The 63,417-nt window shown below is 32.9% G+C and overlaps 9 protein-coding genes and 1 long non-coding RNA gene across 20 annotated transcripts in view; 4 read left to right on the forward strand and 6 right to left on the reverse strand.

Annotated features, from left to right (window-relative positions):
• Nucleotides 1-511: 511 nt before the first annotated feature.
• On the reverse strand, nucleotides 512-3,117 carry LOC105129538 (uncharacterized). Of its 7 annotated transcripts, none has more exons than XR_843096.1 (4): nucleotides 2,198-3,117; nucleotides 1,932-2,031; nucleotides 1,870-1,895; nucleotides 512-894 (listed from the first exon to the last, which is right to left on the reverse strand). XR_843096.1 is itself a non-coding variant. In XM_011031650.1 (2 exons), the coding sequence occupies exons 1-2, from the start codon at nucleotides 3,102-3,104 to the stop codon at nucleotides 1,997-1,999; spliced, it is 942 nt and encodes a 313-aa protein (XP_011029952.1). In that variant the 5' UTR covers nucleotides 3,105-3,117; the 3' UTR covers nucleotides 1,327-1,996. The 7 variants fall into 7 exon arrangements, 1 of the variants encoding a protein (XP_011029952.1); XR_843095.1 differs by lacking the exon at nucleotides 512-894 and adding an exon at nucleotides 1,327-1,779; XR_843094.1 differs by lacking the exon at nucleotides 512-894 and adding an exon at nucleotides 1,327-1,782.
• A 1,643-nt stretch (nucleotides 3,118-4,760) lies between these two features.
• LOC105129539 (pectinesterase 2-like) lies at nucleotides 4,761-7,329 on the reverse strand. Its single transcript, XM_011031651.1, has 2 exons — nucleotides 6,400-7,329; nucleotides 4,761-5,624 (listed from the first exon to the last, which is right to left on the reverse strand). The coding sequence occupies exons 1-2, from the start codon at nucleotides 7,265-7,267 to the stop codon at nucleotides 4,933-4,935; spliced, it is 1,560 nt and encodes a 519-aa protein (XP_011029953.1). The 5' UTR covers nucleotides 7,268-7,329; the 3' UTR covers nucleotides 4,761-4,932.
• Nucleotides 7,330-13,270: 5,941 nt separating this feature from the next.
• On the reverse strand, nucleotides 13,271-15,576 carry LOC105129540 (probable pectinesterase/pectinesterase inhibitor 33). Its single transcript, XM_011031652.1, has 2 exons — nucleotides 14,625-15,576; nucleotides 13,271-14,039 (listed from the first exon to the last, which is right to left on the reverse strand). The coding sequence occupies exons 1-2, from the start codon at nucleotides 15,526-15,528 to the stop codon at nucleotides 13,342-13,344; spliced, it is 1,602 nt and encodes a 533-aa protein (XP_011029954.1). The 5' UTR covers nucleotides 15,529-15,576; the 3' UTR covers nucleotides 13,271-13,341.
• A 2,590-nt stretch (nucleotides 15,577-18,166) lies between these two features.
• On the forward strand, nucleotides 18,167-24,674 carry LOC105129541 (jagunal-like protein). 4 transcript variants are annotated; one of them, XM_011031653.1, is made up of 8 exons: nucleotides 19,089-19,179; nucleotides 21,283-21,391; nucleotides 21,995-22,099; nucleotides 22,277-22,332; nucleotides 23,278-23,401; nucleotides 23,492-23,598; nucleotides 24,142-24,211; nucleotides 24,300-24,674. In XM_011031653.1, exons 3-8 carry the CDS (start codon nucleotides 22,024-22,026, stop codon nucleotides 24,377-24,379), a joined length of 513 nt encoding a protein of 170 aa, XP_011029955.1. In that variant the 5' UTR covers nucleotides 19,089-19,179; nucleotides 21,283-21,391; nucleotides 21,995-22,023; the 3' UTR covers nucleotides 24,380-24,674. The 4 variants fall into 4 exon arrangements, with proteins under 4 accessions (XP_011029958.1, XP_011029955.1, XP_011029957.1 ...); XM_011031654.1 differs by lacking the exon at nucleotides 19,089-19,179 and adding an exon at nucleotides 20,677-20,988; XM_011031656.1 differs by lacking the exons at nucleotides 19,089-19,179; nucleotides 21,283-21,391 and adding an exon at nucleotides 18,167-18,224.
• On the reverse strand, nucleotides 18,808-19,107 carry LOC105129543 (uncharacterized). The gene is made up of 2 exons (XR_843097.1): nucleotides 19,029-19,107; nucleotides 18,808-18,963 (listed from the first exon to the last, which is right to left on the reverse strand). It is a non-coding gene; the product is annotated as an uncharacterized LOC105129543 (long non-coding RNA).
• A 3,702-nt stretch (nucleotides 24,675-28,376) lies between the features above and the next one.
• LOC105129544 (protein RMD5 homolog A-like) lies at nucleotides 28,377-30,897 on the forward strand. Its single transcript, XM_011031658.1, has 2 exons — nucleotides 28,377-28,557; nucleotides 29,235-30,897. The coding sequence occupies exon 2, from the start codon at nucleotides 29,504-29,506 to the stop codon at nucleotides 30,665-30,667; it is 1,164 nt and encodes a 387-aa protein (XP_011029960.1). The 5' UTR covers nucleotides 28,377-28,557; nucleotides 29,235-29,503; the 3' UTR covers nucleotides 30,668-30,897.
• A 901-nt stretch (nucleotides 30,898-31,798) lies between these two features.
• Nucleotides 31,799-32,619, forward strand: LOC105129545 (21 kDa protein). Its single transcript, XM_011031659.1, has one exon. It carries the CDS (start codon nucleotides 31,872-31,874, stop codon nucleotides 32,478-32,480), a length of 609 nt encoding a protein of 202 aa, XP_011029961.1. The 5' UTR covers nucleotides 31,799-31,871; the 3' UTR covers nucleotides 32,481-32,619.
• A 4,198-nt stretch (nucleotides 32,620-36,817) lies between these two features.
• LOC105129546 (21 kDa protein-like) lies at nucleotides 36,818-37,770 on the reverse strand. The gene has a single exon (XM_011031660.1). It carries the CDS (start codon nucleotides 37,684-37,686, stop codon nucleotides 37,090-37,092), a length of 597 nt encoding a protein of 198 aa, XP_011029962.1. The 5' UTR covers nucleotides 37,687-37,770; the 3' UTR covers nucleotides 36,818-37,089.
• Nucleotides 37,771-51,321: 13,551 nt separating this feature from the next.
• LOC105129547 (protein ODORANT1-like) lies at nucleotides 51,322-53,719 on the forward strand. Its single transcript, XM_011031661.1, has 2 exons — nucleotides 51,322-51,631; nucleotides 52,808-53,719. Exons 1-2 carry the CDS (start codon nucleotides 51,369-51,371, stop codon nucleotides 53,373-53,375), a joined length of 831 nt encoding a protein of 276 aa, XP_011029963.1. The 5' UTR covers nucleotides 51,322-51,368; the 3' UTR covers nucleotides 53,376-53,719.
• Nucleotides 53,720-59,785: 6,066 nt separating this feature from the next.
• LOC105129548 (probable serine/threonine protein kinase IRE) overlaps nucleotides 59,786-63,417 on the reverse strand; it is a 12,356-nt gene continuing 8,724 nt past the window's right edge. Inside the window, exons 11-20 of one of the 2 annotated variants that reach the window (XM_011031663.1) lie at nucleotides 63,344-63,417; nucleotides 63,153-63,238; nucleotides 62,584-62,672; nucleotides 62,235-62,286; nucleotides 62,098-62,154; nucleotides 61,832-61,990; nucleotides 61,238-61,318; nucleotides 60,782-60,899; nucleotides 60,523-60,663; nucleotides 59,786-60,046 (exon numbers count right to left, since the gene is read on the reverse strand). In XM_011031663.1, coding sequence (XP_011029965.1) covers nucleotides 60,810-60,899; nucleotides 61,238-61,318; nucleotides 61,832-61,990; nucleotides 62,098-62,154; nucleotides 62,235-62,286; nucleotides 62,584-62,672; nucleotides 63,153-63,238; nucleotides 63,344-63,417 — 688 coding nt within the window. In that variant the 3' untranslated portion in view covers nucleotides 59,786-60,046; nucleotides 60,523-60,663; nucleotides 60,782-60,809. Of the gene's footprint in view, nucleotides 60,047-60,522; nucleotides 60,900-61,237; nucleotides 61,319-61,831; nucleotides 61,991-62,097; nucleotides 62,155-62,234; nucleotides 62,287-62,583; nucleotides 62,673-63,152; nucleotides 63,239-63,343 lie in introns of both variants that reach the window. The other variant, XM_011031662.1, reaches the window with a different exon arrangement.

The following is a 63,417-nucleotide window of genomic DNA, read 5'->3' on the forward strand; positions in this document are numbered from 1 at the left end:
TTTTTTTTTTTTTTAACAAAAGAAAACAGAAGGCAGTTCATATTAGTCTCATTTGTATAATAATTTTTCCATTCGAAGGGAAAAAAAAATGATAAAAAGTCCACTATCCTTCTAAATGCAATGTGATGAGCGTCCGTTCGCCTGAAAAATATCATTTACCGAGCTATATTTTTTTTTTGTTTTTTTTATTGATGTGAGGCGTCCGGGTCAGCTTACACGCACCACGACTAATTCCTACGATCCACTGAACATCTTGCAAGCCCAGTAAACAGGTAAGGCATCATGGAGGTAACAAACATGCGCAATAAGATTCAAATCTAGATACAAAAATGAAGAACAAGCCGCGCCCACCGTTGAGTTACAACCTCGCGCGCCATAAGCTACATTTTGCTATGGAGGTGACAAGCATGCGCAATAAAATTCGAATCGCAATAAAATTCGAATCTAGATACAAAAAAAAGGAACAAGCCGCGCCCACCATTGAGTTAGAACCTCGCGCGCCATAAGCTACATTTTGCTATCCAAAAGAGGGGATAAATAAAATCCACTCTCATAAATATGGCAAATATGGCTGCCCTCCTGGATGTCGATGCAATAAGCTACAACACTTTCTTCAGATTAAAGAACATACAGTGAAACAATAATGCAGGGAATTTATATACATATATAGCATCAAAGTCCGGCAGCAAATTGCACACCATATAATTAGCTGTTAAAAACCATGATTTGCCTGCCGCCCGTGAAGTTGGCGACTGTGAATTTTGATGCTTCTTCTTCACTAGCTACAACCCGGTAACCAGGCCATTACCTCCTCCACTAGTCGAAGCTCCAGGACCGGTGTTCTTGTATACAAAGTGTTTAGAGCAAAATTACCATCGAACTCTACCCAACCTGCTGGATCCACCAAAGAATCAAGATAAGTTGAGAGAAAAACTGTGCGAGTACGGCATCGATCCACGATCTTCCTAAGTATGCTTTGAATGATCTAAGGTCTTCGGCAGCCAAGAGTTGTGACTTATTTTAAATTCTTGGTTCAGGTATGGGGTTTTGTTGCACCATGAATCCATTTCATTAGAGGTGATAGTTGAGAGTGTTGGTGAAAACAACGAGCAAAAGTTTATGAACAAAAACTTTGTAGCCATTTTTATAGGCCTAATAACTCTTGAAATTTCAAAAGGCAAGTTTGTGACATGGATGGAAGGGACAGAATCGAATGATACGAAAGCTAAGATGTAAGAGCAAAGATTGTGGATGCTTGTCTTATTATACTTTGTCTATGAAGTATGTTATTCCGGCCTTAAGAAATGACCATTTATGTTGGAATGCTTAGATTGCTTGCTAAACAGAAAGAGAAGAGAGATTACAAGAAGTCAATTAAAAACTGAGAACATAAACGGGAGATCAAACTAATTAATTAGTCCATAATATATTCAGGGTTTCTAAATAAATTAGATCCTGTGTAACTGAAATTTTTAACTGAAGATTTTAACCAAAAAGCATTAGTGCCATTGATTGTACCAATTGGTATTACAGTGACAACATGCTTGTTTTTACAGTCCCATCTCAAGACTTCTCTCGCTCATATACTCTTCATTCTCCCAACCTTGATCCCTCTCGTAAGGTGATGAGGTCAAATATATGAAGATCCTCCTTTACCTAGCTATAACCATAGCCCTCTTATTTTCAACATGTATGAAAATGCGACTTCCAAAGGAAGAGAGAAACATTAGAACATTTATATGAAGCTAATCCGATTAGCAACTTTAGTCATTTTAGCAACTGCTAAATCACAAAACAAAAGTTGGGTTAGGAAAATTGAGGCATTTTTATGGACATCGAAGTAGAAAAATAAAGATATGTATGGCATACCTGTTAAGGTTCAATATCTTTCATCTCTGCTACCTTTAAAAATTAATGGTAGATAGACATACCTGCCTAAGGAATGATTCAATCATGAGGCTACTATATATGAACAACTTCAAATTGGAATTCCAGGTTATAATATGAGCCAAGAACGCCACCATGATCCAGCTGTAGGAAAATATCAGCACTTAATTATTTAAAACGTTAGATACTAATTAATCTTCCAAATTAATACTATTAAATAAAATTTCAGAAATAATTTTATATTACTTTATAACATTTCATTAGAAAAACAAGGAGAAGAAAGAAACTAAGGAGGAAATTTCAAACTGACCTCTATTCGAAGCAGCAAGTCTGCTGTCCAAGAAATCAAGGTATCGCTGTGTCCAATCAGAGAATGCACGAATCGGCCGTAGAGAATGGAACCGATTCCTCAGCCAATTTATGCTGTTTGTCACCTCTTCAAAGCCGAAAAACTGAGCATTTTCTCCCGGAAGATCATTGTCAGATTCGTCACGCAGCTCATACCGGCAAACAGGACAAGTGTTATGCAAGTTCAACCAAGGAACAACACAATCAGAATGGTACAAATGCTTGCACGGTAACTCCATCACGTCACCGCCAACCTCAAATATCTCCTTACATACAGGACAACGCATATCGTTCATCAAATGCTGCTCTGTAATTTTCACAATTGGCAATGCTTCAATTGTTGAAACTGGTGCAGGTGGCGGTCCTGGCAGATCAGAATGATCAATCATATCTTGAGTGAGCAGATCATTCTCAGCATTACCAATATCGTCAACATTGCTTCTGTTAATAGCATTATTACTAGGTGGAACCGCAGGAGATGGTGCAGCAATAGTGGGCCTTTGTAGGCTTGGAGGTTCAACAAACTGGAGGGTAATCCAAGGTCCATTGGCACTTCCAGGTACCCATCTGATTCTTCTACCAAAATCAGCATCCTGCCCCCTTGTAGGAGGATCAAGCATTTGCGCCAACGAAACCACAAACCGTGCACCTGGAGAGGACTCTAAGCCAGTTATATCAGCAAAAAACCTTGGCCTTGACACATCAAGCTCATGATTCATTGCACTATAGCAATTTGGACAAAAGATTTCTAGCCGGTTTATGGAGGTGAACCTTGAAATACTTTGGCAATTTTGACACCAGAAGAAATGATAAGTTCTCATTCTTCTGATTCCATTGACTGTAACACGAGGGCGATTAATCAACGACATGTTTCAGAGGGTAACAAGGTGTAGGATGATTAAATGAAGAAGATTGCACAATCTTTTATACGTGAGCTTGTAACATTAAATAATGGCTTTTTTGGAGGCACAGGAAGATATTCTTTTTCTCTGTATAGAGGTGTTAAAGTTGTGCCTCATTTCCATTTTCTTCCTCGAACATTTTCTTCTCACTTCTTGACAAAGCAAAGAATGGTTTAGAGATGGTGCAATGTATCCAAATCCCTGACTGTGAAAGACAAGCTTAATCAAGCCATCAAGTTATGTTCAAAACCAATCACATGGGCTTTGCAAAAGACTAGTTTTGGAACCCACAAAAAGATTGCTTTTGGATAACTAAGCCGACAGGATTCCATGGCATCCAAGTATAAGCATAAAAAGCGAAGTTATGAAACCCGGTCTCACCCATGATTTATTCAAGGTATGGGATTTATGGTAACAAATTGAATGAATTAACTTGAGTTAATTAAAATAATATTGTTTTATTTTTTAAAAGACTTGAGTTAATTAAAATAACATTGTTTTATTTTTTTTAAAAAAGTTAAAATAAATTTTGATTGGCTTGTATATCATATCAATCGACTATACTTGACCATGTTTAACAACATTATAAAAAAGCATGTGAAAAAAACAAAAAACTAACACTCAAGCTAGCTTATTTAAAATACTTAATCCAAGTTATAGCCCCATTTACAGGTATAGGGAGCCAGACTCATTACAGCTTCAATTCCAAACTCCTAAACCCCAAACTTGCGTTTTTAATGAACAAGATTCCAAATATTTTAATTCCGTAGTTATTTCTTTTTAAGGAAATTAATTGGAGGCTTCAATAAATTTTTTTTAATAGACTTAATAATGGAAATGGTGATTGTTTTCCCAATACGGCTGCTTGTAATGCGATTAATCTTAGAGGGATTTATGCAAAAGAGTTGATTTTAATTCGGAGGCATTTGATTATTTTTTGGAATTAAAATATTTTGGTGCTAAATTTACCATAACGGGTTTGTGGGAAAATTTATTCAAGTTTGATATATTGCGTGAAAGAATTAAAGGCTACTTCCAACTCTTATATACACACAGACATTTTCATAACAAGTTTAACTTATTAAATAAAAAAATTCAATCTGTAATCCTCAATAAATGAAAATTGAGCTCTCATTTGCTTTATAAACCTAGATGTCAACAATGGTATCTAGTGTTTAAAAAAATCCTAACCAGGGCTCAGTGATCTGATCTAGTGTTTAAAAAAAAATCCTAACCAGGGCTCAGTGATCTTCATTGTAACTCGAATCCACTTAAGAACTATGAGACCATATGTTGCCTTCACTACTGATCATATTTGACCCAGTTAACTAGCTCCTCATTAGGTCATTATACACTTCGTTCCATGCTCACGATTGACCAAACATTTTTAGGTAGCAGAAAATTATACTCGGATTCATGTTAATGAAAATTGTATAATTAGGTTTTGTAGTGGATTACTGAATTCTAATAGTATTACTAAGTGCTGCAATTAATTCCTATAATTTACTCGGTTTGGTCCACGCAAGTTGTATCTATATAATAAATTTTTCTAATGAAAGGAATATATTCCGAATTGCTAAATTTATTATTTGACAAATTTTTATTTTTTTGATATCATGAACATATTTGCAGATGCGATTCACATATGAATGATCATTTTTATTGGAGAAATGTCTTGAAGAAAAGTTTTGAACTATTTCAAGGGAATAAAAAAATTATGGAAATGTTGAAACAAGGAAAGAACAAGCAGATTGAAACAATCAACGCTACTGAAGGGGACTTTCAACACCAGGAACTAAAGTCCAGAGGAAAATGGGACACCGGTAGCTGGCAACCATGACCTTCCAGCTATGAAGTTTGCAGCTGTGAATCTTGATGCTTCGGTTGCACTTGTTATAACCCTGTAACCACGCCACTTAACTCTTCCACTGGTGGAAGCTCCAGGACCAGAATTTCTGTACTCTCCATAATACAAAGTGTTTAGAGCAAAATTACCATCCCACTCCAACCAACCTGCTGCATCCACCAAAGAATCAAGATAAGTTTGTAGAAAAACTGTACGGGAGTACGCCTTCCATGGCCTTCCTAAGAAAGTTTTGAATGAGCTAAGCACTGGTCTAAGGTCTGATGAAGCCATGACTCTTGAATTATGGATTGAAATCCCTGTATTTTGATTAGGGTCCGTCCTGCCTTGAGCTGTTACTACGTTCTTTTGCTTATCCATTGGCCTTCTTGCATAAATCATGCAGTTTTGTAAGACCACAGCTGCATTTCCAAAAATGAAATCTACAGTGCCATAGATGTCGCATTCCTTGTAGAATTGCCTTTGAGAGTGGACATACAAGGTGTCTTGGTAACCTTCGAAGCCGCAGCGGTAGAAGACAGAGAGATCAGCGCCTGATCGGAGGGCCACAGCCTGGTGGTTTTGTGGACCAGCTGTGTTGCGGAATGTGATGCCACGAGCAATGAATCCACCCCCAGTCACGGCTGAAAATTCATGAAAATTTATAGGAATATACTTTTGGATTACACATATTATATGCCAAAATTAATGTTGCAAAGAAAAGTAAAACTAGTGGTTCTAAGATATATAACTTGTTCACTGAATTTTTTTAATTAATTATAATTCTTATCCAATGTCTTAAACTTTGTTGAACATTTATTATATTTTTTTTAGAAAATAATATAAAATTATTTATAAAATTTTATCTAATAATTTAAATTTTTAAGTTGAGATTATTTTTTATATATTATCCAAGTTTTTATTATTAAATAATCATGAATTTAAATCTCAACATATATCTTTTTATATAGTGTCCAAGTTTTTATTATTAAATAATCATGAATTTAAATCTCAACATATCATTCTATATAACTAATTATTTTAATAAAATTAAATACAAAATAATAAAGAATATATACAACTTAGTTAAAACATATATAGACATCTCCTTCGTACAAAATAATAAAAAATATATACAACTTTGAAGTCTAAAAACTTTTACTTCAAAAAACATATTAAAAAATAATATAAAATTATTTTAAAATCTTATTTACTAACTTAAATTTTTTAGTTAAAACATATATAGACATCTCCTTCCTACTTTAGGGAAAAAGAATAGAAAACTTGTCAATTTGGGAAACTTTTTATTTCCCTTGTAGATGGAAAAATGATAAATTTGAACCTTTTCAGTAATTTATCAGAACTTCCTAAAACATTCAAAGGTAAAAGAAAATAAAGGAGAGGGTGCATAAAGCTTACCAACAGTTGCAGATTTGAAAGTAGTAGAACCTCCTCCAACACTTCGACTACCGGTGATGATGGTATTTTTCAAACCATCACCAACAAGCATAATATTCTTTAAGTTCTTGCCAATATCAAGATTTTCTCTATAAACCCCACTCTTAATACGAATAACAAACCTCCCACTCCCACTTCTCTTCGCTGCCGCGTCGAGTGCTGCCTTTATGGTGCGATGATTCCCTGAACCATCTTGAGCCACCACAAGATTTGAAGTTGATGAAGATGCCTGCAAGAGCTTTCTATCACCTGGTTTAACCCAACTTGGAAAACCATCATTATAAGTTTGAGGAGGATTTGACGAGGCATTGTCTTTCAAAGCCAAGGAGTTGCAAATTAGCTTTGAAACATTGTTAGACATGAGAGGCAGCATGAAATCTGAAACCCCAAAATCCTTGAACCCTGCTTTGCAAGTTTCAAGATTGGTTAAAGCAGTGCTAAGCCAAGTTTGAGCATCAAACTCGGTGCATTTTGTGTGGGAGTCAAGGGTGTGGTTGAGTTCAACAATGGTGTCCTCATAGAGCCTTAAGCAGTCAGCCCATGCAGCCCTCTCTTTGTCATTGCGGCATTTTGACCCTAGCCCTTTGTTGTGAATTAGAGCAGTATGAGCACGTTGCATGGATAATTCGATTGCCAGTTTACGAAAGTCAGATTTTTGCTGAGGTACAAAGTGTTTTGGGTTTTGCTTCATGAAGTATTTGCATGGTTCAGGGTTTGGGGTTTTGTTGCACCAATAATCTATCTGATGATCATGATTAGAGGCAACAGAGGATGAAAGCAATGAGCAAAAGCATATGAGCAGAAGAGATATAAAAAACTTTGTGACCATTTTTGGCAGGCCTAATAATTGTTGGAATTTGAAGATATATATCAAGGTTGTGGTGATCAAGGCTGTGGATGTGATTCTTTATATAGGCTAAGGAAGGTGGAATTTCTTATGTCATGGTAATTAAGCCTGGTGACATCTAACTGATGGCCAGGTTTAAACTTTATTGAAAATAAAAATTCAAATGATAAATAAGCTAATATATAAAAACATAGATTCTCCACTCTTGTCTTAGTAATACTTTTGTCTTAACAAGAATATATGTTATCCTCTTTCTATGTGGTCAAACCCAACTTATATGACATAGTCAAAGAGAGACTTTTTTTTTTTTGTATGGAAAATTGAATTGGACGGCGCCACTTGCATGGATTTAGTTACTTTCCATGCAATTAAGTTCACAAGAGAGCACATTTTCCTTTGGTGGCTGAGAACTTGTCTTTCCACTTTTGATGTCTATTTTCCTCTCTTTTGATTTAGTTTGTTAATTCCCAATGATTGTAATTTAAGGGCAAGATTAAAACCAATTTATAGTATAAGAACACACACTTTAAATTCTACTTGGAAAACTTCACATCGAAAAGGATGCAACTTCTATGTATTGCGGTAATTAAGTTTAAATTACAGACTTAATCACTCAATATGGGGATCCAAATTTTCAAATAAATTCATAAAACTATGTGTCTAGATTATCAACATACAATTCAAGCACAGGGGGGGAACTTTGCTGAAAACTATGCATGCATCTTTTACTATTCTCTTAAAGGCTTTCCGTCTTCTATAAAGTACCTATATATGCGTGTACCAAGTATCTTTGCTCCCTTTTTGAACCATAAAAGAAAAGGAAGAAAATCTATAGCTCTTCTTATATGTGTAGCCATCCTAATTGAATTATTACGCTAGGAATTAGGACACATTAATTTGACCAGGTGGCGTGGAAATTTCACCCATAAGTGAAGACCGATGGAAAAAATAAATAAAAATAAAAGACATGACGTGCCCATGGTATTCTCTTGAAGAATGTAACATGCTTCACTTTTGCATGTTGTTGTTGACCTTGAACTCCTATAGTTTAACTGGCAGCTACACCAGTTAACGCGTTATAGAGATAAATCAAAGGCATATACATAATGTGATTGATTCAATGGCATGTAAACAAATCTTGCTAAGACTCCATGCAAATAGATGGCCAAGTACTTAATTATAGACGGTAAATTGCGGGATTTAATTACAAATTTTAAATATTGGATTGGATTTATAAATATAATGATTATATCAGTTTTTTTTCCGGAAATCTTTCAGATTTATATCTGGAGTGTAACTTATTATTCAAAAAATAATTTCGAATGTAGTTAATGAACCAATCTGAATAATTGAATGAGTATTCAATGATTTTCATACCTTTAATTATGTAAATAAAATAAAAATATAGTCATCTTCCACTTCTTTTCTCATTTTTTATATATTTATCAAGTTAACAAATTCTATTTTTGGCCATGACATCCCACAGGTTGAGCCAATCAGCTAATATTGTACTAATCACCTTTGCTCATGAGAAATTATCTCTAAACCTCCATGAACTATTAGAACGAAGAACGCAACCATTGAACCCAGTTACGGGTCTATCCATTGTTTTGTTTTATATATATAAAGAAAATATTTGAATATAAAACCTTTTTTTTTGTGGAAAACAATAATATCAATCAACTTATTGACACAGATCTAACTACATGCATCTATGGGCATGATTGCTACTTCTAGATGCATATCTCATAAGAGAAGCATGAATATAAAAAAGAGAGAAAATCATATCTGGTTTTCTTGAAAAAAAACGATAAGAATTCTCTCTACTGTTAAAAAAAAATATTTTTAAATATTTTTCTCTCTTTTTTGTGCATGTATATCTCTTTTCCATGCTATAAATATCATGTAATTATGATACGAACATCATAAAATTTCCCAACAGTGATTTTTTTTTTTTTTGGAATGAGATATGATGAGTAATCCAAGGCTGTAAGTAAACAACAAGGGAGATTTGTGCAAAACATGTAGCCGAGTACTTTGAGGCAGGTGTGGCGCCAGCTTCGCGAGCTTCTCGATGGAGAGTACTGGTTAGACATTATATTATCAAAGTTAGGATAACTAAATTCCTTACTTTCGTGCCAAAATAATTGAAGATTCAAAAAGCTTGACCTTGTGAGGTATCACTATCTCAAAAGTCATAACGAAATCGAGCACGGAACAAGCAGCTGTCTCATTGATTTTTTTTTTAAATTTTTTTATTGAAAATCATGCAAGAAAAACATGAAGGGATAAATTTTGTAGTTAATGGGATTTGCTTCCCCTCTGAATTCAAGTTTTAAGATAAAAACCTAAGAAGATTTATTCACTTAGTTAATACACTGAATTGATGTAAGAATGTACTCTTAAAATCATTAAAAAAAAATTAATTTTGATAGAAACTGGTTCGGAAAAAATAAATTAATGGTTGATTATTTATTCCATGTTCTCCATGTAGACTAAGCCCACTACTTTAGACAACATATGCATTTTTACGAGGGAGGTATTTTTGGGTTAGAGTTGGACAGGCCATAATCTATGATAATTTTTTTTTTATTAACATGATAATGATTTTATGCAGATATGGTTCAAATTAATATTTAATTGATTGGTGCAGTGAATCTATATTCCTAAATATTCATGCATATAAATTTGATCTTGTGTGGTACACTGCTAAATGTTGCTCTAATTATATAAATAAAAAAAATGACTAGTATCTTGTTTTAGCATTATATTATTTTTAATTTGATATCAAAATCTTGCATCCGAACACTTTTCCCTAAAATCCAAGACCAAGGACTAAAATGAAAAAGATACTAAAATTTAAGGTTGATATTGAAGTTCGGTAAGGGTAAAATTACATAAAATTAGAAGTGCAAGGTCAATTAGAGATGCAATTGAAAGAAATAAAAAGCTAAAGAACTAAATTAAATTTTGACTAAATCCCTAAATTAAAACCTTAAAGCCAAAACAACACAGTTTTGACAATAAAAAAAATCAGATAACAAGTCGCCTAGTTGTGGTTCAAAGTGTTTTTTGTTTAAAAATATATCAAAATAATTTTTTTTTTACTTTTTAAAATAATTTTTGAAATCAACACATCAGAACGATCTAAAAACATAAAAAAAATATTTTAACAAAAAAATCAAAATTTTTTGGAACTCCGTTTGCACCACATTCCCAAACACACCCTTAATGCTTTGTCTTTTAACCAAACCTAACAAACTCTATACCATGATAATGGTCTGACATTGTACTACACCCTAGAGTTGGTCTTGCTAACTAGTTGCTCGTACAGTTGCTGCGACAGCGCTTCTAAGTAGCCAGCCCAACCAGCCTTTAGTAGTCATTTTTCATAAACCATTATAGCACATTTGAGCTAATGATTGAGATCTTACCCATTTGACTCAATGACCAAGATTTGTCCCCAATAAAGACAAAATACCCCTCTTGCATCTTTTATGGGTGGATTTTAGGCATTAAAAAAATAAGAAATTCAAGTATACAGTTAGCAAAAAAAATAACCATTTCCCTCAGTTTTCACCAACCAACTTTTCTCTCTTCCTCTATCGTGCCTTTACCATCATTGCCGCCACCAACTACATGAATTTACCAACACCATTTATAACTCTTCTCCTCCAGCTAGACAAGCTTTTTTTTTTCCTTAAAAAAACACTAGGTCTATCTTTACCAAACCAGCTGTCACTGTACTTTTTTTTTCTCCTGATCTCTCCTCCACCATATAATCCATTCAGCATCATTTGAAAACATTCAGATCCCTATAACACAACCCCTATAATCTTCATCATGCAGCCACAACATTACCCATATAAAAAAACCACCCAACCTTAGTCCCTTCATCTTTTCTAGACCACCTATTCACAAGTCATGCACCTAAAACCAACATCCTTTGACTAGTGTCTCTCAACCTCTTTTCTTCCCTTCCTATCATTCAAACGATAATAATAACCTCTATTAACATAGACATTGAACCTTAAACAACCTAACATCAAAGCCTCACTTCCAAACATCAACACCTAGCCTCTTCATCTATTATCAACCATTGATCCATAATTAAAACACCAGCCCCTGATCTCTCCTTTATCTCCCAACCTAAAAAATTGACCATTACTTTTCTTCTCTATTTGAGTAATTGCTCACAACCTTTTCAGGTTCAACACCATCAGTGATAATGGGTTTCCCTAAAAAAAAACCAACTTCTTCATCTTTTTTCAACTAACCTCTAGCAACAGCCATACATGACAACACCCATATTTCCAACAACCTTCTCTTTTTATTCCAATTATAGTCATCAACACCATAGCCCATCACTGTCGTTAATGACAACATAATCACACCAGCAGCCTTTTAGTCTTATTGCCAGCTACCTGAAATAGAGAAGAAGAAAGTGAAACCAAAATAAAGGTAGATCTGTTTGGAGGGGAAAAACAGGAAAAGCAAAAACAAACCACTTGTGTAAATTATTTTTTGTAGATAATGGTGATCATTACCCCTAACCCAGGGGAAAGAAAGGAAAATGAGACAGAAACTTTGAAAGGTCAAATCTTACTAGTTGGAGGGCGTGGAGGAACATCATTGGCGTAGGAGTGAAGAGGAGATCGTGGGGCTTTAAATCCAGTAGTCCACCATCCTCTAGCAGCATCGACATGTGAATTCATGCGTCTGCAGTGGCGGTAGTGCATGGTACACACACTGTCATTGCTCCAACGACCTTTTTGACCCAATTATAGCAGCTCCTAGATATGCTAAACACCTTGAAAGGTCGATTTATGATCTTAAATTATTTTTTGATAAATTGCCATAATGTTGTGGAATTTGAGATATGTTAATTGTTTTTGTAACATATTTGGATTATTTGGATATATCAGTTTGAACTAATTTTTGTTTTTGATTTGATAATTTATGGTGGATGATGTGTTTACTTTTTGGAGTGTGATTGTTTTTTTAATTCATGGTTTATGTTTGTATTTGGTGTTTGCTTGACTTTTAGTTGATATCAAATTGCAAATAATTTTTTTATAAATTGATATCCTGTATTTCCAAGGTCTGATGACAATTTTACAATTAATTTTGAGTTTCTAATTTTTTTTCATCTTTTTATATTTGATATTTGAGATTGCGACCTGCAAGCAAGACACTTTTTAGTATTAAACAAATTGATTCCTTCCTATATATAAAAAAAAATCTTTCCTTCAAAAATACAATTTCTATTTTAATTTGCATATGACCAAGTCTAGAAAATAGATTTATCTTCATAAAAAAAAATAGTTTTAATTTGTGTGCATTTTTTTTTTTTGGAAATAACTAGTTTATTAAAGCCATTAAAACTAGCCTATATTTCAAAAAATACCAAAATATTATTTTGTTTTCTTCTAATATCCAAGACTAGAACTTATACTAAAGACATATTCTTAATATTAGATGAAAAGATAGTTCATTTTGTTTTTATATTGACATTAGAATGGTTATATTTTTTACTTGATAAGATAAGGATATTTTTATCTGAAAGAATTTTTTTTCAGCCATAAATAAATCAATGATTAGAAAAAATAATAATATCTCAATTCATATCAGATAAATAAACAATGCAGTTTACCTTAACTAAAGCGTATTAGAGGTGTTAATAACTTTTCTTTACATAATTAATTTTTTTATCTGAATTTAAAGATCAATTAGAATTTTTAATGACAAAAATACTAGATGATGATTCTTACTCTTTCTTCCTACACTTTTTCTTCCACACCATTCCCAATCCAAGAAATAATTGTTACGATACCATGTACGTCCACTTTATATCCAAAAAAAAATTGTACTTTATTTTCTTTAATAAAATTTGACACATTCACCAAAGAAAAACAAAAAATGTATTTTCTTTTCTAGTTGCTCCAGTCAAATAAATAAAATTTATAAATTAACTTGTACATTCAGTGTGTTAAAATGTACAAAAAAAAAATTGAATTACAAAATAAATACAGTGACAAATACCACAGCATAGATGGTCAAAGGCCAGAAGTAAATGGGACTTTGGTTGCTGGCAACCATGAATCTCCAGCGATGAGGTTTCTAACGGTGAAACGTGAGGCCACACCAGGGCTAGTTATCACATGATACCCTTTCCAAGCAACCCTCCTTTTGGTTGAAGAGCCAGGCCCAAAATTTTTATACTCTCCATAATACAATGTGTCTTGAGCAAAGTTACTGGTACGTAGCCATGGTGACCAACCTGATGGATTAATAAAACTATCAATGTAAGTTTGAAGAATAACAGTCCTAGAATATTGCATCCATGGCCTCCCCAAGTACGTTTGAAATGCTTGAACTACCGGCTTCAAGTCACGTGCTGGTAGAATTTGCGAATTATGGATAGAAATTCCGGTGTTTTGGAAAGGGTCATTACGGCCTTGTGCTGTTATCATATTTGCTTGACCCTTCAAAGGCTTCCTCACGTAAATAATAGAATTTTGGAACACGACTGCTGCATTACCAAAAATGAAGTCTATGGTGCCAAAGATGTAGCATTCTCTATAGAATTGCCTTTGAGAGTGGACAAAAAGGGTGTCTTGATATCCTTGAAAGGAACATCGATAGAAAACTGAGAGATCTGAGGCTGATCGGAGCGCAACTGCTTGACCCTTTAGCGGACCTGCCGTGTTTACGAAGGTAATGCCACGAGCCACAAAGCGAAGGCCATCAATACCTACAAATCAATATTTAGGTAAATTAGGCTTATTTCTTTAGCTTAGTGGACACGTAAATGGAGCACAACCATAAGTTATCACTCCAGTTAAAGGTACTGAAAAACTTGGATCATATTATAATTAAAATCATGTCTAACATCATTTCAAACAATTAAAATTGCCGAAAAATATATAGAATTACTTGTAATGGTTCTTGTTAGAATTAAAAGCTAAAAAAAGGCAAAATCATGGATATTTGATCGAGAATCAAGACATCTCTAGCTAAAATATATATAATCACTACATCCATTCTTTATTATGAAATCGTAGCTTTTAAGGGAAGAGAGCGAAGCATTAAAACATTATACGTACATGAACAATTCAGCAATTGCCTATTTAATTATTAACTCCATGAATTCTTCTCCTAAATATTCCTATACCAACAAAGCTTCATTCTTCTCCCTTTCTATTCATCTCAATCAAAATTATTGGTCCTCGAAAATATATTTGATCGTATGTTAAAACTAAAATTAACTTGATAGAGAAGGAAAGCGGATAGCAATTATCATGGATAAATTTAAGCAAGAAAAGATATAATTTCTTACCAGCTGTTGCAGAACTATAAGTTGTATAACCAGCCCCAACACTCCGGCTACTTGTAATTATAGTACGTCTCAATCCATCTCCAACCAGCCAAATATTGTTGCTGTTAACTCTAACTTCAATATTTTCCCTGTAAACTCCTCTTTTCACATATATAATAAACCTAGTTCTGGACATCCTCTTTGAGGCTGCATCAATAGCTGCCTGAATAGTCCTAAAATTCCCAAAACCATTTTTTGACACAACTAGATTCGCCTTTGCTGCTATTGATGTGGATTGCAATAGCCGTCTGTTTTGCCCCGAGAACCAGCTAGGAAAGTACCCTTGTGTGTTATTATCTTCAGTTGCAAGCGAAACCCCATTGATAGCCAGAGTATTGCTAATGAGCTCAGACAAGTTTTTCGACGCGGCTGGCATCGTAAAATCTGTCACTTTAAGGTCCAAGGACCCGGTTCGGCATGTTTGGATGTTGGTTAGAGCCGTGCTTAGCCATGTTTGTGCATCAAGATCTGTACACGGAGGCCTCTTCTTTTCTAAACCAATTAGGGTGCGGTTAAGTTGAAGAATGGTATTAGAGTGAAGTTTTAAACAATCTGACCATACAGCTTTTTGGTTCTGGTTCTCACAATTCTGTTCGAATTGTGAGACCTGACATTGTGCAATGAGGGCGCTCTGAAGGGCTAATTGGATAGACATTATCCGAAATTGGGACCTATGTTTGAGAGAAAAATGATGGTGGCTATGGCTCATGTGGTACATGCATGTTGAAGGGTGTGGTGTGTGGTTGCACCACCAAGTTATGTTGGCTTCGGTGCTCTTTGATGCTGCAAATGAGAGCATTGAAGAGAAGAATATCAATGTTGCAAATAGCCTAACCTTGGTTGACATGATTGTGTTTCGTCTCATTTTTTCTGATTTGGATCGTGAGGCTCTTAGGGGTCATATATAATAGCTTGTTAGCAGGGAGTCTCTTGATTATTTGAAAGTGCAGAGTAATATTCCATATATATGAAAATGCAAGATAACATATTGAGTACTCCACTCCATGTTGTCTTTGCTTAGTGCACAAACGAAAATTAATAATCCTTTTGCGTAAATAACTATTTCTGCATACAGATCAATTAAAGTAAAGCAAGAGGCAAGAGACAAGACATGAGTTAACTATTTGTTAAATAGCAATGTTATTAAAGTCATACAGTACAGTATGATGACTCAACAACTCAATTAATGACTTAGATGATTAATTAAGTAATTAAAAAGATATTATTTCAATCTGACATTATTTTTTTAAAAGTTAAATAAAGTTCTAATCAAGATTAGGTTATAAATTGATCTATTGATTAGATAAAGTCATATCAAATTAATTTTTATTTTATTTTTTAAAAATTTAGATTAAACTAGATTCTAGATCCATCTATCTAGCTGAACTGAATTTAATACAAATATTGAATAAGACAGATTATTTTTAGTTTAGATTTCATTCATTAAAATATTTTTCTTAATCAGATCTTTCTAAATCAAACATTCATATAAATAAAAATAAAAAATCCTCAGTACAGTGTTGGTAGGGTGGCACAATAATTTAACTACATATAGCATCAGATTTCACAACATATTGTGATCAAATCCTCCAAGAAGGAAGTTCATAATCTACGATAATTATCATATTATCTTCTTTGTTATCGTTGCAACCTTGACAGAAGTTATTATAAAAAAAATAAACCCTTGACAAAAGTGCGTAGGATTGCCCTCTTTCTTGGTCAATTACGTAATGCATAGAATAATAAGCAGGCCAATTAAAGCAGATCGGTGATTATTACGAAGAGAAGACATGCTACGCTTGCAAGAGAAAACGTATGCCACGAAATCAGCTTGAATTATAGTCGTAAATAAGACTTTATTTGATCCACTTGCTTAACCGCACGTTAATTAACTATGAAACTATTTGCCATAATGCAAATCTTTGTAAATAAATTAATTCTTATTTTGTCAATGCTTTAGCAGCTGCTCCGCTTGATGTGATTTAATTAAGCTTTGAATTACATGTATAACCCAAGTTTTTGTAAAGGTTGTAATGATAAAAAAGAAGAATAAACATTAATTATTCTTTGTTGTATATATTTATTTATGATACTTCTTAAGTACAGTGGAAGTAAAAGTTCCTTCAAAAGGAAGAAATAATTTTATTCAACTATATATTACACGAACAGTTCTGATGATCAAAGATCCATAAAAAACAAAAAAATATGAATGAACATGTGCATGCTTTCTAGATTGTAGGGCGTTCTGATGATCAAAGATCCATAAAAAAAAAAAATATGAATGAACATGTGCATGCTCTCTAGATTGTAGGGCAAGCCAAATATCTTCTTTAATAGTTTAATCATGAAAAGGAAGTTTCCATAGCTAGCAAGCATCAGGAAAGCAAGAACAATAGCTAGCAAGCGTTAATATTGATCGTACTTGAGAGCTTAATTAGAATTGCAAGTGATTTTCACTTGTCCCTCGATCGACCTGAAAGCTCAAAGATAGAACATAAAAAATATTAATGGGTATATTGATCAAAAGATTGGTGTAACATAACATGATCAATCTCAATGTTTTTATCGCTCTATCTATAGATGGTGTTCAAATTTTATTTTTTTGGTTTTATTTTTATTTTTTTATAAACCCATTACTCTAAGAAATTCTACAATGCTCAAATTATAATTATTACTATTTACACCATAAGATAAAAGAGACAATAAGAGAAATGTAATTAAGAAAATATATTCTCATCTTTTTTAGTAAATTAGTATATGAATTTTTATCTTTTTATTGTATTTTTCCATTACCGCTGGACACTTTTGAGCATAATAGGTGCCAATTCTTTTTATCTAGGGTGTTGTTCCTTTGTTATCAGCCTTGTTTCCCCAACCCACAGATTAATTATGGCATTTTTTACCATTTCAACATTATTTTATAATTGGAGCAAAACTCATTCTTTTAAGAACTTAGTCAGACCCAATAATTTTTCCAGGACCTGACCCAGCACAGCCTAGCTATTAGGGCAAATCTTAAGCCTAAGTTCGGCCCAAATACTTTCCGAGGTTCTTTTGTCGCAGTAAAACCACCAATGCGACTGAGTGATCTAGCTAACACCTCGGAAGTATTTTTTGAGAAGTTATTTGCACCAACTTTTTGTCCTGAAGCAGCACAAAACCTATTCAAACACTCTAGATCAATCAAGTTAATGATTGATCGACTAAATTACTCATGTTTAACTAGATCAACATCCATCTTGGTCTAAAAGAAAACTTGACCCAGTTTTATCAATGAATCAACATGCAAAGGCTGTCCAAATTTAATAACTATGAATTTATGATCATCGGTCATGCCTCTTCTAGCAAATAACAACAATAATAATAAGCCAGGGACTGATACGTGAAACTCATGATAAATGTCTGGATTAATATGTAGTTTTCCCTTAAAAACAGTTGCAAAACAGCAGATCTAAAGAGGAGATCAGACATTCTTTCTATCCTCTTTCAACTCGAACAACCTCCTTCCCGCCGCCGACCAAACTTCCCAAAATCTAACGGCCAACCCGCCAGCAACCCAAGGTATGTCCCTCTCCCTTCGTCTTCCTTTTCTTTAACGTTATTCACTTTGGTTTTGTCTTTTACGATTTTCTGGGACCTCGCTGAATCTTTACTCTTGCAAAAATGGTTAATATTTTTGTGATTAAAAGTGATTTTCTTTTATGGGTGCTTGATTTTTGTCATGAAATTGCTAAATTACCTTGAAAAATTTGAATTTTTTTAATGAAGTTACCTAGAAGGTGTAGGTGGATTTGTGCTTGTTTGATGTTTTTAGTTCCTTTATTTTTTCCCCACTAAATCGTCCATGAAGATTTATGAATTAATGCAAATGGATTGATTTATATATTATGTTAGTGACAGGATTTCTGTAGTTATAATTTAGGAAAATCCATCGCAAAAGTATTCGCAATGGTAAATCTAGCAATAGAAGCATTGACACATTTGTAGCTATGAGTTCCGATTTGTTTTCCTTCATACCCGACTCGAATGACAAATTTTACCTTTGTATTTTCTGAAATTATCCCTCCCCAGCCGTCTCCATTGCGCTCCTCCTCGCTCTACACAATTGATCCCAAATCTGGTTTCAAAGAGAGCAATGGTTTTCTTATCGAATGGAATTCAGCAAAACGGCAACGTTTAGTGGATGGTTGCTTGTCTTGATCGGTTCCGTTTCTTTTGTGGGATTTCTATCCGCGGCAGTAATATCAAAGCTTCCTCCATTATCGGACAGTCCTATCATCTCTGCTATTCAAAACGACAGGTGATTTTTATTTAGCTGCTGCGTTTGGCTCTTTTTTTTTTGGCTAAAATCTAAGTTGGTATTATTTTATTTTATAATAACAGGTATTACTGCTTCTTGGTACCCTTGACACTTCCTATCCTGATCATTGCTGTGTATTCTCATTGGCTAAGCATGAAGTTGTTCAAACATGCATAAGACTCCCATCAAGCAATGAAAGCTCTCTGGGCTGAATAGGTATATCACATGACATATATCTAAACATTTCAGCTTCTCTTTTTTGGTTGTTCATTTAGCAGTGGGCATGGAGCTTGCCCTTTGTAATTTTTTGATAACTTTTCAAACCCTTGTTATGCTGGGTTGCTTTTTGCTCGTAGAAACCTCTACGGTGGAGCTTATTGATTTCATAATTACTAGTACAACTTAGTGATAAGTGGGTGAAGCCAGTTTGAAATATATATATATATAGAAAATCCAGTCCTTTTTAATCCAGGAGAAGAGATTTCATGCGTGGGAAAACAAGGGAAGGAGAGAGAAAAAAGAAGAAAAAATGCTCCCTTCGTTTTAGACACGCCCCACTGTGAAAGAATGAAAGCAACGTGATGATTTCAACGGCACCAGAAAAGAGTGTTTTTGTAGGAGAAGAAATTCCAAAGCGAGACGACGCTTTCCACTCATGGCCGTGTGGTTTGCACAAGCAATCTTTTTTGTTCACTTTAGTCCCTGAATTTATAACAACTGTTTGAATGAGTCCTAATTTTCAATCCACCCAAACCCAAGCGTCTTCTTTCAATTTAGTAGTTGTTTCTCTAAGGCCTCTTCAATTTTATCTTGAATATTATCTAACTCCCGCATTTGTATATGTTTCTTGATTTATTTTAATATGCTCACGCATTTGTTTAGCGTTACATATATAATCTAGGTTTTCTTGAATGATGTAGCAAGCACTGGCAATGCTTGCACATTATTTTTTGGCCATGTAAAAGAAATTAACTCTAACTCGTGGAACAGCTAGAGAGATTAAAATCTCTTTCCTCCGGCTGCTACCACCCATGTTCATCTCTCTCTCCATCTCCGCCACCCACTGATTTGGTATTCTTGTCATTGACATTGATTTGCCATTTCTACTTTTAAGGACAAACAAATTGGATAATTAATATAAAAAGTAAAAAGAAATGATGAAGTAACACGACAATAAAAATATTTGGTGAAATAATATGTTTTTGAATGTTGTAGACAATATGTAATTGATGTTGTGCTTTTTAACAATAATATTAATTAAATATTATGATTATAAACTGCGATATAAATTTAATAAAACATTAATTTAATTCTAAGTTATTCCTTGAAAATTCTATTTATAATTTTTGCATTAAGTATCTAACAAAAATAGTTTTTATAAGACTTATTATGTAGTTTGTTAATTTAACATTTAATTTGGTTAATGATTTTAAAGAGTTAAAAAAATTAATTTTAACAAATTTTAAATGAAGTTTTTTCTATATAAAAACTTTATTTGAAATTTTAATGTATTTTAAAAAAACTGCAAAAATTATAATAACCAAACTCAATAAATTCTAATATTTTTTAATTATAAGTATCTTAAAAAATATAAATAATATATATACACAAAATAAATTTTAAATAATAATACAACTCCTCGTCGCAAACAATTCCCAACCACCCTATTTCTCAACGACCAGAAACCATGATGGCAATCTCAATTGAAGTCGTAAATTGTTAGGGATGACAATTTTATTCGCACCTAATAAATATTGCCTCAAGAAATTTTATGGATGGTTCGGGTTTGGAATTCGGGTTGTCTATGAATACTGCTTTACGTGAGCCTGACCTGGAGTTTAACAATGTCTTCAAAGTTTGAAAAAATTACGTTTATGCCATAGCTGGTATATGGAAAGGTTCGGGTGTCTCCCTTTCTCGCTTCTTAAGCCGTCCGTCTGACCGTCTCTGGCGACCTTCTCTGTCTTTTGATTTTTGACAGTGACCGGGGAAGTCAATTGTAACACCTGTACTGCTTCTGGCCAGGTCGGAAACTAATCTCTTCTCTTAGCTTTGATGCTCTTCCCTTTTTTCTCTTGTTTCTGTGTGCTTGCGATAACAGAATCATTCCAATTAGCCAAAAGTTTTGCTCATTATTTTTCTTTCAAGTTCTCTTTGTTCACTAAGAAAAGGAAACCCTAATCTTGAAATCCCCAATCCCTAATCTGTTAATGGAAAAAATTCAAAATCCATTGCGCTTTGTTTCATGTGAGATCTATATGTATTAGTCTTTAAATGTTTCTTCCTCTGTTTTGTTTTCTCATTTCAAATTTATTCCAGATAAGGTTATTCCACGGGGCTGCCGGCAGAAAATCAATTTTTGAAGGCTTGAATCACAAATAAGCTCAGCAAAGGAGTCCCGCTTCTCCTGCCCTTCAAGAATTCAACGGTGAGAATCCATGCACATTTCTATAAATTGGGTCGGGTTATGGGTACCCAAATGGATACCATATCGGGTTCGGTTAAGGTATTCAAAATCCAAACTCACTGGGTTTTAGGTTAGGTGCCGGCATGAATTTTGAGTTCAAATTCGTACATGAATAATTCCAATCCCTTCTTATAGGAGCTACGTTTCCATCCTAAATATTAAATGTTTTTTTTCCCATGGATTAAAAATTTGAACATGCCCCTTCATTAAAAATCTCAGTTGTTTATTTTTCTATAGATCAATAGTTCATCACATATTTAATATAAAGAAATTAACCGATGGTTAAAATCTATTAGGAAAAAAAGGTATTTTAAGGGGGGGAGAAACAAATTAACAATGATCAACTGATTTTTCAATTTTTTACAAATTACAAAGACTAAGTTATAATTAACTCAACTTGGGTAGCTCTTCAGCAAAATAGTAAAATTTTACGGGGTCAAAATCAGAAATCTAAAATTGTTTAGGACTGTTTAAGAAAACCAAATCCTCTCTCGGTTTTTCAAAATCTCAATAAAACCCAAAAATTATTAATTTCCTAACAATTAAACTCTCCCCCATCCCCAGCCAGCCAGTGACCAAGGAATCAAGAAGAGATGCAGCAGAGAAAAGCCGGGAGGCCATCTGGAACCGACGGTTCTGATTTCTCCTACCGCATGGTGGTTGATTCACGTATGCTTTTCTTTTCTTCTTTTTCATCTATTTGAATCAATCATATTATGGTTTGTTTTTGAATCTATATATCTTTATTTCAATGGCTAAAAGGGTTTCATTTTGTTCAAAGTTTCATTCTTTTGAGTTTTTTCGTTTGATTTTTTTATGTGGGTTTTTGTTAAATTTTTCTCATAGGTTACACAAAGGTTGCTAAAGGGAAGTCTCGTCTCAAAGCTCTAATCTTTATTCAGGTATATTAGCATATTGATTTGGTAATTTTAATGAGTTTGATAGTGTTAATTTATTAAAGACAATTGAATTGATCATTTTTATTTTTATTTTCTTGCATATTGTTTGATGAATAAGTGTCTCATTGAGTTATTGGCAGGGAAAGGATTTTTTTCCCTGTGTGTATTTGAATAAAATGTACTGCTTGACTTGACTTGACCTGATTTATTGGTAAATTTGATCGAAAAGATATTAAGTATCTCAAAAATCACACAAGCATGGTTTAGTGGCAAAGGGATGCGCTGGAGTTGAGTGGTGGATGCATGTCTAAGGTTTGAATTCTAGCATTTGCTAAAGATTTGTGTTAGCCACCTACCGAGTCTTTGAACCATAATCCACTTTATATGGGTTAGTGGGTTTTTCATGGGTCTGGAGTGTACCAATATAAGGAGGGGGTTCTAGGAAAAGGAAAGTCATTTTAGTAATTCTATGGGTTAGTGGGGTTTTCATGGGTCCGGAGTGTACCAATATAAGGAGGGGTTTCTAGGAAAAGGAAAGTCATTTTAGTAATCTGTTCCACAAGGAAAGTGAGAGTTAAACTTGGTTTATCATTTAAGGACTCCAAGCTTCAGATGCTAGCTGAAGTTGATTCTGGTTCATTAGGTTTTGTTTGAATATAGTTTTAGATTTACTTGAGCTGTCCAATCAATAACTTTGTGATTTTTGAAGTTACTTTATTCTGTAGATTACTTGATTTTCATAGATTTCAAACCTGTTGTTGTAGCATCAATATTTCTAGACCTTCTAGGTATTCATTTAAGATTTTTGTGCTTTACACTTATTAGAATTACAAGTGTAGTTCTAGAATCCCTTTTTTTTTATTAGCATCTTTATCCTTAATGAAGTTGATTAGATTCACATGTAGGATCCTCTGTTTTTCATTGATGTGATTTTTCTTCATAATGCAGGGTATCTTTCAATTGATAGAATTATTATATGTGGTTTTACCAATCTCAAAGGGGAAGGATCCAAACATACTTGCCGTTTCATCTTCTGCCATTGGGTTGATTTCTCTTCTAATTGGGGAATTAGGTTGCTTACATGATTCTTCTACTTCATTTTTCTTAAAAACATTTCTGGAAGTTTTGCATCTTTTAACACATTCATTTTCTTTTGTTAAAGGCCGAAGGCGCAGCCGAGCAGGTTTCTTGAGATTTTACCTGGCCATGTCAACTATCGCAGTGCTTCTATCTATATTTTGTGCTGTTAGTAGTAGTTCAACATTAGAGGTAAGCTAGTTTCATTATTGCTTGATTATTTTTTATAAGAATTGTTGTTGGAATATATCTTTTCCTTGAAGATTGTTTACCCATAGATCCAAAATATGATAATGCTCTTATATATACAATTAGTGATTCAGGGGTACTTTGGCTATAGAGTAGGTGGTCTTTTGGATGAATGAACTACGATGTAATCTAATACCTTAGATTCATGGAATTTGGCTGAAATTAGAGGTTAAAAGGTTGGTCCATCCTTGGTGTTGTTCTTCATGTAATGCTGTACATCTATTTTCGCGAATGCCAGAGGTAATTATGATGGAGCTTATCATGCCAGGGGCCTTTGGCGTTGTATTCTTGTAAATCATGTATAAATTGATTTCACATTTTCTTTCAATTATTGGATTGCCAGACTGCAAAAACGAGCAGACTATTTGTTTACCAGCCAATTAAATGAGAAATGAAATCACTAGAACCCTGATATTTACCCCTGAAATATGAAAAAAATAATTGTAATTGATATCTAATGAATATTGTTTGGTTTTTACTGGGCAGGTTATTCAGAATCCAGCTGAATGGGAAACAAAAAAGTTTGAACTTATTGAGACTTCTGTTCTTTTACTCGGTAAGTTACATATTCTCCATGCTTATGTGCATAATTGTGAGGCTTTACATTCTAAATATTTCAAATCTTATTGTTCTTGTCTGAACAGGATTGCTGGTGCAGATGTTCACGATCGGCACTGTAATTTCCCTCATCAGTAACATGTCTCCTCCAAAGAAAGCTTCTTAACAATGTCCTGTAACTTCAGAACCACTGCCCATGTCCATGGTTGATAGAGCAAAATCAGACTGACTGCATTGTTTCAGTTTGGTTTGTATCTTTTTGTGCATCAGAAAATTTATAGTTAAATGAGGAGAGTTTTGGATTAATGATTTGCCGGACAAGAGATCTTTGATTATAAATCTGAGTTGATGATGCATTCATTATTTTATGTTTCACATATGCCAGGGATAGACAAGTAACGACTGGTTAATTGAAGGATAAATACAAATTTATGATGCTGCAGTTAGATTGACCGGGAAAATTGCATTTATTTTGTTCTCATGTAACTGTATTTTCTACATAGTATAACTTATTAGTATCAAAATATCTTAAGATCACCAAAGAAATGAATTCAATATAACAATCTTTGATATAAGATCTCCTGAGTGACACCTACTTCATTCTTTTCTGAGACTCCAATGAAGGCAATTGCCCCTACTGATGTTAGCATAACACTGCCTTGAGAACTTAGACATTGTGAGCTTGTGATGTTTTAGTTTCCATTTTTCCTGTGGCACTTCCAAATGGCAGGCAGGAGTAGAAAATCATGGTTACCAAATGTTTTCCTACTTGCCTATATATCTGCTAATCAGGTATTCTGTTTGAATTGCCCCTACTGATGTTAACATAACACTGCCTTGAGAACTTGGACATTGTGAGCTTGTGATGTATTCGTTTTCATTTTTCCCGTGGCACTTCCAAATGGTAGGCAGGAGTAGAAAATCATGGTTACCACATGTTTTCCTACTCGACTATATATCTGCTAATCAGGTATTCTGTTTCCAGGCATTGGTATTCATCTTTTCGTTGAATTCCCTCGAGAGTCCATGCATAATGTACTGGACAAAAAGTTTATTGGATTTGATACAGCTTCGCAAACTTTCATAATCCTTTGCTCCTGGATTATATTCATACATGGCAATCATAACAAAAAGAAATGATCTGCTTCCTTTTTCTATAGTGAATAGAGGACCCCTGACAAAGCTGCAACTCTTCTGCAAGTCTTGAGGTTTCAATCTTTTTTCACAGTGACAAATCCAATTTCAGTGCATGTGAATCACCACCACAATCATAACCAAAGGAAATGATCAGCTTCCTTTGCCTATAGTGAATAGAGGACCACAGACAAAGCTGCAGCTCTTCTGCAAGTCTGGAGGTTTCAATCTTCTTTCACAAGTGACATCCAATTTCAGTGCATGTGAATCACCACCGCCCCTGTCTCGTCTTTCCCAATCGGTTTCTGTTACCAATCAATAATTCAAGGAACTGTGACCCCCTGCCCACAGGTTCACAGTTCCTTGCAATTGTGGGCACATTATCTTTAAAATAGTTTATATTAGGAACTTTTTCCTACCATCCCACACACCGCCCCTATCTCGTCTTTCCCTATCGGTTTCTGTTACCAATCAATAATTCAAGGAACCGTGACCCATTGCCCCACAGGTTCACAGTTCCTTACAATTGTAGGGCACAGTATCTTTAAAAAAGTTTAGGAACTTTTTCCTACCATCCCACACACACCATCCCTCAATACCAATTCTACAGTTACGGCATCTTCAGCAGGTGCGAAATACAAGGTATCCCGACTTATGTTACAAGACACTGTCAGGTTGTGCTAATACCATTCAAGATAAACGTACACAATTAGCCAATGCATCCCTATTCGAGACCGTAAAATGCGCAGAATCGACGTTAAACATGGTGAAAAGGTTATTGGAAAGGCACGAGTTAAGGCCTAGAGAAGCTGGTGCCATAAAAGATTGTGTTGAAACCATTAAATACTCGGTTGATGAGCTTCAGGAGTCATTGCTAGCAGTGAGTGAACTTGAAGGCCCAGATTTTTGAAATGGAAATGAGCAACATACAGTTATTGGAAAGGCACGAGTTAAAGGCCTAGAGAAGCTGGTGCCATAAAGGATTGTGTTGAAACCATTAAATACTTGGTTGATGAGCTTCAGGAGTCATTGCTAGCAGTGAGTGAACTTGAAGGCCCAGATTTTTGAAATGGAAATGAGCAACATACAAATGTGGGTAAGTGCTGCCTTGACAGATGAAGATACATGAAAATGGATGGCTTTGCTGGAAAAGCTATAAATGGGAAAATTACACTACAAGGAGCTACATTGCCACAGTTGCTCGGTTAACAAGCAATGCATTGACTCTCTTTAACAGACTAAATTAGTCACCTCTACCAAACTTAATTAGCCACAAGTTAATTAATCCTCTTCTCTGTTGTGTTTCATTGTGAAATAGTTCTGTGTAAAGGAAATCCATGAATTGGTTGGCCTATCAATTTGGTTGGGTGATATTTTCCAGTTTGTTTGTTACCCAAACATAAATGGTTGGTTCTGCTGTAGTTCGAATTAATTAATAATCATTTTCCCTCATTATCTGCTTTATTTGCAAGTTCCATGGTATAAATGTAGTCCATTAATTAATTTGGTGTTATTTTCCAGTTTGTTTGTTCCCCAAACATAAATGGTTGGTTCTGCTATAGTTCGAATTAATTAATAATCATTTCCCCTCATTCTCTGCTCTATTTGGAAAGTTCCATGGTATAAATGTAGTCCATTAATTAATTAGGTAATTGAGATTATAAATAGGGATCACAATGGGTATTTAAAGGTTGAGTTTCTATTACTATATCTGATGAAGCAAGAAAAGAAAAAATCCTCATGACAAATATCGAGATTAAAGACGCTTTCTATTAGCTAATATGATTGGATCCGAAGGATTTGATGAGCTCAGTGATACTTGCAAGAAAAATATTTGGATATTTTTGTTAATATAATATTTATACAGATAACAAGAAAATCAGACCAGTTTACGTATATAATGACTAATCTTTACGGTCCACTAAATATTTTACAAGCCAAATGAGTAAGTAAGGCACCACGGAGGTAACAAACATATACAATAAAACTCGAACTCAAGCGCAAAAAAAAAAAAATAAACCCCTTCCACTACTAAGTTAGAACCTTACTTGCTAGGCTTATTTTTCAGGACACTTGTTGTTTGGGGTTGCCTCTAGCTCTCAAATAAAGGATGCTTGTCCTTCCAAGTGTCCCAGCTTGACAAAAAGCATACCCAAATCAAATTTTAATATATTTAATTATTTATGAAATTGCATATTTGAGAAAACGTTGAAATTTATTTTTTTATTTTCTTTCAGAATTACTCTTTTGAATTTATTTCGTCCATAAAAGTTTCCCAATGTTTCAAAATAACGTGACGTATGATCGAGAATTATTCCTTTCAATAAGGTCGTAGAATCAAAATTGATGGCCTTCCTGGAAACCCATTAAGGCTAACCAAGATCAATTATCCCAAGCATCAGAAACATTCTGGAAAAAATAATACAGGCCTCTGGCGCAGAGTATCAATTTAGTCGATCTATATTATAGATTTGCTAAATTAATTGAATTTATATTAAAATATTTGAAATAATATTATTTTAATTTTTTTATAAAAAAATTATTTAAAAAATTTAAAAATTCTTAAAATTGAGCCAATTAGTTTTTATTTAAATTTGATAAAGTAAACTAGATCAATAGTTAATCTACAAGTTATTAAAGTTTAGTCTATTCAAAATTTACGCTGATTTAAAAAAAATTATATTTAATTAACTTTTAAATCAAACATAATTAACGTATAAAATTATAATAAAAAATAATAATGGTTATGAGCTAATTTTAATAGATATAGTTCAATTGTTTAGATTCTAAATTTATTTATTAAAAATTATCAATTTGAATTTTATAAATTTTAAAGTTATTAAAAATTTATATAATTATTAATTTTAAAATTCATAAAATAAATTAAGATACAGATAATCTAGCTCAGAAAACATCACAATCAAATAATAATGATGATAATAATAATTATGAGTAAAGGATCCTCTAGCAAATAATAATAACAATATAGGGACCGATAAGTGAAACTCATGGTAAATGTTTAGACTAATATGTAGTTTTCCCTGAAAGAAATTGCAAAATAACCGATTTGATCTGAAGAAGAGATCAGATATTAATTCTATCATCTGCCCCCTATTTCAACTCCAACAGCCGCCGAACCCGCCAACTACCTCCTTCCCGCCTCCGACCAAACTTCTCAAAATCTAACACCCAACCCACCAGCATCCCAAGGTATGTCTCTCTCCCTCTCCCTTCCTCTTCCTTTTCTTTAACGTTATTCATTTTGGTTTTGTCTTTTACGATTTTCTTGGACCTCGCTGAATGTTCACTCTTGCAAAAATGGTTGATATTTTTGCGATTAAGGCAGAACCCAGTTTCTTATTGTTCTTGTTTCACTGCTATAGTGAGTTTTTTTTTGGGTTCTTGATTTTTTTCATGAAATTGCTCAACTACCTTCAAAGTTTGATTTTTTCTTTTTAATAAAGTTATGTAGAAGGTGCAAGTGGATTTTTGTTCGTTCGATTTTACTGTTCCTTTATTTTTTTTCACTAAATTATCCTGGAAAATTTATGAATTAATGTAAATGGATTGATTTATATATTATGTTGTGTGTACAATGATGGATTAGTGACAGGATTTTGCAATTGATTGATAGCAATTAAGTATCGGAATTTTTGTAGTTTATTAAGAAAATCCATTGAAAAAACATTCGTAATGGTAAATCTAGCAATGGAATTATGAAATACGTTGCAAATACTTTTGAGTGTTGAGGTTTTTTGCAACGGACTGAAGCTGTTTTGCAATCTGCTTTTAAATAGAATTTGCGATGGAGTTCTACTAATTTGAAATTGATAATCGCTGTTTCTTGTAGATGAAAATAAATTATTCTTTACTTTCATTTCTTGCAGAAGCAGCAAGTACTAATGTAATACTCTTCTCCACGTTTTGATACTTCAAACTCGAGTTTTTTCTTGTTTGAAAGGTATTGGAATTTTGGTTTGAAGATAATACCAATTAAGTTGAAGATTGTATATTGGGAGAGGTTAATTTGTGTTGCTAGGGTCATGGAGTTGTTTGCAATCAAAAGTGGTGATGAGCTTCCCTTTTCTGACACCTTCTTATAGGGGCTTCACATAACTATTTCTAAGCTTAAACTGGTGAGACCGTGAGGTGAAAAATGGATCTAAATCCCATCAAGGACGCATTTGATCATGTTGTAAAGAAGCAAAAGATGTCTGGTTCTAAAACACAAGAAGTTGTTGACCAGATGATGCAAGATATTGAGAAGTCATTGGAAATTATGAAGGTGGAACAATCTGGTTCTGAAGTGGACTTTAAAAATGTCCTTGGTGAACTTAAGAAAAAGTTGCAAGAAAGTGCTCCACTTGGTCAGATGGAAGGCACTCAGAAGGAACTGAATATAGCCCTGAGCAAGTACCCAAAGCAGCTTGAGAAATCTTTCAACCCAGATATATCCAAGGCTTATAGAAACATTGATTTTGATGCTCACACTGTTAACCAAGTAATTGCAGGCCATTTCTATCGGCAAGGCCTGTTTGATGTTGGTGACTGCCTTGTAAATGAGGCCAAGGAACCAGAATCTACTGCTGATATGAAATCTCTTTTCTCAGAAATGTATCTGATACTTGAAGCTATGAAGAACCGAAATCTAGAGCCTGCACTAAACTGGGCTGCTGCCAATTCCAATAAGCTCAAAGAAAACAGGTCAGACCTGCTGCTGAAACTTCATTGTTTACAGTTTGTGGAAATACTGCAAGGTGGAAGTAGAAGCAAAGCTCTTTCATATGTCAGAACTCACATTTCTCCCTTTGGTTCCAGCCATTTTTCTGAAATCCAGAAGCTTATGTCCTGTCTCCTGTGGTCTGGAAGGCTTCATCAATCTCCTTATTCTGATTTACTATCGCCCACAAATTGGAATGTGGTTGCCGAGGATCTTACAAGGCAGTTTTGCAATCTCTTGGGGCAGTCTTTTGAAAGCCCATTGAGTGTGACAATAGCAGCAGGGTTCCAGGGTCTGCCACCTCTTTTGAAGTTTATGACTGTGATGGCAGGGAAGAAACATGAGTGGCGGTCAATGAAACAGTTACCAGTGCCAGTGCCAGTGGAGTTGGGTAGGGAATTTCAGTTCCATTCCATCTTTGTATGCCCTGTTTCCAAGGAACAATCAACTGAGGAAAACCCTCCTATGTTAATGTCATGCAGCCATGTGCTATGCAAGCAGTCTATCGACAAGATGTCAAAGAACGGCTCAAAAACCTTTAAATGCCCTTACTGCCCATCTGACATCGAATCAACACAGTGTAAGCAGTTGCATTTCTGATGTGTACCCTGACTTGTACATTAATTTGTATTAAACTCTCTCATGAACTGAATGAAATGGTGTAGAACTGGTGGTGGTGTCTTGTGTAGTGTAGCCAGGGGGTTATGATGGTGGCCAAGCTGGTCAGTCATGTACTGTTTCTCTATGCATTTGTTGTAAATAGACATTCTTTGGATTTTATTGTTGGGTGTGGAAAGCAAGTTTCACGAGCTATTGCTTTCTTATGCATATGGTTACTGCTTGTAAACGTCCTCATCACTTCTGTCGAGCCTTCGGCCTGCAAGGCTGTCTCTCAAGCTGGGAAAGTTCGAGGACTCAGGTTTGGTAGATCAAAGCGGTATGGTTCGTTATGTTGTATCCCGGATAGCATATTTTCTTGTTTTTGTTATTATAGAGCTGGAAATGGGTATTTCAGCTCGCAGGTCGAAGCAGGTGGCCCTGGCAGTCACCCTCCCTCATGCTGCTCCTCTTTTCATTCCGGTCGTTCTTTTTCACCCCAACAAAATAAGAAACACATCAAAATTACAACTATTGTTTTTTATTAAAAAATCAAAATCACAGTGTTTAATGGTCATCTTAATATTTTATATGTGGAATATTAATTTTACTCCATTTAAATTAAGAATTTATGAAAAAGTCATATCATTAACTCAAAAAAACATTTATACCTATAAGCAAGTTTTCTCTTCTTTTTATTTATTTTTTCATTTGAATTTATTATGTTATGTAACGTATAATGCTTCATTCAAGTTTTATAAGTCAATTAAGTAGCTGATAAATTCAAGGATTGCATGAGACCTTGCGTGTTAGGACCATTTATCATTGTGCTATGCTGGTGGTGAATTCAGTTTTTGTTTCTTAATCAACAATAAAAAAAAAAATTAGGGCAAATCAGAAACTATTTCTAGACTATAAATAAAACTATTTCTTCAGTTTTCTTTTTTAAATTATCAATTAACTTCAAGTAGCTTGCAACCTATGGCTACCATATCATATTCATGCATGTGCAATCTCATATTTCATGGGTTATGGCCACCTTGCGTCCCTTATTTAAATTCCTCCTGAATTCTTGAATAATTTTATATATGCTACAGCATTATCCATGACTTGAACTTGCGTACATGTACAATTTTTCCTATAAATTGGATTCATCTCACACTTATCAATGCAAAATTGAGATTGAGAGATAAGAGAAAGAGAAGCCATGGCAGCTAAAATCACTTCAAGCTCAAGCTCATTCAATGTTCTAGCCTTGCTTCTTACTTTGCTTCTATGCGTATCAACAGATTTGCAGCTTTCCTTGGCAGATACGACCAGCAAAACTTACACAAATTACCTGCAGACAGCTTGCAATTCTACCACATATCCACAACTTTGCTTCAAGTCCCTCTCTTCTTACACCTCTACCATCAAAACCAATGACCTCAAACTATGCAGAACAGCGTTAACTGTGACCCTAAAAGCTGCTAGCAACACATCATCCTTAGTAAAGGCTCTATCAAAGCAAAAGGGCTTAAGCAAGACTGAAGCTGGTATTATTAAAGATTGCATTGAGGTAATCGGAGACTCCATCGATGAGCTCAACCAGTCGTTGAAGGCCTTAGGCAGCCTAAAAGGTTCCGATATTGAATTTCAGATTGCTAATATAAAAACATGGATAAGTGCCGCGATAACGGATGAGGATACCTGCACAGAAGGATTTGAAGAGAGGAATATAACTGATGAAGTGATGATCAAGATCAGGAAGAGTATAGTGAATGTTACCAGGCTGACAAGCAATGCGTTAGCACTTATCAATAAACTAATTTACTAGCTACTTCTTCTTTTTCCCCCCTTTCTTCTTATATATGTTGAACAATTATATATTTGTATACACAGGTTCTTCAATTCTGATGCACTCTTACACGTACCGAAATGTTTCTTATGTGATAATCACCTTTTAATTTTGATTCCAATTATGCAACATCACATTTCTGTGCATCTTTTTTTTTTATTTGTTGATGAGCTAGTTTGGTGCTATCGAGTTACACGTACCGAAATGTTTCTTATATGATAATCACCTTTTAATTTTGATTCCATTTATGCAACATCACATTTCTGTGCATCTCTGTTTTTGTTGATGAGCTAGTTTGGTGCTATCGATGTCTAATGCAGGCATGGCCTGTGCTTGTAGTCACAGAAACTGAGATTTCAGTGGAGAAAATCGTGGATAGGGCATCCTCCAAGGCATATCCAGCTTGGTTTAGGAATTAGAAATTACTTAGAAATGGCTTAAAATTAACTCTTAACCTCATCATGAACTCGCTAGTTCCCAAAAAACAGAAACTGCTGCCATCACGCCTGGTGCTACAATAATTTGAGCAATGATCAGCACCGCAGGTGAGGTGCTCAACAATTGGAAAGAAGCCAACGGCAAGAAAGCTCATATTCAAATTAGTGAGAAGCAATTGAGAATTTCTATACTGATATGGCATCTGGCTTGAATTGTTCTCATGTGTTTGATCAATTGAAACTTGAGAGGCTTGAGCCATGTTTCTTGATTCGTGTAATTTTAAGATTTGGTTCCTCTGTACGTAGTAAGTGATTTCCTTTCTTTAAATATAAATGTGCGTGTGCGTGTGCTTGTATTTCCTCATTGTTGTGTTAAACCATTAATTTTTCAATTTTTTTATTTTATTTTTATATGAAAACGTATCCTCTTGTAATTTCATCATTGAATCGCATGCTTCATATATATATATATATAAAACATTTGACCCAAAATAGCTTGATAACTAAAATTAAGAAAAAATATATATTAGGGAGTTATTTGTTGCTGAGCGGTAATTAAGAGGGCTTCTCCAGCAATAATTAGCAACCTAATTGAGCTCTCAAAAAGTCTCAAGAAAGAACCTTGAAATATACCCACTATGTCATGATTAGTGATCATGACCACCGAAAACACTACAAATTAATTCAACACATCATGTATTTTTGGTTGACACAATAGGAGTGCACATGGGAAAATATATCCGCTCTAGAAATCGTGATTCATAATCTCAAAATCAAATCGATTCCCACTTAGGCCTATGATTTTGATCTCTTAATTTTGGGAAATTAATTCTTTCTTTTTTTGCTTAAATTAAACTTTGAATTAAGAGATTAAGAGGGCAATTAGCGATTAGGTTTTATAAGGATTTTCCTTCTTAGGAATGTTTAGATTCGATGATGCCAGTTCATGTTTTCTGGATCCTGCAAGCCATTTTTATAAATTCTCTACAAAAGCATCTTATAATCCTATGTCCACGTGACATGTCACCTTGTAAATCAACTAAGATTAATTATGTGCGTATTTGATATCTTGACTTATTGATCTTGACAAGGAATCCCTTACCTAATGTCTAGATTCAATTTTTTTTTTTTTTTGTGTATGTTTGTTACATTCATGATGTTTTATTTATTTACCAAGTTTATATGATGTTCAATAAATTTAAAAATTAATTATAATACATGTAAATTAATCCAGATATCCAAGATTAATTATTTGCATTGAGTTAGTTATAGGAATTGAGAATAGAAAATTAAAGAATGGAAAAATATTTTCCACTTCATTCTCAATCAAATGGATGATCGAAATGATATAAGCACCACATTATCAAACGCTTCTTTATAAGATTGATTGGTAGTTTCCGAGCTATTCAAATCAGCTTTACAAAAAAGTCAAAGTATATATATATATATATATGGATAATGCGTACATCAACTTTACAATATTTCTTCATGTTCCCATCTCAAAATAAGTTTTCTTTTCGTAGAAAAACAAGAAAGTCCTCATGAGTTATGGGTGCCCATGTTAATGGTTAGAATTGAAGTTGGATTTGGAAATTTAGGGTATTCTCCATTATTGCTGAGAAAAACATCAATAACAAACTGGTCATGAAGAGACATTTTTACCTTGTACTCCACAGACTCTATTTGTTTGCGTCATGCGTGGTATGATGCAGAGCACTTTGTGTTTTATTATAACTATAAATTTAAGAATATTTAATTAATCAAGACATGTCACCGGAGTTTTGGATGAATCCTATTAAAAAAAAATACAATTTATAGCTTTTTATAAATCTATCTTTTCAAATCATAATGTACACATGCTTAGACTTGTTTTCTCCCTTTTACTACCTCCCTTGATCCCAAAATAATTTATTTGATAGAAAAGGGCCAAATTCTTTAAGGAAATTGATTGTTTTGATAATGATTTCTCATTTTACTTTTATAGTTATATTTTTTTTCAATCTCAAAATAGTTTATCTGACAAAAAAAAAACACAATTTTCAAGGAATTAAAAAATATATTGGTTGTTTTGATTATCATTTCTCATTTCACTTTTACCTACAGTAATGTTTTTAAAATGGTCATTTAAATTGGGATTGGCAAAAAAAAAGATGGAAAGGAAATCATTACAAGAATGAATGAATATTATTTTTCAGTGGCACAAAAGAGATCTCTAGAAAAAGATAATTTCATTATGGAAAGGAAAGAATGCCATGGCTTTCAAGTACTTTAATATAAAATTTTTTTTTTTTTTTTAGATTAACATGGGTGTCTGGGCAGTTTGCGCGCACCACGACTAATCTCACGGGCCCTGAAATTACCGACCATGTAAGCCTCAGTGGCCATCATTTTATTATTGTTAGTAATAATAGTTTAAAAGTAATCTCATCGATCTTAGTGCATACAACATTTCAGTTATACTGAAAATATTTTTTTTGTTAATCAATTTTTTTAATAATAAAAAACAAAATTTAAAAATAATTTTAAATTAAAATCCAAAATAAATTGAAAAACAATACGCAGTGGACAATAACAAACTTTGAATTGGCATGTCATCAAATCAACATATTTTATTGAATTATGTTTAATGACTATTTTTGGATACCTCTTTAAATATATTGTTAAAATATGAGCTGAGAGCACTTGTTTGATAGAGTCCGTAGATATTATATTTTAAGATGTTTTTTTATTTAAAAATGTTTTAAAATAATATATTTTTTATTTTTTAAAATTTATGTTAAATATAAACATATTTAAAAAAATACTAAAAATCCAAAAAAATAAATTTCAAGAAAAAATAATTTTAAAATTTAGATAGACGATATTTTAGCCAGCCACAATTTAGGTTGGAAACCGATCCATCTTTGAACAAAATTATTTGCCCAGTACATCAAGCAACTTTTTTTTTTTTAAGACTCCAAGTAAGGATTTGTTTTGATAAGTTCATGAATACCTATTAAAAACTCAAATAGAAAAAGAAATCGGTCTTCATATTTGAAAGCTGCCTGAAAGGAAGACTGATGACCAGGCATAAATTGTGGGCACGTACACGCGTTTCTTGCGCAGAGGCCAAGAAGAACATAAAAAAAAGGACGTGGCTAAACTTTACCCTTTCTTTTTATTTTTTCTTATAAAGACAACAATTCTGGGAGCAAAATCCAAGCAGCCTGATTAGAGAATGGCTGTATGGGGTCGAATGTCAATCAGGCTGGTCCCATTTGCTAATTTTTCAAGATATCCATGTGCCCCATCTCCCGTTGTCTCCGGCAGGTTCACATGCCATGCCACCGCCGCATTCAATTCCGCAGATTTCAGTAATTTATTTAAAGAAATATATGTTTGTTTATGTTCGTCTTCATTGCTTCTTTCCATTCTGCAGAAGACAAGATCCTTCACGTGGTAGTGGTCACTAAAGAGTCCCCACTGAAGTCCTCTTTGTCTGCTCTCAGCATTGAGCTTTCACACCCTTCAATGCCGTCCACTGTTTTTCCATGATTATTGAATCCAGCGCCTGATATTTCTGGGGTCCATGCAGCCATGTTTGCTTTCAAGGGCCAGGTCTTTGGGGCCTGTGCTCCCCTTCAATCAAGGGATTATACTTTCCTTAAAACGCATCATCTAGCAACAGAAGTGGAAAATGGTATTGAAATGAACTGTTTTTTTTCCTAAAGTAGGTATTGATTTGAACACAACTAGCGGTGCGTGATAGTGTGAACTGGGGCCATGTTACCTGTAATTATGATTCTTTTCTTGGATTATCTGTTAACTTTTTCTTCTTAATCTTTACCTCAGTTATAATGCTGTCGATCGTATAACAATTGATTAATAAGAGTCAATTATGAAAATTGCTGTTCTTGATTGTATGCAAGCACCTATCAACAATCATTTGATACCGAAGAGGCAAATAAAAATGCCTTCATAAACCATGGAACACACACACACACACACACACATGTATATTTAAGGATAAAAGGTCCAAAAGCTACATCACTCAAAATTCTTTATGATACATAAACAGTAAAACCAAGGCTCAACAAGAGGTAACCCAGATCGTTTTCAAGAAGCTTGGCCAAGAAAAAGGACTCCAATGGCCAGTAGCAGCAGCTACTTAATTAGTACTTGGAAGCGAACTTGTTAATCAAAGCAAGTGCATTGCTAGTCACCCTTTCAACATGAACAAACCTTGTCTTTATTGAATTCTTTATCCTTCCATTCAAAGCCTTGCCAGCGAAACCATCAACACAAGTGTTTTCATCAGTCAATCCAGCACTAATCCAGGTCTGAACATTACTGATATGCCATTGAAAATCCGAACCCTTAGATGACCCCATGTTCTTCAACTCCTTAACTGACTTAACAAGCCTGTCCACGGTATCATCAATCTCTTCAAAACAATCCTTTATCGCTGCCTTTTCTCTGGGCTTAACTCCCTTGAACTTCGTCAACTTGTAGACAAATGTCTTGGTGGACTGAGCTTTGTCTACGCTCACAGCCAAGGCCGTCTGAATTAGCTGGCGTGGACTTTGGTTGATTGAAGTGGCATAAAGGGAGAGGGATTCGACACACAAGGCAGGGTATTTTGTGGCGGTGCATGAGGCCTTGATGAAATTTGTAGCGCTTGCACTTGAACTTGCGGTGCTAGCAGAAGTTGCAGTGCCAGCAATGTACAAAATTGAGAGTAGCAGCAAGACAAGGCTAGATTTCGCCATGTTAGACAAGAAAATTGGATCTCCTTTGGGTTGGAGAGTGGCTTGGAGAGTTGGTGTTGAGAGAGCTAGTGTTGAGGGTCTGAATTTATAGAGGGGTGATGGAGAGACAAGTCTGAACGCCTTGATGATGGATTTAGTGCCCAGTGCTGAGTGCTACCTTGCGCTGGGGGCGTTGGGGTGTATTCGGTGTACGGAATACAGACAGTATATCCAACTGCCATGTAGGTGTAAAAGAATGAAAAGTAAAAGATAAGAGCAAATGTCTTTATGACGTACCGGCAAGTGCTTGGATACTCACTTTAGACACTCGCTTTCTTTAAAGTGCCACGTGTCTTAAGATATTTGAACCTGGCCTGAAACCATTAGTGCCGGTTACAAACATTTTTCTACATTATCTATCATTTTTTATTACTAATTTTTTCTATACTTAACCGGGTATTATGATTTGTCAATCCTATATAAATATGAAAGATTAATTACTTGTTGAATTCTCAAATCAAATTCAAGAGTTTCTTCAGTTGAGATAGATAAATAATAATACAGTTTTCCTATTCCAATTACTATTTTTTATTTTTTATTAAATATTATTTTTAAAATAAAAAATAATACATTATATATTATATTTTAAAATTTATAAATGTAATCACTCAATTCATCGAAACAAAAGATTCAAATTCTATTTACATAAAATTACACAATTATTTGTGTAACTTTAAAATAAAAATTTTATATATAAATATTATGAAGTGTCTTTAAATATTAGCAATTATTCACTTTAATAGTAAAAATTTATATAAATTTTGACTATAATTTTAATTTATAAACTATTTGAAATATAGTAGAGATTACTTTTAAGAAATATTTTTATTTAAAAATATATTAAAAAATATTTTTAAAAATTTTTATACCAACCCTTCAAAATAATAAAAAATAAATAAAATTTTCAGCTCATTCCTAAAAATAGCTGCGATTCATCATGGTTTCCGGAGGGTAAAAAAAGTATTTCTCATAAACCGGCAATACTAGGTTCAGGTCAGCATTACATATCTTCGAGGAACGCATAACGAGTGCCAAGTGTCAACCTCCATCCAAGTAGTTGCCTCTGGGATTCCTCATGTCTATCCGTGACATAACACTAACCAAATTCAATGAATATTTTTTATTATTATTATTCTTATTATTTTAATTAAGTTTAGCCAGCTTTATTATACTTTAATTAATGTTTAAAATTGATAATTATATAAATTTTTAATAATTTTAAAATTTATAATTAAATACTTTAAAAATTTATAATACTTAACTTATAAATTTTAAAAAATAAATTTTATTAGTTAAACTATATCCTTTAAAATTAAATAAATATTTATTTTTAAAGATAGTTATCAAACTCTAAAAGGTTAATTCATTAAATTAAATTTTTTAATTTAATATTTTATTTAAATTTAATTATTCTAACTGATTCAACTCTCATATTTAAACTAAAATATTATTATTTTAATAAAATAATTAGTTTAATAACTTTATAGTTTAATTTAATAATATTATTTAGATTCTAAGTTTACATTTAAAAAAATATTATTTTAATACATTAATGTAAAATCTTAATTTTTAAAACTTTTAAAAAAATTAAATTAATATTTTTTATGTTTTTAAATAGTTTTGATATATTGATATTAAAAATAAAAAATATTTTAAGATATTTTTAAATAAACAATAATAATAACCATAAAAATAAAAAGAATAGATTCTTTATGCTACAGAGTCTCTGGACGAGCTAGCTAATAATTCAGTAGAATTACATGTTTAAACTAAAAGCATCAACGGAAGTTTTTTTAATTATTATTATTATCATAGTATTCTTGTTTTTGTTCTTACTATACTTGTGGATGGCATCTATCATAGTTTCATAGAGTTAATTATATATAACCTAATCCTATTATTTTAGCAAAACTAATTAATCAGTTCTCATGATTTTAAAAAAAATATATATTCGATATATATAACTTAATACTTCTCACCTATTTCATCTTATTTTTTAATTTTTGCTTTTCAAGAGAAGAAGGGGATAATATCTAGACTAATAAGAAAAGTAGATATTTTTAAAAGTAGATATTTTTAAGAAAAAGACTACTGGATAAGCCTGATTAAACAGTGATCAAGATACTATTTAAATGGTTTTGATGCTATTGAATTAATTATTTTGTTTCAATAAATTATAGAAACTAAGCTACACTCAACTCTAAGTACCAAACTAATTACGGATGAAAAAACTGTAATTTTCGACTGTAAAAAATAGTATAGAATTAAGGAAATTAAAAAAAAAAAAGAGTGAAGACAAGTGTTGACTATGGAAATTAAAAGAATACTAGAACAGAACTAAATGCATGAAAAATGTGAAAAATAGAAGTAAAAAATCAAATCACTCTGGGAAAAAGGAATGTGAACTGGTCTTTAATTAGAAAAATAAAATAAAAATTGTGGGGGTCAAAAGGTGTACTATAGAGATAACGACTAAATGACGGCCAAAAGCATAAGAGATGCTAATCCTTCCAATAATTCATCGAATTTTCTTTAACTAATCGTACAAGACAAACAATTAAATTAATCACAGAAGATTGCTTTGTTAATTAGCCCCTCGATATCTTGCGCGATGTACGGTATAATATTATAATACTGTATCCTAGTCATCATGGTGTGTCACACGTGAGCTTTAATGAAAACACATGGACGCCTACGTGTGCGTTTCGTGATATCCTGTTGAGTCTTTTTTTATATATATATATTTTTAACTTGAATATTCATATTAATTAAAAAAAAATTAAGATTTTCACTACGAGTGAGAACTCGAAGGGAGGGGGTGGATTTAGGGATTACAGGAGGAGTGGGTCCATTTGTTGGGCTTCCCATTTGCAATGAAAGATGGGGGCATGAATTTATTATCAATGTCTATTTCCATAGATTCAAGGTCTCAAACAACATGATTTATGGCTTTGCGTTTGGTTTGTGGTTGACGAGGAGAGTGGCTATCCATGATCTTGGGAAATATAGGGTTGGTCATGTTTTCGGTTTCGGTGGAGATTTATCTGTTTCTAATGCGTTTTCGGTCTAATTTAAGAGTCATTTGCCTCATGCCTGGGTTTTTTAAACAAGAGAGATTGACTATTTATTTCGCTAGAAACACGTGAACCAAGTATAGTTTACTCATTGATACACACACACAGAGAGGAGCACAATAAATTAAACAGATTGTTTAAACTATATTTTGTATGAATCTTGTTTTGTGTATGAAAGTTTTTGAAAGGAGCCTTGTTTTCTGTAGATCATTCAAGAGTAGGAACTTCCGTGTTTGAAACAGGTTGGCTTCAAGGGTTTCTCGCACCTGAAATATATTGTACATGCACCAGCAAAACCACTGGATACTGAAGTGTTCAAGGCTGAGAAATGCTTGTCGCCATGGAATTTCAATAATCCCTTTGCTGAGAATCTCAATCCTTTGAGAAATCTGAAGTTCGTCGGCCTTTAGAATCAATGCGGTGCAAAAGGGTTGCAAGTCCAGCTAAAGACATAGAAAATTAGAAACCTTTCATTGCTCAGCCCTGACTGAAACAGTTTTCAATTCATTTTCCAGCTGCAGGAAAGATTAACTCATCATTGGTGTATACAAATGCTTTGACTAACACAAAGAGGTTTTTTTAATACCTTTTCATCTTGACAGAATATGTGGTAGGATCAAAAACATAGAGGCATTGATAACCTAATACCTCATATTAGAGTAAAAAATTGGTGGCAGAAGAGACTGGTGGCATTTCCTCAAGTGAATATCAGTTTCAAAGTGATCCTATTACCCTATAGATCTGTCAACATTAAGAAATCTAATATAATTGTGGCTATTAACATAGAGAAGATGAGATTTGAAAGTGGTCAAGAAATGATGGGGCAGGCTAGAAAGGAAAGTAATGAGATATCATACCACAATCAGAAAAAAAATAGGGCGAACTTTTTCGAATATCTCATCTTCTGTTCCCACTGCATTGATCTGCACATGTTTATATCTACAAGTGTAAGTCTCAGAGTTCTTACTCTATTTACTTCATATGTAACCAGAAACAGAAGTGAACTGCTATCAAACATAAATCATGGTAAATGTCCATAAAAGAATCTAACACTAGGACAAGCTTGAAGGAAAGAAACAAGATAGTCATGGCCACTGAGTTACAAGGTAGTTTTTAGTTTCCAAATACTTGCTATATGAAGTTTTCCTCTCTTGGAGTGGTAGTTAATAACAGGAAGATTTCGGTTTTTGAACACTTTCAGGCGCTTCTTGACTGTATCTATGTTATCATCAACTCAGCCCTGCAATGAAATAACAATTAATATACATCAGCAATTGCTGTGACATAACTTCAGTGGCAGAAAAACTATATAATGCGTAAGCACCTGGTTGCGGTTGAGCACTCGTTTTGCCATCTCTTCTTCATGGCAGTCAAAGAAAATCACAACACTTGGTTCGAGTCCAGTCTGCATCAACACCGACATGATTATATGCTCCACAGCCAGTGCAAAACTCATTTGACTGGATGAAGATCATCCACTGACCAAATCAAGCTTCAAAATCCCCACCCCTTTGATATCTCCACTGTTCTCCCTTCATTCTCACACTGCTCTGTTTCCTTTAGCATTTCCATGCTATTCTGATAAACCATTACTCTACCTGATGGGTTTTAACATTATTGGAGATCATAATCAATTTGATAGAAACCAAACCAGAGCACCAGTATCAGTGCAAACATCAGGGAGGAAAAACTAATTTTTTTCAAGAAAGATACTCTGAAAAAAGAAGAAGTTATTGTCCGGACATCTTAATTCTATAAATGATGTTATGATTACGAGATTGGATGAGGGATTTTATCTAACTAGGAGAGTTTATGGGTGCAAGTTCTTAGGGTTTAATATGGTATTGTCTCGGAAAAAATTCCTGTTGTTAGAGAAACAAGGTTGCTGTTTCTCCTTGGAGAGTTGATTTGGCCTTGGTTGTTGGAGGGTATTCAATGATATTAGGAAATGGTAATCATCACGGTTTTGGCTTGATGGAGTTTTTTACCATCTTGTATGATTCTGTCATTGAACCTGTTCCTGAGGAACTAAGGAGTGCTTCTGTTAATTCTTTTTATTTTGGACACTGGACAGTGGAATTGGAGTCTTTAGAGAGATTTCTCCTTAATTTTGGCTTTGTTGCTGAAAATTGCTCTTGATGATGCCATTGTTTGAAGTTCTAACTCCGAATGATGAGTACTCTTCTATATCAGCCCATGAATTGTTAGAAAAGCAGAATTGGGATGCTACAAAGAGGATTTGGTTTCTTGTTTGAAAGTAGGGTGGACCTCAACGCATCAAGGCTCATATGTGGTTAATAGGGTATCGGAAGCTTATGACAAATGGGCTTCGATTTCGAAGCCATAAAGGTGATTCTCATGCTGAAGAAAATGTGCTGCCCGTCCTTGGAAACTGTTGACGGGATAAAATCATTCGGAGGAAACTCGTGTCTTGTGAAGCTTGGGATGATTTTTTCGCTAGTTCTCTTGAAAACCGGGTTCCCCGTTGCTTAATTCAGGATTCTGCGGGAAGGAATAGATAAATGGAGCTTGATTTTTGGAGTGACTATATGGAAGCTCTGTAAATGGCAAAATAGTAGAAATTCTCAGGGTAAGAATTGTGTGGGAACCGTTGTAATTGAAATTCTATCTTTTGTTAATGATACTGCCAAATCTAAGACCTTGAAATCCTCTGTTATGCCTCACGGTGATGAATCAATGGTAGCTTGGCAGAAACCTGTTGGTTCCTGGCTTAAAATTAACACTGGTGAAGCATAAAAGGGTCGTCCAAGGGTGGCTTGTGCCGTGGTCCGACAAGGGATGCTGCATGGATTCATGGCAAAACTTGGTATTTGCGGTCCTTCTAAAGCTGAGCTGTGGGCTGCAGTGTCAGGTTCGATTAACTTGGAATCATGGCTTTAGACGGGCTATTTTTAGAGATAGATTCGGCCTGTCTTGTTTCTGCTTCTCGAGGAAGGGCTGGCAGTCTGGCACTACTATACAGAATCCTCTTTTTATTGAATTTCTACATCTTCCAAAGCTTGATTGGGAGGTTAATTGAAGAGGAAACTACGGAAAACTGGTCCAATTAAGCAGGCTAGTTGGATTTGGCACTTCGACAGGAACAATGATTGTCAGAATTGGTGTGATTAGTTGGAGCGCCAGGTTCGAATTCCCAGTCGAATAATTACATGAAAAAATGTAATATAGATTTTGGAAAGACGATTCTTGACTACAAATTTCATTAAAATTTTTAGAGAAATTAGAAAAAAAAATGTTATGAATTACAACTTGTGAAATAGAATAGTAATACGAGTTATAATGAGAAATTTGCAGATCAAAGGCCATTGCTTGGTCAGATATGAGAATTTGTTGATCAACAATTTTATAGAGCCCATTATGTAGCTAATTTGCCATGTCCCTATTGCTTCTTTGCCCATTTACCATTGATCTACAGATTTTATAGCCCATTTTCCAATTTGCCCTGTCAAATCTGAGCATTTGGAGATGGAGCCAGAAGCTTTTTTTTTTTTTTCCCAGTTCCAATAGGAGCTAAATGAAGAGCTAAAATGAGAAAAGTCAATTCTATATGTCTATTCAATTGGCCAAAACATTAAAATATATTATTTAAAGAGTTCTTGTTAATAGTCTTTTCTAAAAAAACAAACGTATTGATATTAAATATATTAAAATACAAATGGGTTGGTAAAATATTTTTGTTATTGTAGTGTATATAAAAAATAAAATAAAAAACAGTATTTATACTATTCCAAAACCCATATAAAAAATTTAGCTCTGGCTTTTGGCGTTGGAGAAAAGGCAGCTAGGCTACCAATTTATCATTACAGGAGCAATAGAGATAGCCATATTGTCTGTTTGGCACTTCTGAAAAAAATTAATTTTTTTTTAATTAATATATTTTTTATATTTTTAAATTATTTTGATATACTAATTTTAAAAATAATTTTTTAAAAAATAATAAAAAAATATTATTAATATACTTTTCTGAGTAAAAATTACTTTATAAAAAACAACAACTATACTCTCAATTATGCTAATCTAACTTTTATAGGCTAATTTAATGGTTGAAATTTTACTTGGAATTGGTTTCGAATGAAATTTAGACAATGATTTTTTATCTTTTTTTAAAGGAAAAAAAACTTGAAATAATATTGTTTTTTATTGACTTCTATGAACCTAGATTACTCTCGTAACCTGTTACCAGCTGACTCTTGAGTGAGTGGATACATAGAAAATCTAGGTTTAATAACTTTGTACGTTGCAATTAAATTCATTCAATATTAAATTCAAATGAAGTTGCAAATGTGGTTGGAAAATAAATAAATAAATAAATAATTCCAATTGCACTTCCTTCTTCCAGCTGCATTACAAAAAATATACTTGTATCCCATCGACCATGCTTTATAAATGAGATTTGGCATTTCCTTCACCATTGTTAGCAGCCTATGGAGTAATATATAGTTTTTATTTATTTATTTTTTATATTATGGAATCAATTGATCATCATAATGAAGTAAGATTGACTGTGGACGCACCGAAGGCACCGGCTCAGCGGTGGAATGACGCTTTGCGTCTTCTGCTGTCACGAGTTCGAGCCTTGGAGTTGCATGCCTGTCAGCCCCGCGCTGCCTTACCTGCCTGCTGGGTTTGCAGGGTGTTCAGTGGGCCGTGAAGATTAGTCGTGGTGCGCGTAAGCTGGCCCGGACACCCCACGTAAATCAAAAAAAAAAAAAAAAAAAAAAAAAAAAAAAAAAAAATTTATTTATTTTTTATATTATGGAATCAATTGATCATCATAATGAAGTAAGATTGACTGTGGACTATACATTCCTTTAGGTGATTTAACCATACAATCCCAACAAAAAACCAAGTCAAACAAAGAATCAGCACTTTTGATCACTCAATCAATCAAAATCAGCTAATTCATTTGAAAAGAAACTATACATTGTACCAATTATTCCATGCATAATCATAGAGACCCTCTTTTTTTGTTGGGTCAGGAGCCTCTCCCCATGATGCAACATTAATATAGTTCATGAACAGCAGCTAGCTGGTCCATCCCATTTTAGCACGAGGGAGGCTACACTCTGCCCATACAAGAATTATGGATCGCATGAAGGAAGTTTAAAAGGTGCTTGTTGCCGACCTAACACTCAATGGAGCTGTGACAACTTTACTCTTGATTCCTTACACACACACACGAACTTGCAATAACTTAAAAAATCTGAGACATCTCTATTGTGGATGCCTATGAAAGGATGATACTTATTATTTTTTTCTCTCTATTGTTGTTTGTTGTTGAAGGATACTCTTTCTATGACTATTTCAATATTATTTTTAAACATTACATCATTTATTGGTAATATTAAATATTTATTGCAATCATTTGTAGGTATAATAAGATCAGGTGGGTGAAAATTAAAATAAAATTCGTATGACTTTGTTCATTATTTTCAGTGGAATCTTAAGTTTTGGTGAGCAAAACCTGTATGAAGTCAGTTTTGGTACGAGCTACTCAGACCCCCTTCGTATTTTATTTCCAAAAGGCATTAAAATCATAGCAAAAAAGCAAGATCCATACTAAAGTCTTCTTTCGGAATCTGCAAGCACACCATTGTCAAACAATGCTGTAATGTATTATTAGGATCTGAGAGTGAATTTCTTGATAAATAACATGGAAAAAAGGCACACATAAAGAATCTACCAATCATGCTGGATAGCGTATTCTCAACTATTTTCCTTTATTTCTAGCATATATTAAGATCATATGCATACTCATAGCTTGTCCTTGGATTCAAATTCAAAATAATAATATTAGAAATAAATATATTCATCATCAAAGTCAAGCCTCCAAAAATGATAAGGGAGTTTTTCTTTGCCAAGCTAGTTGGTTGTCTAATTAAGTTGACTTATAGGATTGATTAGGTTAATGCCTGAGCTTATTCATTTTCTTGTACTGCTAGGAGTGTAGGTCTGTTTTTTTTTAAAAAAAAAAACAAATAAAAATAAAATTGATTGCCTACCATTTTAACCTAATGGATTGACTAGCTAATACTATAATATGCAGTGACATACACCCGTGAACAAGATTTCAATCCTGTTTGGTGCAGAAAAATATTTGGAAGCCCTCCTACCCTTAAAACCATGAGAAAAATGTGCATGTGTTGTTGTTGTCTTTGAGCAACCATGGGTTGATGGCATAAAATATCAAATCTGTTTAATCTGGTAGGTTAACCCGATGATTTATTAATCTAGGAATTACCTCAAGCCGAGTTCGATATTGAACCACCTACAAAGTTGATGCAATCAAACTTGAGTGATTTTATAGGTTAATTCATGATTCAATCTAACCCGATCTGATTAATATTTTTTTTAAATGATATTATTCTATTTTTTCAATTCAAAATAATGTTATGTTAATAAAAAAAAAATCTTAGTTAACTGTTAACTTAGGAGCTAACTTATTCAATCCATAACTCAAGTCTTAGATCAAGTCACGGGCGAACCAGGTCTTCTATGTAATATAGATTAGTAAATTGTGCTATTATATGGGCTAGATCAAAAAAAAATTAATATAAAAAAGAATGCCTCGGTGACACTAGTGTTTTTAAATAAATAAGAAAATTTTGAGACTCGAGTCATTGATTTGATTGTGTTTAATAAATTTATTTAATTTAATAATATAATTAAAAAAACAACAACAATAAATAAACCAAACTAAAAAAAATAACAATGATTAACTGCAAAAATGAACACTTGCTAATATTATAAAAAACAATACCCCAAAAAAATCTTCAAAGATCTTCATGATCTTATTTGATACAAATCAAAAATTAAATGAGAATGAGGTAAACCTATAAAAAACAAATAAAAAAATTAAAATTCAATTATTAACAAATCAAATATTGAAGGATAAAATAAAAACATCAATTAAAAAAAAAAGCAAAAATAATGACTCAAGTCAAAATGTCAAATCTACAACATAGTCATGGGACTAGAATAACAACTTAGAAAGCAAATTCAATAAAATTATAAAACTCAATTATTAATTCAACTCAATCTTAAAGGATGAGACTAAAAAAAATTAATTAAAAAACAAAAAAAAATATTCAAGTCAACTTAGGTTAACCAATAAAATCCACGACTTGGAATACAAGTTTGAAATAACCTCATTGAAAAGAAAATAAAAAAAATAAAAAATCTCAATCCCTAACCAATATAATATTTAAGATAAAATAATAATAAAAATAAAATCAAATAATTAAGAATGAAATTGAAAATAAAATCAATTAAAAAAAAGATCTTAAACAAAATAAATAGAACTAAAAAGAATGAAGATTACACTTAATATAGAACTAAAATGAAACTAAATAATAAGAAATGAAATTGAAAATAAAAATTGATTAAGAAAATGACCCAAAACAAAATAAATAGTAATCAAAAGAATGAGAACTAAATTTAATATAAAAATAAAATAAAAGCAAATATTGAGGAAAAAATAATTAAAAAGAATAAAAACAAATTTGATACAAAAATAAAATAATAAGATAACTTTCTATTTTTGCAAACTAAAATGAATCCCTAAAAAATCAATGAAACCATAAGGAGAATAGAAAATAAAAAACAATTAGAGCCTCGTAGTCAATCCACCATCTACATAAACTAGATATTTGAGAAGAGCTTAGTGTGCTGCTCTGAATTTAATTATGGACAATGATGTTATGCTATCAATAAATTATCATACATTGCTAAAGTATAATTAGGGGTAGGGGTGTTTAAAAAAACTGAAAAACCGATTAAACTGAGAAAATCAGAAAAAAAAATCGAAAAAACCAAACTGAAAAAAAATGATTAAACCGAGTAAAATTTTGAAAAAATCAGTCGGTTCGGTTCGGTTTCAGTTTTATAACCAAAAACCGAACCGAAACCGGAAAAAAACCGAGTCAAAACCGAAAAAACTGAGCCAAAACCGATTTGAACCAGTTTTTCCCTTAAAAAACCGAACCGAACCGAACCGAAACCGGTTGGTTTGACCCAGTTTTGGCCCTAATTAGGGGTGTTCATTTTCGGTTTAGTTCTGTTTTTATAAAGAAAAAGTAACCAAACCGGAAAAAAAAATTTGAAAAAAAAAACCGAAACCGAACCGGGTCAAACCGACCGGTTTCGGTTCGGTTCGGTTCGGTTTTTAAAGGGAAAAACCGGTTCAAATCGGTTTGGCTCGGTTTTTTTTCCGGTTTTGGTTCAGTTTGGTTTTTTGGTTTTTTGGTTACAAAACCGAAACCGAACTGAACCGGCTGATTTTTTCAAAATTTTACTCAGTTTAATCGGTTTTTTTTCGGTTCGGTTTTTTCAGTTTTTTTTTTTCTGGTTTTCTAAATTTAATCGGTTTTTCGGTTTTTTTTAACACCCCTAAATATAATGACTTCATTATAAACACTAGCACATACATTGCACATGTTAACAAAATTATTTATTTGTATTTTTTAATCTTTGGAATTATTTTGATATCGAATTAAATTCTTGGAACCTTAAATACTTAAAATTAATAAAATTATTTTTTTATATATAAAACAATATACTAAACTAGTGCTGGAATTGTTTTCCATCACATCATGAGATCCTAAAACTATCTAGTATAACCTTAAAAAAACTCAATAAAACTCAATGTAAGAGGAATAAACTGAAAAATAAAAAATGAATAGACTAAAACAAGTTTTGAATCTCTTCTTTACCCATGTAACTTAGTGCTTGATATTTGCAAGAAAAAAAGGCCCAATACTTCTCTGGTGTTTAAACTCAGTCCCCCATTACACTGATTTTTTAAATTTAATTTAATTTTTCCAAATCAATTTTCAATCTAAAGTCAATTTTCTTTATCACATAATGAGAAGTCAATACCAAGCTAAATAAAAATAAATAATCAAGCACAATCCCAAATTAATCCAAATAAAAAAGATTAAACTGAAAAAATAATAATTAAATAACCAAAAAAACCTGGAAAAAATAAATGTTCGAGCTCACAGCATTTCCTCTCATACGCCCGAATGGATCACTGAGCTCATTTAGGTTTTTTTTTTTTTTGTTTTTTTCCCTTAATTGTTGGTGGTGTTATTTCTGGTGGGTACACAGTGTGTGGCGGTGAAGACAGCTCTGTTTGTGTCCCCGGGAATGGTGATGACGAGAGTGATGACGCAACGCTCAAGTAATCAACAAGCTTGTTTGGATTGTGTAAGAAAGTGGAGAAGGCAAATTTGAAAATCAACGTGTCAACTTCATATTGGTCCATCTAGCTGTGTAGCATCACCTTCTTGGACCCTAGCACCCATGGAGCCGAGCTCACAGGAGCCTATCAATTTTTAGGTCCTGGGCTCCTTTCAAGAAACTCGTAGTGGGTCCATTATCTTCCACACCCAAAGCAATTTACAGGCAAGTGAATCACACGCGCGGATCAAATGCCAAATGCTATGATCTTGATCTTGTTCTTGTCCATGGCAGAGGCTACAGGCAGAGAGAAAAGCAATCTCATTTTCTTGTCATGATAAGGGTGCAATTATTTAGCAAGATTTATTGGGAGAGACATTGTATGTGCAAGAAGAATGCCCATGTATGATTTGAATGCAATATACTATATGATTTGTTCTTGTTAGGAAGAGGTATTTTCGATATAGTGTGTATAGTATATATATAAGAAGATTAAATTCTTTCTATGAATGATTTTAGACTTGGGATGAGAATATTAATCAATAAATTAAATAAACCTTTTTAATCACTAAATTTGCTACTCTTAAGGGTTATTGAATTTAATTTTGATACACAAAATTGATCTAGAAATACATTTAATAGAATAATCTTCATATTTTATTTTTTATTCAACTACAATATTTTTTTAATTTCCTCATGATTGATGACATGGTTTTGATTATGTAGGTCAAATCATCATAAAGATTATTACGAAGCATTATATTGATTTTTCTTGCTAGGGTGTAGCTTCACGCAAAAAACTTTAGCCAATAATATTTTTATGTTCTATTCAATTAGAATTTAAATATCCATCCTTCAAATTTCTGTTTTGACCCAATTTTGAATGTCCAAGCGTTCCAAGTTACTTGATATAACAATTATAACTTCACCTTCCACAACAACGAAACTATGCAAGAACATTTTTTTTTAAAAAAAAAAAATTTGAATTTACATGATCATGAGATTAGATAGGCCTCTTTTATTAAAGAAATTTTCTAAGTGGAGAAAAATATGAACACGAAAAAAAAAATTAAACTTATTACGTAAAATATTCCCTCTATCTTTGACATGGGAAAGCTATTAATAGCGTGGTATGTGCGTCAAAGGAAGGAGAAAGTTGAGTTTCATGCCAAGCCAAAGCCTGGCTAGCTAGAAAGTGTAATTCACATACACAAAACAGGCGTGTGAGACATGTTCATCTCCAAATTATCATTTTGATTTGCCCTTAAGCAAGAGAAATCACTAGTATATAAAGGTGGGTGAGTGGGGCTTTGTTCTCTGGGAGTAATTAGGTGGAAGTGATATAGCAACGAGTGACTTGCCATAGTGATGGGTAGACAACCTTGTTGCGACAAACTTGGTGTGAAGAAGGGCCCTTGGACAGCTGAGGAAGACAAGAAGTTGGTCAATTTTATTCTCACACATGGCCAATGTTGCTGGCGTGCTGTACCCAAGCTCGCCGGACTCCGCCGGTGTGGCAAGAGCTGCCGTCTTCGCTGGACTAATTACCTCCGGCCTGACTTGAAGAGAGGCCTTCTAAACGAGGATGAGGAGCAACTTGTCATTGACCTCCATGCTTGCCTTGGCAACAGGTAGCCCCATTATCTTATACGCCACCTTGTCATTTCATCGTTCTATGCTTCATCTACTTTATTGATTAACCTATCCCTTCAAGAGCATGAATATTTCATTGTTCACTGCAAAATTTGACTTATGGTAGGAAGCTTTGGTAGGATCATTTTCTGCAGCTAATTAAGAACTCCCAATACAGAAAGCTTTCTCTCCGTGTAAAGATGTCATGATTCTATCATTTTAGTTTGAATAATGTTGTTCCAGTGATGTTTAACTTATTTTTTACAATATGTTTCTCGCTTCTTCCGTTTTTCGGCTTCATTTTACAAATTACATGGCTTAATTTTGATGTTGATTCTATATATAAAAAAATGAACTCACAAACAATTTGTAAGGCTCGTTTCAAGTGCAAAGACCTCCAGATTTAAATTCAGATTAATCTAAGAGTATGAAGATATAATTCAAGGAAAAACTTTACTAACACTGATAAAATTTAATGAAATACTTTCATAATTAATAGCTACCACCTATCCTTTTTACAGGGCCAAAAAAAATTCTTCAAAAAATTAATAGAAATAACAAAAAAAATAAAATCAAAAGTCCCTCTAAGGTTATTGATTAGAAGTATTATTTCACTTGAATATGTGTATGATTCCATCTACCAACCTTTTCTTCCCCAGTTGTAAGTGGGTTCTTGCATTTTTATATGATTAGCTTGGGCATCATAATGGGATGATGCAAGCTCCTATTAATCAAGTAGAATTATTAGCTGTAAAATAATAATAAAAATAAATTATTATTATTATTATTTAGACAATTCAACTTCAAGGAATCTTCTTAGCCCACACTTGACATGAAACATGGAATGTGTAATCTGATTTATGCATCATCTGCAATTTGATTTGATCCCATGTACATTCTTTTTGTCTTGTGATTCCCAGAGCTGTCTTGGCCCGTAGATCACTACCAAGGTTTCCAATTAGTGACATAAAATTTAAAATCTTTCACTTTATGAGTGCACAAAGTGCATGAACTAGATAACATTTTAACTAGCACTTGATCATAAATAAAAATCTGTCACTTAAACACTATTAACTAATATTTAATCCCATACCAAGATAATATAAATTGGGATTAAATACATGAAAGTTCCTTTGTGTTGAGTACACTTTTTCTGACCTTTTCTTTTGCTTTAGGTGGTCCAAAATCGCAGCAAGATTGCCGGGAAGAACAGATAATGAGATCAAGAATCACTGGAATACCCACATTAAGAAAAAGCTAATAAAGATGGGAATTGATCCTGTTACGCACGAGCCTCTCAATAAACAAGGGAGTCCTCAAGAAAGTATAGTACCTTGTCACACTAATTATGATCAACCCAATTTTAACGCTGATGGTCAGCAGGTCCTCCCGCAAAATTGTGGCCATGCCTCCTCCAGCACTACTGATAATTCAAGCTCGACCACACCGACTGAAAATTCTTCAGTGGATGAATGCATAGGGTCATCAGAACCTAACAGTACTACTGACAGTGATCCACTAATGAGTTGCATATGGTCGGAGGTATTTCTTGATGATTCATCTTGGAACTTTCAAGCCACTAGAGGAGGAGATTTTAGTGAATTCGGGCTATCTAAATCTTCATCAGAGGATAGTAACTCTCCATGGGTTTTAGACTCTAAGGATCTTGGAGATGAATTCTTTGGACTTAGTTGTTTCAGTGACATGGACTTGAGTATCCTAGACATGGGTGGCAAGCATTAAAATGCACTACCTCATAGAATGATCGCAAGGTGTATCAAGAAATGAGGAAGGAAGCACAAGGATTGAAAGCTCAAGCTTCCTGGATAGTAGAATTTCTAGTCTTGTAAATTTTTTCTTCATCCCACCATTCAAATCTTGGAAAAGAACAAGGGAAAGGAAGATATTGGAAGTGCTATATAGCTTAATAATTATTCTCCTTTCCTTCATCAAAATCGAAGAACAGTTCAACACCCCCCTTCCCTTGTAACATTTGTAATTAGAAATCCTCAAAATTTCAGATGGCTAGTTCCTCCTAGGAAAAAGGTTTATGCTATTTAATATGGAGTGATGAATTAAATGGTGCATTATTAATAAAAAAAAATTTAGTACTTTTCCGATAATTTTATTATTGAAATAAAATTAAAATTTTAAAAAAATATTTTAATATAATTTCACGTGAAAAACACCCCCCATAATAATACAAAACAAATTAAAAACTTCGTGGCTTCCACTTGATAAAAAAAAAGTAGTTGTGTAATTGAACAAATAACACTCTTTATGTGTGATAATAAACAAATAGGACAGCCTCGTCTTCATTTTATCCAATCTCTTTAAAAAATAATCAATTTTATCACCTTTATGTGATAATTACACTCTCTGTATGAGGGAAAATTCAAGTATTTTTGCTTGTCTGTTAACTGTAGAGAGGCAACATTGTGTCTAATAAAGAATAGGTATGTAGTGTGGGATTAGTCGCGCGCAAGCTAGTCCGGACACCCACGTTAATCTAAAAAAAAAAGAATAGGTATGTAGCGCGAGTTTCTAGCCCAGCGGTGGGAGGGGTTTGTCCCCTTCTTCCGCACCTGGGTTTGAGCCTTACCGCGCATGCCTGTTACCCCCGCGGTGCCTTACTTGTTTACTGGGCTTGCAGGATGTTCAGTGGGCCGTGGGGATTAGTTGTGGTGCGCGTAAGTTGGCCCGGACACCCCACGTAAAAAAAAAAGAAAGTATGCAATGAAATTGATAAAATGAACTAGTTCGGGATGAAATTGTGAATAAATTGATACTTTGGGGGTGAAAAAAAAGAGGTATTTTCTAAAAATATTGTAATAACTGGAGAGTTGAATATTAATTGTTTATATTTGAAGAGTATAGCTGTGCAGATAAGGATTACGAAGAAGAATATGTTGATGGATGAACATGAAACAAAAAAATATTACTAAAAAACACCATTTATAAATGCCCTCTCTCTTTAAATAAAGGTTTTTAAAATGAAAAAGAATCCCAGCCTGGAATTATCTAATTAAAACTCCATTGAAATTTGGAAAGTGATCGATTTCATTGTTTATTATTACATTTATATTACAATTTTTCTCATAGCTGTACTCAGCTATACATGTCAACAACTATATATATATATAGGCTTGAAATCATATTAAAAGTACCAAATTGTAGGTTTGAGGACCAAAAAGTAAAAAACATAGAAAATATAGGGCTAACCATAAATTATATTAAAAGTATCAAACACACTTTTTTTATTTTAAAAAACAATTGATCCAGCCATGATTATTGCGCATGAAGTAAAGCTAGCTCAAAGTCTATTATGATTAGCCCATATACAGGTAAGCTATATTAATTATATATATGGTACCAAAGTTATTACGCTGGACCGACTCATAACTAGAATCCGTTGTGAAAATTAGCTAAAGTTAATATAAATTAATTTAAAAAAATTTGTTTATTTTTATTTTAAGTTAAATCCAATTTTAACACCAAGTCACATGAAGTATTATTACTTGATTTAATTTAAAACCTGATATATATTAAACTTTTAAATTGATAAGTTATCGAGTTGATTTATTAAAGTAATCTAAATTTAATAATATTAACAGATAAATATAATAAAAAAATTATTAATCATTTCTGCTTGATTTTAAATTGAAATGAAAAAAAATATTTTTAACATCTTAATAAAAGTTATTTAAAAAAAAAAAAAACCAAGTCAATTCATATTATTCACAATTGTCTTCATAATTAAAGTATATTTATTCATCATAGAGTAACAGAATCCAATGAAGTTACGATGCTGATCTACAATGATATATAATTTGCAGCAATCAATAAAATAAAACAAAATGATATTTACATGTTTACATACAAGAGTTGATGCTTCCTGGTGCAGGAGGACATTAGGAGTCGTTGTCGAGAAAGCTCGAACTGAAATTTCTCATTTGCCAACTCGGTGCACCAAATATATATAATATTGTTGCCCTGTTGAGATACCAAACTACTGATCCTATAATAATTGGAATCCTCCATTGATCAACCTTTTAATTGGTTCTAGCCTTCTTGCATCTTATTGATCAACCTTTTTTTATTATTGTTAATATTTATTTATTTTTTATTTATATGTCTAATTTTTAGTTAATGAATATCGAGTAAAGATAAGGTTCACAGGATAAAAATATTTTGCAAAGAAAAATTTAAAGTTGTGATTATAAAATTCTTATTACATCAAAATATTACTTCTAAATATTTCTTATCAATATTTTATTGAAACTAAATATTAATTAGAGTGGTTGAGATTAATACATATTATATTCTTCTTCTTCTTTTTATAAAAAGAAGCAATTATTTTTACAAATTGAGGTATATGAAGTGTTATACTTTAATTCTGATTATATGTTGTCTTAATCAAGGGGTAGTAAATGAGCAGATATTAGGTATGACTTAAGTTATATAAATATATTTGAGTAATAAAAAGAGGATTCATCACCCTAGATGAATTAAAAAAAAATATTCAATATATTCTTAAATAATATTGATTGTTAAATCCTTGGTCAAAGTGGAATTATATTTGAAATGAATTTTAAATCTTATTTAAATAATCAATGATTATAGTATTGAAAACAAAAATAAATCAACAAAACAAACATCATCCATGTTATAATGTCTAAATCAAAATATTTTTTATGAAGAAATAATAATTATACTAAAAAATTAATCACTAAAAAATTAAGTCAAACCACTTATAACTTTCATGGTATTTAAGGATGATGATAGATTGCTAAACATTATATTTGATCTTTAAATATAAATCAATCAATTATTAAATTGATAATAAATTAAATTATTTTATTTATATAATATTATTTTATTTACAATTATAATTTATATTTGAGTTGACTTAGGCCATGTATGTAAGAATCATTGGTTAAAAATTAAAATGAGATGATTAATCAAATGTGACTTGATTATAAATAAATTTTAGAAATTAAATATTAGAATATAAGTAATACAGGAGATTATAATTCCACATAAAAAAAATCAAATAGGAAGTTTATTGAATAAATTTCTAAAATTATCGTAAAATAATATGTGTGATGTTATTTAAGGGGCAAATTGATATTTTATCATTTATAATGTTTTCATATTTTTTCTATAAATAAAATGTTATGCCTTTTATTTTATATACAGTATAAAAACACTTGAAACATAAAAAAAAAAAAAACTAACACTCCAAGATATAATAGTCACTTTCTTCTAAAAAAGTTTAGGAAATTATGATTACAGATCAGATATTTAGATGATTTATGATTTGTAAGAAACTAGTATTAAAATAATTATTTAAAATTGAAAAAATATTTAATTTTTATGTAATTTTTATATAAATTCTAAATAATTTCAAATCTATCTAATAAGATTAGTAAGAATTCTGAAAAATCTTAAATTTAATGTTTCCATCACATATTTATCTTCAGAGAAACCCAACAAAAGGGCATACTTCCCATTTTCGTCTACAAACAATAGTGAAGTGTGAAGACAATAGGAAATATTTGTAGAGAAGTAATGCCATAGAAAAGAAAAGGAATTGTTGTATAAAATAAGTAGGACATCTCACTCGTTGAATTTGCTCAAGACAGAATATCACAACTGAAGACAAAAATATGAGATGGTAGAGAAGAGAATAGTATGTGCTTCAAAAAAAGAACTCGCTTGGTAGAGAATTAACATACAACACTGAAATAAATGAGTTTTTTTTAATGATATTTTACTGTTAATATAAATAATAAAGTATTTTAATATACATTTTTAATTATTTCATAATAAAGTTGAGTTGTAAGTTAGTTGGTTGGCATGCCTGAAAAGCTTAGAGGTTGTAAGTTCAAGCATTTGGGATGCGCCTATTGCTGACTTGTTGCTCATTTTTTATATATATATATATATTAAAAGGCAGACCATAAAAAAATAAAAAATAGAGCTAGGTTTTCGGATCTAGCCTAAGCCCATGATGGGCTTTTTTTTTTCTTTTTTTAACTTAAAAACAAAGTTATCAAATTCATTTACTATTCAGTTTTGACATGATTTTTATATATTATTATAAATTTTAATAATTTTTATTTTTAATTATTATGTATCTTATCTGAAAATAAAAAAAAATTATTTATAAAAATTTGATTGAAATCTATTGTTTGTCATTAAGATATTTAAATAGATTTAAAACATGATTTTTTTTTTTGGTTTTTAATCACATGAAATATAGGAACATCATGTTGATATTTTTTTTATTAACTTGCTTTAACAATAGTAATTTTTTTTCTTTAAACAGATCATATAAAAAATATTACGTGCATTAACAAAGATAAATAAGAGATAAATTGATAGGAAAAAAAATATTATCTTTATGTTAAAGAGCAATATCATAAATAATTATATTTTGTGATCTCATCTAATGATTTAATTTGTTAAATTTAGATAATTTTTTTTTGATATAGTATTAAAATTTTGTTAAATAAAAGATAACAAGTTCAAATCTTACAATACCATTTTATTTCCTTATAAAAATTAATTATTTAAGGAAATTTATAAAAAACTAATATAAATTATATTTTAAAACTTCACTATTGAATTCTACTTTGTCCATTATCTCATCAATGAGAATAAATACATTCTTCAGCTTTATACTCCTCTTGGCAGGCAACGTTTTCCAGATGATGTTGATAAGGAAAGGGTAGCTTTCGTCGGTAGCTAGTTGTCCGATAAAGAAAAAGAAGAAGAAATAGATCGCTACTATCTTTTAAAAAATGAAAGCTGGGAAATAAAAAAGATATTACTTGCCAGAGAAGAGTCAAATGTTAAGGGTTTATTCCAAGGATCACTGCATTGCATCAGTAGATGACAACTACATGTTAAAACAGAGGAGAAGAAGAAGACGTTGTACGGTCTCATAAGCTCTGAATCGTTTATACTCTTCTTTTTTATTTTTTATTTTTAGCATTTACAAACAATGAGGTATCTGTTGACTGTGGATCCCTTTGAACCCTCGCATTCATTCCTTCAAGGTTTAGCACTGACTATGAAGTCACAGTGCTAGTTTTTTAATCAATGAAAACAAAAGGGAGAGGCTCCATGCCTAGTAGAAAAAGAGAGTTATTTATATAAATTATGCAAGAGACTTGAACTCAGAATCTTTCCATATCTCGAGTCCTTTATTGCCTATGCTAGCAATTTAGGTTTCTACTCTCAAGCTTTGGGCGTCTACTCCTACTGTCATTCTACCTTTTCTTCATGGGAACAGTAACTATCAATATATATATTGTTTTCTCGCATATTTCTCTCTCTTTTATGATGTAAAGTATTGGTAAGTGCTCCTGAAATAGTCTAAAATTTCTCGCTATTCTTGGCCTATCAACATCAAGTCTCCCTTGTTGTGATACAGGAAGGAGCAAACACATTATTTAACTCAACGCCTACAAAAACCTGCCAGTATATATAGATATACTTGCAAGTTTAATAATTAGCACAGCAAGAACTTTTTATGATGATAACGTAAATCATAATCTTGGCTAGCTAGTGGTGGCCTTAATGTTCAAATGATAATGTCAAAAGGATAGCCGGAGTGGGAATCTAAATCAGATGCCTACTTTTGATTGTGGAATTTTGAGTGTGCTATCAGCTATGTTTCATAAACAAACCAATAAAAAAGCAATTATCATAGGCAACAGAGAATGACAAATATAAAACGCAGCAAGAGATATGAGTATTGGGCTATGATGACATAACCTTTAAAATTTAATTCTCAATCATTTTGAAACCATCTAGTTCCTTGTCTTGCAACTTGATCTTTACTTCTTTTTTCTTCGTTCTTTTTTTTTTTTCTTTTTTGAAGGAATCACATTGTCTATGCATGCACAAGAGAGGAAGCAAAAAATCTTCCTAGCTAGGTAATTGCTGCAAGTTATTGTACAATCAATACATTATGGTCTGAGCTTTTGATTGAAGGGCATCAATTCAATCCATCCAAAAACATTATATTAATTTTACATAATAAATTTTTTTTTTTCAGAATCCCTTTGTAGAAGCCTGATATATTGAATGAGAGGATCCTACTAATGAATTCCATGAATCAATGGTTGAGATTTCTTAAAATCTTTCTATAAAATTAGCATTGCTCTTTTTCATCTACTTTTACTCGTTAAACTTCGATATTTCTTGAAATTGTTGTTTATACAATTTGAGTAAAGAAAGAGCAAATGGCATTTTTCTTTCTCTCTTTCTATCACAATCTAAAAGCTTTTATGGATTGCAGAATCATTCAGAAAAAATTAACAATGAGACCTTACCTACCTACTTTCAAAAAGTTGAGATCCACCCCGAAATAGCATGTACTTGTCCCACTTAACATCCATCCACTGCACAAGTGCCAAGTAAAAAATGTTATGCATAGAAAGCTAAGCCTGAGCCGCTCGAAACATTTGTGTTTTTTAGGACTATGATTCATAAAAAGGCAATCCTCACGTCACATGTAAGGGAAGATTGGAACTAGTTCCTAGTGATCTCTTGTGGCGGCTTCTGTATGGGCCTTTGATTCAAAAAAAAGAAAAGGAAAAAGGAAAAGCGATTCTAATTTAGTTAGGGATGCAAGAAGGTTCCAAGAGAAGCCTTCCTTTTCTTCTGGCCTAGTGCTGTCTACCACAACATCATAATAGTTGAGAAATCAAGAGCATGCGTGTGTTTGGAATGTGGATAGGATATCCCCACGCATCTTTTCAAAATTTTCAGATTGCGGAGAACTCGTGAAAAAAATGTGCAAGAAGAAATTTCTTTCACTACGTAGTAGGATCTATGTATATACAAAAATAAGTGATGATAACAAAATGTCCATGACCTGTTGGCTGCAGCAATCAAATCCCACTCTCTTTGCTGAAGTATCACTTTGTTTGGCAGCTCCATATCTGTAAAATGGGCATGTCGTGTTCCTAATAGGCTGCTTATTCAAGCTCTGCTCCTGTCCCAGGAAAGCCTCTTTCTGAAATTTTCAGATCAAAGAACTCAAAACGAGGGCAACCATGTAAAGAAACTGTGCAAAATTTTCAGGAACTTCAGCAGGTAGCAAATGAAGAATTGTGTAGGTCGTGGAAGCTTACATACGCTGAATCAACCAAATTTAAAATGTCAAGGAACTGATGGTTTGGAGGCATCTGCTGCTTCCTTTGTGCTCTTACCAACTAGATCATAATTGATGGAAACCAGCTGAGGCAAATTCTGGAAATACAAGAAGTAGTTCTTAATTCATAATAAAAACTTTAACTTCAATAACACGAATAATTATTTCTCACCACTTAATTATGCCATATAGTGTTTACTCAATACCCATAGATTCATGGGGAATGTCAAAACTCATTTGGCAAGAACGAAAAGGAAATTAACGAGAGCGCTTCTAAAACACCGTTATAGAACTTTCAACAGAAGAAATTTATGGGCCCATTGATACAATGTGCAAGCATGTAGGGACATTCAAGAAGAATTCAATGAAAAAAAGAGAGATGATTTCAGTTTCATGCAACATCTAATTTTGTCGAATAACATCTAGCATGTCTCACCTTAAACGAGAAATTACTAAAAGAGTACGTCATATCAAGAATTGGGGTGCCAACCTCTGCCAAGCTATCACATTCATCCCCCTGGCATAAAACAGTAAAATCATAAGGTAATGCCCATGGAGCTGCAATGGTTGCATGAGGTCACCTACATCAATTTGAAATTACTTCAAAGTGAAATAATTCTTAAACCATTCTACAATGACCAATGATAAGTTTTAAGTACAAGTTCCCATCCGAAATAATTCCATTCTTTTGCCATTAGGACAAGATGTTTCTAGAAATGAAGCTTTTGTTTGAATTGAGAATTTAACATCCTCTCTAAATCAATTCCGGGCATTTTATTGCTTGGAAAATCAAAAAAGAAAACATAATAATGAAAATAATAGTTTTCTAAATCAAATCAAAGAAAAGAGACAATTTCAAAATCAGAATTGTTGTTGGCAGCTGGCAATGGTATAACTTAATGAGATTAGAGCTCATGTGCCAATGAACTGAAAGCCATATGTGCAAAGAGATAGATGCAATATTCAACTGCAATATGTACTCACGTCATCATGTGTATAGATGCAATATTCAACTGCAATATGTACTCACGTTATCATCATGTGTATTGCTGAATGAACCACTGCTGCATGCGTCTGACAGGTCCTCAAAGTCACTACCTCCATGCACATTTTCACCTTCTGGATTCCATATATACCGGCTCATAAAATAACTTGTGTCATGCGCTTCTCCCGATGGAATGAACATAGCCTGCAGCAAATAGAAGAACTTGCCATGCGTTTAAGTATGACGGTAAATACTATCGAACAAAAAATACCAAGACCTGGTTATTTTAAAAAATATCAAACTATGATAACCTTTTGCCTTGCAAGCGTGTCCCAATTTATGTCTCTAAAGAAAGAATGTTTCTTAACCTGCCATAAAATTAACCAGTTTAATTTTCAAATCATTTATGCTTGTAAACAAGTCTCATCAGTCACCATAAAAAGTTCACCTCTCTAGCTCCTGTTGCTCCTAGCCTTTGAAGTGGATTTTCTGCCAACAATCTGAAAGTGAAGTAGAAAAATATTAATACTTTTCAAGTGAATTAACACTGAGGTAGAAATTTAATAGCTTCTAAATTAAAAGAGGGGCTTGGTATTATCAATAACATAATTTGCGTGCTGTACCATTGGAATTGATTCCAATGCATGAAAGAGCTAATACAGAGAGAAGCAAATTTTCCTTGCTTATACTCGTAGGAAACTCAAATATCATAGGAAACTCAAATAATCTTCTGATTCAAATACCATTACATTTTCAGACAAATAGCATTTATATCTTAGGATCTCACTCAATCTTACTTGTCAATCAAATCACAGGCATCGAAGCTCATCTCCTCAGGAATCCTGGGCCAAGGAATATCTCTATTCATTATGTTGTCAAATATTTGCTGCAAGAGATATGGCCTATTAGTATGAAATTAAGCTATTCGCATAAAATGTTCTGAAACTGAAAGGAAAAGTTTCCCCAAGGTCAACATATTCTTTCCAATTTAAAGGATAAAAAAAATACCCAAGAAAAATTAGAAAGCAAGCAATTTAAGATCTCTATGCTGCATCCATCAAACATTCTTTGCACACATACAACTTCGTAGAGGAATAATTATATTAGAAATGGTAACTTATGACATATCATACTATGCAGTGGTATATAAAAGGTATAGTCCATATTTCATGTTAACAGAAAAGGTACTGGCAAATGGTTACAGCACAATTAAAATGTTAGGAAAGTAACTACAACCAAGTTAGTAACTTAACCAATATCAACAACAACTCATAATAAATTTAATTATTAAAAAAATCAAAAACCATCTCCAGTCTGCTGATAAAAATCATATAAAAGTTCAGGTTGTAACATTCAGATGACCTACCTGTGGAGTTTCTGCATTGAATGGAGGTATACCAACAAGCATCTCATAAAGAATAACACCCACAGACCACCAATCAGCAGTTGCACCTGCAAGGAGGTAATGTCCAGTGATGGAAAAAATATAATAAAATAAATAAAACAGAACCATACATCATGTATGAACTATCAAAGTAACAAAAGATAATTGCGAACCATGCCCCATTCCAAGAAGTATCTCAGGTGCCAAATAATCAGGAGTTCCAATAACTGGATGCTTTTGACGCTCT

Source organism: Populus euphratica, unplaced genomic scaffold (genome assembly GCF_000495115.2).
Source record: "Populus euphratica unplaced genomic scaffold, PopEup_1.0 scaffold16.1, whole genome shotgun sequence".
In the NCBI taxonomy this organism is placed as follows: domain Eukaryota; kingdom Viridiplantae; phylum Streptophyta; class Magnoliopsida; order Malpighiales; family Salicaceae; genus Populus; species Populus euphratica.

What these genes read in the sequence shown, in the direction of transcription:
- LOC105129545 (XM_011031659.1), top strand. Translation starts at nt 31,872, where the DNA reads ATGGCAGCTAAAATCACTTCAAGCTCAAGCTCATTCAATGTTCTAGCC.
- LOC105129539 (XM_011031651.1), bottom strand. Translation starts at nt 7,267, where the DNA reads ATGGTCACAAAGTTTTTTATATCTCTTCTGCTCATATGCTTTTGCTCA. An exon ending in TTTCAAATCTGCAACTGTTG is followed by an intron (nt 5,625 to 6,399) that starts GTAAGCTTTATG and finishes ATGAATTTTCAG; the next exon opens with CCGTGACTGGGGGTGGATTC.
- LOC105129544 (XM_011031658.1), top strand. Translation starts at nt 29,504, where the DNA reads ATGGATCTAAATCCCATCAAGGACGCATTTGATCATGTTGTAAAGAAG.
- LOC105129541 (XM_011031656.1), top strand. Translation starts at nt 22,024, where the DNA reads ATGCAGCAGAGAAAAGCCGGGAGGCCATCTGGAACCGACGGTTCTGAT. An exon ending in CCGCATGGTGGTTGATTCAC is followed by an intron (nt 22,100 to 22,276) that starts GTATGCTTTTCT and finishes TTTTTCTCATAG; the next exon opens with GTTACACAAAGGTTGCTAAA. An exon ending in GACTTCTGTTCTTTTACTCG is followed by an intron (nt 24,212 to 24,299) that starts GTAAGTTACATA and finishes TTGTCTGAACAG; the next exon opens with GATTGCTGGTGCAGATGTTC.
- LOC105129547 (XM_011031661.1), top strand. Translation starts at nt 51,369, where the DNA reads ATGGGTAGACAACCTTGTTGCGACAAACTTGGTGTGAAGAAGGGCCCT. An exon ending in CATGCTTGCCTTGGCAACAG is followed by an intron (nt 51,632 to 52,807) that starts GTAGCCCCATTA and finishes CTTTTGCTTTAG; the next exon opens with GTGGTCCAAAATCGCAGCAA.
- LOC105129546 (XM_011031660.1), bottom strand. Translation starts at nt 37,686, where the DNA reads ATGGCGAAATCTAGCCTTGTCTTGCTGCTACTCTCAATTTTGTACATT.
- LOC105129540 (XM_011031652.1), bottom strand. Translation starts at nt 15,528, where the DNA reads ATGAGACGAAACACAATCATGTCAACCAAGGTTAGGCTATTTGCAACA. An exon ending in TTATAGTTCTGCAACAGCTG is followed by an intron (nt 14,040 to 14,624) that starts GTAAGAAATTAT and finishes ATTGATTTGTAG; the next exon opens with GTATTGATGGCCTTCGCTTT.
- LOC105129538 (XM_011031650.1), bottom strand. Translation starts at nt 3,104, where the DNA reads ATGTCGTTGATTAATCGCCCTCGTGTTACAGTCAATGGAATCAGAAGA. An exon ending in ACTTGCTGCTTCGAATAGAG is followed by an intron (nt 2,032 to 2,197) that starts GTCAGTTTGAAA and finishes ATTTTCCTACAG; the next exon opens with CTGGATCATGGTGGCGTTCT.